At 43.2% G+C, this 72,089-nt stretch overlaps 1 protein-coding gene across 1 annotated transcript; it reads left to right on the forward strand.

Moving 5' to 3' along the window:
* The first annotated feature begins 702 nt into the window (after window positions 1-702).
* Window positions 703-56,416, forward strand: WNT11 (Wnt family member 11). Its single transcript, XM_012545330.3, has 6 exons — window positions 703-1,198; window positions 6,768-6,950; window positions 32,018-32,253; window positions 38,469-38,746; window positions 45,287-45,579; window positions 55,546-56,416. Exons 2-6 carry the CDS (start codon window positions 6,868-6,870, stop codon window positions 55,718-55,720), a joined length of 1,065 nt encoding a protein of 354 aa, XP_012400784.2. The 5' UTR covers window positions 703-1,198; window positions 6,768-6,867; the 3' UTR covers window positions 55,721-56,416.
* The last annotated feature ends 15,673 nt before the right edge of the window (window positions 56,417-72,089 follow it).

Below are 72,089 nucleotides of genomic sequence, written 5' to 3' on the forward strand. Positions count from 1 at the left end.
CTCATTTCCCTAGCTTACTTTAAGGCTCAGTTCCAATCCCGCTTTCTTGGGGGCGGGGTAGGCTTTCCTGGTGTCCTCCCCATCCCTTCTTCCCAAAGCACTATCTATAGACTCTGGAATTTTCTTGTATATACATCATTATTGCACGAAATCTCTCTCCGTTACAATATGAGCTTCTAAGGTCAGGGACCGTTCTTTTTTTTAATTTTGTTTTAAAGTTTAATCTTTCATCGTGTTCTTAGGATTTAGCACAGGGTCTGACACATTAAAAATAACTTAATAAATGTTTATTGACTTAGAAAAAGGAAATTGTAGATTAAGATCCCGATTTTGGCAATCACGAGAAGCATGCTGTAAAATAGGAAGACGATAATAATTCGGCTACCTACCTCGGCATATTGTTGTGGGGGAAACTTTCTGGGTGATCTTGGATAAGTCACTTTCTTTCCCTTGCCCTTCTACCCCCTTTCTCACCCTGCGGGATTTGGGCTGTGTGGTCTAAATGGTCCCTTCCAGCTTTAAAAGTTTCTGATTCCATGAAAATTCAAAGCGACCTCTGAATATTATTGAGATTCTGATCATTATTGCCGCTCCTCTCCCCACTACACACACTCCTCCTTTTCTCCCCCTTCCTCTCCCTGCACACACACACACACACACACACACACACACACACACACACACACACTCACCTATCTCCCCTGAGACTTCCCCTAGGGATGAAACAGGCTGGAGTCCTGTCCCGGCCGGGAAGCCCGGGGCCCGCTTTGTTATGCTAATGCACTCTGACATCACCCGGCCGATCAAAGCTGCCAGGACTTCTTATAAGCAGGTTCCTGGCCGCTGTTAGGAGCCAGAGGCTGCAGGAGCAGGGCCAGGACGAGTGGGCGCGCAGTTCGGGGAGAGCGGCGAGGAGCTCAGGCTGGGAGGAGGCGCAGCTGTGGTGACCCGCACCCCCACTCCCACCCCTCTCCTCCTCCGGCTAGGACAGAGCGGTAATTCCCGCTACCTGAACCAAAGCTTCCTACTGCCCTCTCCCTCCCGCGCCCTGGGAGATGTCTACGCCCTAGGCTGGGAGGCTCGGGCAGCGGTAGAGACTTTTTGCCTCTGCCCTTGGAGGGGCGCTGCGGCAGAGGCGGGGGACAGCAGCCTCACTGTCGCGGGGCAGCGGAGCCGCCGGCTACCCCTGCGGAGAAAGGTAAGCAGGAATACCGAACTGGGGCACTTGGGGGGCTTTGGAGGTTGCGTGAGCTCCGGAGTCTGGGAGCTGCTCCTGAAGTCGGTCTGGCCGGCATTTGAAAGTGCTTCTGTCCTTCACAGTCCTCCTTCACCAACTGTGTCTCTGCAGCCCCTTCTCCCAGCCGCCGGAACAGTAACGGCGCCTCCGGGTCACCTAAAAGGGGGAGACCCGGGCTGTGAAGGGGGCGACTACAGGGAGGAGAACCAGGCGACTGCAACCCACCATACTGCGACTCTGCCCCCTCCCCCCGAGCTCCTCGCAGCCTCCTCGGTCTCCGGATCCGAGGGATGAGCTCACGCCAGAGCGATCCCGGGGGTGGGGGTGCGGTACTAGCCCGAAAAGTGCCAGCGCGCACGGAGAAGTGGGCAGAGCCCTGTCCTGGCATCTCCAAAAAATCTCTTCCTTCTCCCATCCCCTCTGAAAAGCCCCCCCAACGCGAGCTAAGGGGAAAGGGAAGGAGCCCCGTGGGGATGGTACCAATCCTTTGCTAAGACTCTTCATAATACGGGTCTGGAAGAAATATAGCGGGAAGCTAACGGAGGAGAAGGAGTTCGGGGAGCGTTTGTTTACAGACCTCATCTCTTAGCCTGGGGAAAGAACTAGCAGCCCGAAAACGAAAGGAGATCCAGTGAGGTCATAGAATTAGAGAAGTGGAAGCTCTTAGACCATAGATCAGACAGGGAACGAAAGATTCCTTACAATGAAAGCGAGAGCTAGAAGGACCCTTAGAATGTCGAACGTCAAGATCTGGAAAGGACTGAAGAACGCCGAAAGTCAGAGCTGTCAGAGACCTAGAACCAGATATATCAGTCACGTCAGCGCTCTCCGCCAAGGGCCTTAGGACAGAATATTAGAGCTGCTTGGGATTTTAGCTCATAGGATTTAAGGACGCTAGGGCATTTAAGTTCCTCAAATGTCAGTTTGGAGGGGCCTTAGGACTGAGAAAGAATTGGAACGAACCTTAAAATACCGAATGTTAGAGTAGAAAGGAATTGTAGAGATAGATCATCTAGTCCCTCTCGGAGTGATGATGTAGAATTCGGCTCTAGGGTCCCAGAAGCCAGCTTCCAATCCTGACTCTGCTGCTAGCTCTGTGACTTTGGACACGTAACTTTACCTTCCTAAGCCTCAGGTTCCTCATCCTAAAGGGAAGGAGGTTGGACTGGCTGCTCTCGAAGGGCCTTCTAAGCTTAGTCCAAGTCTTTATGTTCCTGATTTTACAAATGAGAAAGCAGATACCTAGAAAGGGAAAGTGAACTGTGCAAGATCGCACGCAGCAAGATCGTTGCCAAACGCGGACTCCAACTTGGGCTCCCTGTAGCCAGGCGCGGGAGGCTTTCAGTCTGTCCTCACGCACTGTCTCCCTCAGGTCTCCCCGTGGGAGGTGGCGCTATATGGGCTGTGTGCACTGGGAGCCACCGAAGGGCGTCGCTGACTTAGTCCTAGCCAGGCTGCGACGCTGGGTCCCTCCTCCCCGAAAGTGTCCCGAAGGAGCGGGTCCGGGAGAGGAGCTGCCCAGGGACCTCCCCTTGCTCCCCACGAGGAACCAGGTCTCTCTTCAGAGTACCGAGATCCTCCTGCCTTTTAATCCTTGGCCCGGAACGATGCTTAATTAAAAAGAGGTGGAAAACTAGAAACTCCAAATCTCGCAGAGGCTTTTCCAGGCGGGCAACAGTTTCGGAGCCGCTGTAGGCGAGGGCAAAAGTTTCCCAAGTTTGCACAGGGTGCCTGGATGTGAGTGAAGGCCGGTCTTTGGCGAGGCTGCTCCCTTGGGAGCCGGACTGTGCGCAAAGCGCCCTGGTGGAAGGTTGGGATAATTAGCGCAAGAGTCTCGAGCCGCCACTGTATGTTGAGGGCAGCGTCGTCTCCAGATTGCTTTAGGAGGGAATAGGGGAAAGGGATCCCAGGTGCTCCAGTCTTCCTGCTTGTTCCTTCTTTGGCCCCGTCTCCCCTTCCCTGTTTTCAAACTGCACCTCTCTCTCGAATCTCCTCCAGTTTCCCCCTTTTCTGCCAAAAACTCAGACACAGAGACCCTCGGAGCGGGGAGGGCCTTTAGAAATATCTCGTTAAAGTCTAGCCTCTTACAGAAGAGGAAATTCAGACGGTATTCGCCCAAGGTCACTCGGCTAGTCAGTGGCAGGTCTGCTAACAGACCTGGGGTCCACGGTCCCGGGGAGTTTCCAGAAAGCCCTGTTGCCTCCCACTACATTACCAGAGTTCACCTATGGCTTGCTCTTTCCTAGTAGCAAAGGCTGGATCTTCTCACCGTGGGAGACGGGGGACAAGATACTGGCAGGCGCCTGGGAGAGAGGGGCGAGAGTGGGCTGCGGAGGAGGAGGGAGGAATGGTGGGATAGGCAAGAGAGTCGGCGCTTTCCTTCTCTCCGGCGCAGAGGCACGGGGTTAAAAGTTGGCAGTTCCCTCCCTCCCATCGAAATCCCAGCAGGGCGAAAGTAAGTGACGGAGTTGGTTGTATGTGTAAAGAGAAAGGCTAATTCGTGGGGAGAAGGCAGATAAGAGAAGCTCGGAAATAGCTTTGCCAGTCCCCCCCCCCCTCCATCTCCCCCGCAGGCAAAAGCCAAACCTTTCAAGTGCAGAGCTAGCTGAAGGGTCTTGGCTGCTGATAAAAGGGACAGAAATAACCAGAGGCCTGGGGGCACAGTCAGAGAGGGCGAGATCCCAGGGAACACCTCCTTCACACTGGGGAGAAAGGGAACTTGCCTGGTCTCTACAAGAACACTGGACATATCCATGAGCTTTGATTCGAATCCTCTAACTGCTAATTATTATCAGTGACCGCAGCGAAACTCCTTCCTTGCCCTCTCTGAGTCAAAATTTCTTTCTTTCTAAAATAAGGGGAATAATCCCTGCCCCGCAGAACAGGGTCTTTGTAAGATCCAGGGAGTCGGAGTGTGTAAAGTGGTTCCAAAAAAAAAAAAAAGAGAGAGAGAGAGAGAGAGAGCGAGCCCTATTTATAAAGGATGCTATTGTGCTGTAATAGGAACCCCTCCCCCTTCCCTAACTTGGACACGGAGGTGAAAGAGGGCACGAGTTAGTCCTACGTCTTGGAAAGAGCGTTGAATTTGGAGTCAGAAACCCTGAGTTCCAATCCTAGCTCGTTCACTGATTTAATGGTGTATCTTGGACACGTTATTTTTCTTCTCTAAACTTCAGTATCCTCAGTTTGTAAAAATAAGGGCTTTTGACCGATTCCTCCAACTCTAAAATTCTGTGGTCTGGATGAAACTAGAATAGAGAGAATTCTAGTGTACACCTCCCAGATAAGACTTGGCTCCTGTGGGTGGATGCTATTTAGTTAGGGGCAGAAATGGGCTCCGAAGTCGGGAGACCTTCATTCTAGGAGTCTACTGTGCCCCTGCCATGCTGGATATCCTAGAGCTGAGACGCTGTTCTTCGTTTTCCTTCTCTTTATAAACAAACAAAACAGAAAACCAAGAAGGCTGGACTAGATTTTGTTTCTGATACTTCTTCCAGATCCAGCATTCTTTGTAGATCCCAGAAATTGGATTTGTCGTCCCTTCCCCAGAATCAAGCCCACCCTGTGTGATATCGTTTTCGATCAAGGACTGAAAGACAGAGAACATCCTTACTAATTCCACTTGGACTGCAGGATTGAGTGTGGAGCGGCGGAGATAACATAAATCTCTAGTCAGAACAGTCAGAACTCCTGTGCTCACATCTTAGCTCTGCTCCATAATTAGCTCTCTGACCTTGGTCACTTCTGGACCTTAGTTTCCAACCCGGTGCAATCAAGGGATTGAGTTATATGTTCTCTAAGCTCCTTTCCAATTCTGATTGTCCATGCTTGATCTCTCATTCTTATAATTTACTATGGAGGAGGTTCAGATGGGGGGGTAGAAGAAATTCGTATTTATGAAGTGTCTGCTGTGGAACAGGCACTGTCCTGGGCGTGGGGGACCAGGAGACACAAACAAAACAGTCCCTGCGCAGATTCTTCCAAACAAAACCCGTAAATGCCCACCCCACCTCGCACTCCCCTCCACACCAGGACACACAAACGCCTTCAAAATCTACGTCCTCCAGATCTGCCACACCCTGACCCCCGGGACAAAAGACTCCTGGGTCTGGATCGACCTCGCGTTGCAGTTTCAGCCCAGGTGTGGGTAAATTTGGAAGAGGCTGCCAGGCAGAGTTAATGAGGTGTGAAGGAAAGCATAGAGGGAGCCTGTATCAGCGGAGCAAGGGCACCGCCATTAGTCCACAGATGGATGCGCGTTTCATTTCTCCTTGAAAATTGGCACGGGGGGAGGAAGAGAAAAGAGGGATTAGCCGAAGATTTAGCTTGAGCTGAGTGAATTCGAGATTTGTTTCTTTGCTCTTTTGTCTAGTTCCCCCTGCAGAGGAGGACATGTGTGAATGTCGGTATACACAGCTTGATCCCTTTCTCCCCCTGACACGTGGACAAATGCCCCTTTAAAGCATCTTCCTCTTCCTTTATCCAGTGGTTCGTAGCAGCAGCCCAGTGGGGATAGGTAGGACTTGGGGGCATCATCTCCATCAGATATTTAGGGAGCCGAGACTCAGAACTAAGTTGTGTGACCTTGAAAAAGTACCTTCCGCTTCCTTAGTCTCACTTTTCTCATTGATACACTGCGAGGATTGGGCTAACTCATCTCTCGGATCCTTTTTAGCTCTAATATCCCATGTTCTATGGTTCCTTTGATTTCTAACATACTGTTCTAAGATCCTTTCCAGCTCCAAATCCTATGATCTCATGTTCATGTCATCGTGTGCATAATAAGCGATGGAATGGAGGTTAGAGTGAGTCAGTAGTCTCCCTCCCTCTCAGTCTTCCATAGGTTCAATCATAGAATTTCAGCATTAAACGGGACTTGAGAGATCAGGTCTAGTCTTCTCATTTTATGGGAGAGAAAACAGAACCCGAAGACAATGTCTTCCTCAAGAACACAGAGCGAGGGCATATTAGAATTAGAATTCGAACCCAGGTCTCTGGATTTCTAAAGCAGTAGTTTTCGCACTATAGCACAGCTTCTCTTACGTTTTATGTCTCTCACCCTTCCCTTCCTTTTCCCCTTTTTCTTCTCCTTTCACTGTTCTTTTCTCTTCTTTCTCCTGTCCCTCTATTTTATTCTCCCCTCTCCCCCTTTCTCTCTCCCTTTCCCCTGCCTCCCTCCCACATCTACACATTTACACACACACACACACACACACACACACACACACACACACTCGTACACATAACGTTGTAAAAAAGTGGATCGGTGAGGAAGGTTCACCATATGGAGAGTTAAATAGAAACACGCAATCAGTCGTATAATGCAAGACATAATTCAACCCATACGTGCACTGTCTTTGTTGGCTATAAAGGTTCTATCAGAAGCGGGGGGCTGCAGGGGGGAGAAGACACACACCCCGCCGAGCCCTCCCCGTTCCCAATTCGCAGGCCCCTCCTTTGCGATTTGAATAACACACCCCCCTAGCCCCAAGCCCCGTTTTTAACCACGGCTCTGATCTCTGCCTGCTAGGTTTCCTCGCGGACCAAAAAAGAGCTGCTTCAGAGCGGAGTATCCGAGCCCGAGGAAGGACCTCTGGGGAAAGCCTCCCTCTCTCCCTCCGGGGAGGAAAATGAAGGCGAAGGTGCAGTTTCTTTGGACCGTTTTCCTGTCTCTGGTTTTGCAGACCGGGCTTGGCTACGCGATTAAATGGCTGTGAGTATTCTTCAGCTTCCAATGGCCTGCCGGGCTTGGACAAACAGCGGTGCTTGGGGGTCGGCTAGGGAGGAAACATCTAATCCGGAGCTAAGGAGGACGTGGTTAACTTAGAGCTGTGACTGGGCGATCTCCATCACGCTTCATTTCGCCCTGCCACAAACTTCAGGCTTTTATTTATCTATTTGATTTTTTAAAACTTGATTAGAAATAAATTTTAAGGAAATAGATATCTATGTGTAGTGGATTGAGAAAGAAGGCAGAATCAGCAAACAGGTCCTAGCTTTTCTGCTAACTTGATGGCGTGATCTTGGACAAATCCTGTCCCATGGGCCTTAGTTTTCTATATCTGTAAAAGGGGGCTAGACTATGTGACGTCTAAAGTCCCTCTGTCTGTGACATTCCGTACTCTATATTCTAAAAGTTTTTCCAGTTCTGACATTCAATTATGCTGTGATTCTGTCATTTGAGTTTGGATCCTGGATCTGCCCCTGACTGGAAAATGTCTTCCCTGCACCGAGCCTTAGTCTTTCCCTGTCTCCCTCTTAAATTTCTTTCTAGGATGAAATGAAATAATAGCCGGTTGAGTGTAAAGCCCAAAATGCTATAAAAATTTAAGTTCTGGTTAACTTTTTGGGGGTCATCTCATCTTGGTTCTTCAGCGGTGAAGGAGATCAGGATTCCAGTCCCAGGTCCACCCGGTGACCTTGGACAGAGGCAGTCATTTGATTGAGTTCATTGGAAATTTCCCAGGATTGCAAATCACAGACCAGATTTGAGTCCAGCCACAGACTGATTTTAGTGACTTCTAGGAAGCCGCTTCACTTCTGAGCCTCAGTTTCCTTCTTTGTGAATTGAAGTTAATAACTTTTTCCTGTCTCTCTCAAGGGAGTATTATGAGAAGGCACTGAATTAGTAGATAGGGAAGTGCTCTGTAATCTGTAAAGCACCTCAGCCCTATGGAGGATTAATATTGTTATTGTCTCAAGTTGGAGCCACTGATCTCTCTTGAAACCCCTGCTGCTTTGGATGCTTCCAAGAATTAAGGAGGTTGGAAGAAAGAGACACTCTCTGGGAGTACTTATAGGTAAACCACTACCTTTGGAGAGGGAAAGGAATGAGCCACAGGTCAGAGATTAAAATCATAAAATGTCAGAACTGGAGGAGCTTCAAGGGACCTTACTTAGAACATAGAGTGTCAGAGCTTCCAGGGGAATTAGGACTTAGAATGTCAGAACTAGAAACAGAGAATGTTAGAAAATGCAGCTTAGAACGTCAGGACTCTCTGGGAGAAACCTTAGAAACTGAGTGCACCCCGCTCATTGTAGAGATAAGGAAACGTGGATTAGTCCCCAGACAGTTGTAATGAGGGCATGCATCTTACTGATTGCATTTTTGGCAAACAAAATGGCAAGTTCATGATCTCCTCCTAACTGGAAGTGAGTTATTGGTTAATTGATGCTTTATTAAAAACCATCCACAACACTATCAGGCTTTTTGTTGCAAAGTGGAAAAATGGTCTTTGTGTTCTGTCTGCCTTGCACGCAGAGGATAATTCTCTTTATCATCTCTTTGTGACTCTAATGCATTCTGGGGGGAAAAAAGTTAAATTATTATAGTTGGCTAAGGGTGTGGCACTTATCTATTGCTGGGATCTAAATCAGAGGATGCTGGCCAGGAAAGGGGCCTTCAGATCATCTTGTCAAGCTTCTTCTCTTTACAGGAGGCTCTGTAAATTGAGGCCCAGAGAGGGAAAGGGGTTTCTGGAAGGTTGCACACACAGAGCCCCTAGCAGAGCTTGGACTAGGGGGATCCTGAGGAATTACTCACTCCTGGAGGATCATGGAGAGAAGGGAGAAAAAGGGGAGGAGAAGAATCTGCTAATGTGGCAAATAACTAGATATGCCTTTTGGAATAGCTACAAAAGCACAATAATAGCACCCCTCACCCATGTCTTGCACCCTCACCCCTTTTCTTCTCTGACAGTCCCCTGTTGATTCAAATGTTGCTATTCAAAAGTTCAAAGCTGGTGTTTTTTTGATGGCTCTGTGATCTCATCCATGTGGGCACTCCCCAACTGGTGAGATTTTCAGCTCTTTCACATCTTAGCTTGTGGAATTCTTCTCCATGTCTTTCCATAAATCCTCCATAGAAAATCATAGAATGCACTGGAGTGCCCCATATGATCACAGGATTTAGAACTGAAAGGGATTTTAGCTATCATATAGATCAAAGTTGCTTTATCAAGGATCCACACACTTTAAAAACAATTTTAAATGTATAAAATACATAAAACACAAAGGAAATATATTGAGATTGGTTATTAAATATACATATATACATTTGAAATCTCAATATAGTTTGTGTTCTATGTATTTTATACATTTAAAATTGTTTTAAAGAAAAATATTCACAAAGGAAATATATGGAGATTGGGTTATTATATATATGTATATATTTTGAAATCTCCAGATAGTTTGTGTTCTATGTATTTTATAAATTTAAAAATTGTTTTTAAATATTTCAAATGATCAAATTATAAAGAAACCTAAATAGAAAATGATTAACATTTACTAAATGAAATTTAAGATGGCTAAATTGAAGTTTAAAATGATTTAAAAATTATTATGAGGATTTATAGTTCACCACACTGCCAAGGTGGTTCATGGCCAACAAAGAGTTAAGAACCTCTACTTTAGCTGAATACCCTCATTTGGTTAAGTAAGAATCTGTGCCCAGAGAGGGATAGTGCCTTGTCTGAGATCACTTGCATACCAAATCTAGTGCCTTCCCCACTGTGCCAGCTTTTTTTCTTCCAAGTTTCTATGGGAGTGCCTGTGAGCTCACGTTCCATGGGTTCCTCTTAGTTTTGTTGGTAAGTTCCTCTTGTTGGACATCATCCTGCCCCATTGTGGGGGTCTTTGTAACCTTTGTCCCCTTCTCTGATGTTCAGACTCCACATGGCAAGTTCCCCACAGAAGTAGTACATGGCTCCACTGAGAAGACATTTTTAATTTTTCTGGCTTATGACCAAAAACCAATTGTTATTGGCCAACCCTCAACAGTCCCCCTTGCCCCTTAGCTTGACTGGTTCTTTGACCAGAAGCACAAAGTCCATCTCCATCCCACTCTGGAAGGCCAGCATGGTGACTGACTTGGCAGGGCTTGTGTTCCCTTGGCAAAGCCCAGCTCACTTTTATGCTGGAGAGGGATAGAGGAAGGAGGACTTCAATGATGGAGTTATTGCTATTATAATTATCTTTATTGAAAGGATTCTAGCATTGTGGTGGTACAATCAGTATTTTCAAGCATCTGGACCCTCCAGGGGTCCATCACATGGAAGAGTGATTAGATTTATTCTACTTGGGCCCATAATGAAGGGAAATGAGAGTGACAAAGTAGAAATAAGGATTAAACTGTGATTTGACTGATATAGGGAAGTCCTTCTGCCAATGAAGGCCAGTGCATTCTCCATACTTTATAGAAAATTGTCAAGTGGACGCCCAGGGTCACACATACACAGTATATGACAAAGGTAGGCCCAGAACCAAGTCTTCCTGATGTCCAATTCTCTGTTAGCTGCAACTTTTTTTTTTAATTCTATTAAGGAAAAATTTCTACCTGGACAGCAGTGAGCTAGACATCACTCAGGGTATGCATCCAGAGGCTCTGTGACCATTTAATGGAGACATTGTAGAGAAGATTCCTCAATAAGCACTGGGGAAAAGCTGCTGTCCAGGTCAGACCATTCCGCTTGGGATTCGATCTCATTGGTAGGAATTTTTTCCCCAGCGCTTTGGGGTTTGCAAAGAACTTCCCCCACAACCACCTTGTTAGCTTCAGGCACTGTATTATTATTATTGCTCATTTGACAGATCAGGAAGACTAAATTATTGTACAACCTGGAAGTGGTAGAGTCAGAAGAGACAAAAATTAAGTTATTATTGAATTCAGATAAATTGTGCTCCGAGGTTCTTTCCTCCTCTGGGATCCTGGGGTTCTCTGGACAATTCTGAAAGGTAGTTAGGCTGTGTCCTTATCTCCGTGTCACGTAAAATTATCCAAGCACAAACACCCTATAAACACCAGAGCTAATGGTGGACTCCTGACTCCAAATCCAGGACACATTCTACTGCACCAGCTGTTCTCAAAGTGAGCTGTGGGCCCCTAGGGATCCCCAGGACTCTTTCAGGGTGGCCCGGAGGCCAAAGTGAACGTTTATTCTAATGTGGTGACTATTTGTACATAACTCATCTAAACAAAAGCTCTTTGGGAGGAGGTCCCTTAATAATTTTTCAAGATTATACAGGGGTCTTGACACCTATGATTCAGAGAACTGCTGAACTTCAGCTGACTGACTCCTGCCTCACTGAGGAGCCTAAGGCTTTGTGTCCTAGAAAGAGAGTTCTTGGTATTAGCCACGGGGGAAAGGGGTTTATTTTGGCTTTTGTTTGTAATTTAGGGCACTGGATGATCTCTTCCTGAAGGAAATTACTGACTCCAGCTGTGATAACCTTGAAGTTAGAAAACATAGATTCAGATCTCATAACCCTGCTACTCGGGCTCTGTTTGAACTAGAATCATTTCACCCACCCACCCCCTCTGTCTGTTTGTCTGTCTCTGTCTGTCCCCATTCCCTCCTCTCTTTATCATCAACTCTCTTTTCCTTTCTTCTCTTTTCTTCCTTCCTTCTCCCTCCCTTTCTCCTTTCATTTCTTTCTTAAGTAAACTTTATTTTTAACATTCATTTTAAAGAAATTTAAGTTATAAATTCTCTCCTTCCTTTTAGCCCTTCCCCCATCCATTGAGAAGTCAAGCAATATGATCATTTCACTTAATCCTCAGTTTCCTTCTCTGAAGAATGAGGAGGTTACACCAAATTGAGAATTCTTAACCCAGGTTCCATGCACCCCCCAGGGGTCCATGAATATATTACAGGTAGAATGTGAATTTGCTGCAGAAGGAAAAAAAATACCTTTATTTTCACTAACCTCTAACTGAAATTTAGCATTTTTTTTAAATTACGAATTTTTAAAATTATAGTATTCCAAAAAAGGAAATCACCAGATGACCAAAGGGGTCCTTGGTCCCAAAAAGGTTAAGAGTTCCTACTCTGAACTATTTATAATGCCTCTGATAGTTCTGGCATTCTATTTTCTAAGGTCCTTTTTAGCTCTGACATTCCATGTTCTAAGTCACTCTCCCCCAGCTCTGATATTCTGTGTTCTTAGGCCTTTCTAGGTCTGATATTCTCCGTTCTAAGGACCCTTCCAGCTCTGATATTGTGTTACAAGCTCCTTCCCAGTTCTGACATTTTAGGGTAAATGATTTAACCATAGTTCACATCTATCTTTCCATGCAAAGTTCTTTCCCAGACATCATTTCAGTTGATTCCACAGCATCTTCTGTGAGGAAGAAGTCAGGAGACTCTCCATCTTATAGATGAGGGGAAGTGATTTATTTAAGATCGCCCACATCTTAGATATCAGAGTAACTGGACTTAGAATGAGCCAAATCAATGCTACTAGCCTTTTCCTGTGCCTGGGGCTAGAGATAAGGCAGTGTGCATAGCCAGTATATAAAAAGCTTTGGACTTGGAATCGGAAGGTCCTGATACTTGCTATAAATTGATGTGCTTTTGGGTGAGTCAAACTCTCAACGGTAAAATTGGGCCAATAATACTTGTTCTATGTCTGGGAAGGGAGCACTAGCAACTCTGGTGAGAGGGCTTGCTGAGAGGGCTGCCCATCTACCTTTGTGTCCACCTGCCGCCCAATACTCACCCGTGGCTCCAAAAAGCTGTAGGCTGGGCAGCAGTTGCCCTGGGGTAACATCATCTCAGTAGATGGGTTAAACCAGGGTGACCAACAGGTCTCAAAACAGATTGGTGAGTTAGGAGTAAGCTCACCCAAGCACAGAAGACTTCCTCCGGTGGAATGGGGAGAGGAGAAGAGTTTGTTCCAACTCTAATGAAGGCAGCTGAAGGAGGAAGGCCCAGGATCATCCGCTGCATCCTAGGCCATCACCTATCACCCTGACTTTTGTCCTTGACTTCTGTGACTCTGGAAGAGAGAGTGAGGCTGATGACTTTGGGCAACTCTATCTCACCTAAATCCAATTCACACACAAATCAAGATGTCATTTATGATGCCTTTTCAAAAAGCAAGGGTGGACATCACAAGGAAAGCATCGAGTCAGAAGTGGCACGAAGGATAGAACATCAGGCCTGCAGTAAGGAAAACTCTGGAGTTCAAATCCAGCTTCAATTAATTACTAGCTGAGGTATGAACCTCACTATATCACTAAACCCTGTTTACCTCAGAAGCAGTTAGCTTCAGGCACTGTATTATTATTATTGCCCATCTGACAGAGCAGGAAGACTGAAGCATTGTACAGCCTGGAAGTGGTAGAGTCAGAAGTGATAAAAATCACGTTATTATTGAATTCTGGATAAATTAATAGAGAAGCTACCAAAGGAACTATGATGCTTGCTTGGGATTTTCCCTTAAGCCACTAGTTTTTGAGGGCAACTGGGTCATTCTGGATATGCTTCCGTTGTCACTGAATTCTGGCTTGGAAGGGGTTTGGGAGCTAACCTGGTTAAGGGGGCAGGACTCCTTTGGGTTTCAGGTGAATGTAAGGAAAACCAGCAGTGTGTACCAGAACAAATCCAGCCCCAATTTTGGCACTGGAAGAATTGGTTTTAAATTCCAGTTTCCTCTTTAATATCTTTGTGACCTTCTTTAGGCTTCAACTTCCCCATCTGTGAAATAGAGTTGTTTGTTACCTAAATAAAGACACCCAAGGAATGAGGGCCGCTCTCCTTCTCTATCCCAACCCTTACTGTACCACAAAGCATCAGTTTTAGGCGATGGCAATGGAAGCATCTCCTTCAATTAGTTCTCCAAGAAACGAGGTGGACTTGGATGTAAGGAAACAGCCTGGCAGGTAAACAAGGTGGCCAAAGGAATGAGGAGGAAAGGGGCACGTGCTGGGCGAACCACAACCAGATGTGGCCATTCACCCTGAGCGCACACCTGCTGGAAACCTGGGAGCAGAGCCCGCGCTTCCTGGCGCTTCCTCCCTCCTGGCTCGTCCTCCTGGGCCTGCTGCCCAACTCGGATCCATCCATCTAACCGAGCCTCCCTGCAGCTTGTGGGGCCGTGGCTCAGACAAAGAGCCAGCGGCAGGCTGGGCTGGGAGGGAGAGGAGCGACCTGGGACAGCAGGAACAGCTGGCATTTAGAGAGACTTCACAGAGGTGGCCAAGGACATGGTCTGTGTTTGCGCCTGTTGTGTCACTGGGTGCGTGCGATCCTGGGGCAGAGATCGCTTTATCCCTGTTTTGAGGAGGAGGAAATTGAGGCACAGAGAGAGTAAATGATGTGCCCAGGGTGTCTCTGAGGCAGGTTCAGTCTGGCACTATCTGAGCCTCCTTTTCTCACCTTTCACAATAATTGTGTACATTAATACAGCACCTGAAAATTTCACAGTCAGAGTTTGATACCTGGAAAGGACCCCCACTAATGTTTTGCTATATTCGCATCTAAAAGGATTCCCTACTCTAACAACAAATGGGTATTAAAAACACCCAAGGAGTGGGTCTCCCTACTCTCCCAAAGCAGCCCATTCCACTTTTGGACAGAAAAGTCTTCCTGACCTCATTTAAATCTGCCTTTCTGTGACTCCCCCTCACTGTTCCTAGCTGTCTGTCCTTGGGGAGGGGAGCAGCAGACAGAAGAAACCAGGTTCGTTTTCCACATGACAGCCCCTTAAAAACCCACAGAACTCTAGGATGTTCCTCCCTTGAGTCTTCTCTCCCCAAGACCGACTATCCTTAGTTATTCCCCATTGCTCTCCATAAAATAGGGGCTTAGGAGCCTTTGCTGTCCTGCCTTCATATGGGGTATTTTCTAAGCCTCTTTTAAAATAGAGTACCAGAAATGAATGGAAAGCTCCAGATATAACCCATGACAAAGTATAGCAGAATTATTTCTTTCCAAATTCCAGAAGCAGCCTTTCAATTCAGGTTAAAATCGCCCCTTTCCTTTTGACTGCTACATAAAACTGCCTCTACATATCAAGTCTCTAATCCATTAGGAATCTCAAATCTTTTCCAAGATAATTGCTATCTAACCCTACCTCTCTTGTTCTCTATTTATGGAGCTAATTTTTTGTACCCAAGGGCAAGACTTTACATTTATCCCTATTAAATTTCATCTGATTAGATTCATCCTGATAGCCTAACATGTCAAGATCTTTTGGGATCTTTACTCTGTCACCCAGAGTGATAGATGTCCCTCCCAAATTCCTGTTATCTGTAAATTCATTGAGTATGCTTCCTATACTGTAAATCCAGCTCTCCAACTTGAGAGTCTCCAACTCTCCAAGGCACCAATTACAATATTAAACAATTAAAAATTAAGCCCAGACCCCTGAGGTACATCCTTGGAGATTTCCTGCCATGCTGACGTCAGACTATAAGCTCACTGAGAGCAGGGATTGTTTTTTGCCTCCTTTTGTATCCCCATAGCTCAGCGTAAAGCTTGGCCCAGAGCAGGTTTATTATAATTTATTTATTATAAATAACAAATGTTTGTTGATTGATTGACATGAAACTATTTACTCTATGGTTTGGAAATGTAACAAATTCCGAGTCTGTATCTAATCCATAGCTCTCCATCTTTCCTGCCAGAATAGTAAGAGACTTAGACAGGATCTGGAAGACTCCCCTTGAATCAAAAATCATCTGTCTTGGTGGAGTCTGAGCCAAAAATAAACAATTGAAGGAATTTGTCTTTTTTGCATTTCCAGTCATCTGATATCAATCATCAATTTGTGAGTGTGGATAAGCTTAAAATCACTGTTACCTCTCCCAGGGGCACTTGCCAACAATTGGTTAACTAACCATGTGTCAAAACCTCTGGCTCTAGTTCTGGCATTGCCATTCATTTGCCTGTGCTTTTATAGAAGGATGAACTTCAGTTTCCTTCTTTGTCAAATGAGAATTGTACTATTGAACATTAAGCTTCTAAAACTCCAAGTCTTTCAGTTGGAAGGAACCTGAGAATTCATGTCCAGGTTAATGCACACCTGTCCAAGAATCCCTGCTAGAAGTTACCAAAGCAGGCAGTCTTCCAGCTGGTACTTGGCTTCCTTCAGTGGGAGGCAGGGGGAAGACATGGGAATTATTGTTTCCCAAGGCAGCCCCTTCCAATTTGCATACCTCTGATGTAAGGAAGTTTTTCTGGACATTAAGGCCAAATTTGTTCTTTTGGAGATTTCCCTAGCTTTGCTTTCTAAGATCAAGATGAATAATGCTAATTCCTCTTCTATATAACAGCAGATTTCAAATACTGGGAGGTAGCCAATATGTTCCTCCCATAGGCTGTCTACAATCCTTCAAGCCTCGTGTGGGATTAACTGAAGGCTCACCACCATCCTAAGTTCTTTCATTAGAGCAGTTTCCAAATTATTAATATTCTTCCATTGTGGTGCCCAAGAAAGAACAACAATAATATATATGTTGTCTGAGCAAGGCAGAGTACAGCTGGACATCCACTACCTAGTGATGGGCATTATACTTTTTAATGCAGTCCAAGATTACATTAACTTTTTTTAGCTACTAAATCATATTATTGACTTGTGGAGCTTGTGGTCCTTTAAAATCTTCTGATCTTTTTTCATTGTTATCTAGCCTGTGCATCTCCCATAGTCTACTTAGAGCATCTTTTTTTTTTTAACCCAAGTATAAGGCTACATTTATCCTAATTAAGTTTCACATCATTAGATTCAGTCTCGTGTTCCAGCCTGCCAAGATATTTTTTGGATGTTGACCCTGCCATCTGGTATTAGGGATAGTTGTGTTAGCTCTCCCTCCCAAGTTTGTGTTATCTGCCTGTGTGATAAGCACATCATCTATATCTTTATCCAAATCATTGACAAAAATGCTTAATAACACATGGCCAAGTCTACACCCCTGGGGCCCTTTGCTAGAGTCCTCCTAGGTTGACTTTGAATTGTTAATGATTATCAAGAGCATTCATTTCCTTTGAAAATTGGAAAACACTATGAACATGTGAGCAGTTAGTATCATCAAGAAGAATAATAACTCCTAATTATTTACCCTAGGCCATCTGTCGCCCAGTGGTGTAATAGGAAAAAAATTGGATTAGACTTTAGGATTCTCATTTCTGTCAGTAATCCTGTAGAGTGTGAAAACCCTGAATTTTAGAATTAAAAGACCTGAATTCAAATCCCAGCTCAGCTAATGAATTATTTTGTGGTCTTATTCCAGTCAATTCTCTTGTCCAGAACTCCTTTTTAAAATGAAGGGGGGTCAGCAGTGAAGATTCCTGTAGTCCTTCCCAGCTCCTAAAAAAGAAGGAAAAGCTTTGCTCCTGTTAATATTCTGTCACACATCAGGAAACAGAGCCGTGTGTTCCAGAGATCACCCTGGTCCCTCTAAGATTTTCCTCCTTCCCTCAGCTCAGATGATGGGTTAGTAAAACCACCTTTTGCCATCCCCCCTCCTAAACAATCAGGGTAAGATTACAATCTGGTGCCCTGATGAACGTGGGGCAAGAATCTGTTATTATCAGTAGGGAAAACCAGGCAGTGGCAAGTATACTCAGCTTAGAGCTGGGAACTGGGTTGAATCCTGCCTTTAATGAGCTGGGTCAAAACCACTTCCTTTTCTGAACCTCACCTTCTTCCCCTGTAAAATGGGGGCAAGGATCCTCATAGTGGAGAAGCAGAATGTTGGCATATTGGGCAGCAGGTTAACTCTGGAGTCAGGCAAATCTGGTTTTAAGTCCTACCTCCAAGGGATCCTGGCTAAGTGATCCTGATAAAATTACTTAATTTCCCAGGATCCCCAAGCAGTGCTAGACTATAATTACAGACACATTTCTGGTCTGCATCTGGGGAAGGATTTCCCACACCTGCCAGTTTCCTAGATCAGTGAAATCATAGATCTGGCATTATATATATATATATATATATATATATATATATATATACATACACACACACACACACACACACACACACATACACACACACACATACACATGCCAGTTACCACAAGGAAAGAACTTTGTAAATCATAAAATGTCATGGAAAGGAAACATGTTATAATTTTTACTTCACAAATATTTATTAGAAACAGCCCGAGAGTTTGGGCTAACTTTAATAATAATATGAGCTAGCATTTATAAAACATTTTAATATTTGCAAAATGCCTTTCCAAGTATCTCATTTAATTCTCACAATAACCCTGGAAGATGGGTGCTATTATTATATCCATTTTATAGATGAAAAAACTAAGACATCAGTCGGGTCACCCAACTAGTAATAGTCTGAGGCTAGATTTGAACTCAAGGCTTCCTACTCTCTACTACTAACCACCGTACCACCTAGTTGCTTTAGCTTAGATGTACTCAAGAGGCATAATTTGGGGGGAACCTGGGAAGACCTAATAGACAAAAAGTTGATCCCTGATTTAGGAAGTCAGGGTTCAAGTCCTGCCTTGGACCTCTACTGGCCATGTAACCTTGGCAAACTCTTTAATCTGTCTACACTCCAGATAATTCTGTAAGATGCAAAGTGGAGGTGGTGATCTGCATTGGTAGAGAGCTTTCCTCCTTGGGAACTCTCTATTTTGATGAAATCATAGTCCTGGTAAAATAACTATATCTTTTACCTACCTACCTATCTATCTGTCTATCCATCTATCTATTTAATCTACCTAGAGACATATAGGCAAATTGATACTTTAGTATTCTGCACAGGTTCCATGCTAGGGCCACTGTGGGAAACTCATTGATGAAGAAGACTGGGGTCAGGGTCCCTACTTCAACGAAGCTCAACAGTTTAGCCTTTAGAATAATTGTCATTATTAGCAGAGCATGGAAAAGCAGGCCTAGAATGGTAGCTAGCATTTAGCATTTATACAGAATTTTAAGATTTACAAAGAACTCTTTCAAGTATGGGGTGGCCCCGTTAGCCTGGAGTCAGGAAAACCTGAGTTCAAATTTGGCCCCAGATAGTTACTAGTTGTATAACACTGGGAAGTTACTTAATCTCTGTTTACCGTAATCCAATAGAAAAGAAAATGGCAAATCCCTCTAGTGTCTTTGCCAGAAAACCCCCAGGGACAGTATGGTGGCCTAATGAGGTCAGGAAAAGTTGTATACAATTGAAGGACAACTTTCTAAATATCGCTTTTATCATCAAAACAACCCTAGGAGGTAGGGAAAGGAATAAGCATTTATTAAGCACATTATTAAACAGTGTGTCAAGTGCTTTAAAAATATTATTTCATTTCATAACAACCCTCGAAGGGAAGTACAATTATGATTTCTACTTTACATTTGAGGAAACTGAGGCAGAGTTTAAGATAAGATCACATAGCTAATAAATGTCTGAGGTTTAATTTGAACTCATCTTCTTGACCCTAGACCTAGCACTATAGCCATTTCATCACCTAGGGAGAAGCTATTATTATCCCCCTTTTACAGATAAGGGAAGTGAGACTGATGGAGCCTCCTCACTGCCTCAGAAGACTTAGATCCCTTTCCTAGCTCTTCCACAAATACTGACAGGGTAAGAGCTTCTCAAGTCCTTTTCCTTTTCCTGAGCTTGAAATTCCTTCTGTATTAAATGGAGGGCTTGAAGCAGAGGGGCTCAGAAGGCCCATCTTGCAGCCCCTCGTGGCTTGGAAAGGTTTGTCCCTGCCTAGAGACAAGACTCAGTACTGGTCAGGACAGGGGAGCCCCCCTGGGGAGGCTGGGAGACAGGGGCCCTGGGGGTTCCAGGCTTCAGGAGTCGGGGGGTGCTCCCACAGGGTACCCATGTCTCCCAGATATGTGAACGACTGTGCCGGTCTCTGGCTGTACTGCATGTCTCTGTCTCTGCGCGTGTCCCTGATGAGATGCCCCATGTCCCGTGTTTATGATGTGGCAAACGTGGTTGAGAAAATGCCAGATTTCTAAAACTATTTTCAGACCGATTGATAACTTCATGCTTTCCTGCCTCTGTTTCCCTTGTGTCTGTGAGTCTGGAGCTCTTAGGGAAGGAGCAGAGATGGTCTATCCCGACGCCATCTTCTCCCCTTCAAACCTAGTTGGGAGCTTGGGAAAAGGTAGAGTTTTTCATAGAGCATCAAAATCCCAGGACAATGGCTGGACTATCTGAAGTATCCTGGAAATGAGGGACATGGGCCTTCCTAGCATCCTCCTCAGAGTCCAAATCCAGCCTCTCCTTAGGGTTCCAGGAATCTGTCCTTAATTGAGTAGGTAACTGCTCACAAACCGCTTCCCCTTCTTCATTTGTAAGGCGGCCTATGTGGGCTCAAAGGTTCCTGCCTAAGCTGGCTCTGCTGGCCAACTTTCCATGTGATCTTGGGGAAGACATTTCTCCTGCCTGGGCCCTAGCTTCCTCCTCTGCAAAATCACTGAACTGGCTAGTTTCTAAGGGCCGCATTATATTGCCGGATCAAAGGATTTGCACAGTTTTCTAGTCCTTTGGGCCCAGTTCCAAATGGCTCTCCAAATTGGTTGGATTAGCTCACAACTCCGGCAACAGCACATTACTGCCCCAATTTTCCCACATTCCTGCCAGCATTCATCCTTTTCTGTCACATCAGCCAGAGGTGTGAGGTGGTACTTCAGAGTTGTTTTCATTTGAATTTCTCTAATCAATAGTAAATTTAGAGCATTTTTTCATATGACTATAAAATAGTTTTGATTTCTTTTTCTGACAAAGGAAATTTTTTAAAAAATTAAAGTAAGATTCTTATTTCTGTAGCACTTTAAGTTTTGCTAAGAGTCCTGTCTCCATTTAGCTCAGTCTTCTTAATAACTCCCTGAGGCAGGGACCACAAATATGTGTTCCCATTTCACTGATAAGAAAACTAACGTAGAGTAAATGAGGTACTGATGATGTCCCACCTGCACCCCTGTCTCTTCCGGGCCGTCCCCCCACTCCAGTCCCCTCACCTACCCGTCATCAGGAGCCGTCAGCAGGCCTTCACAGAGCATGATTTCCAACCTGTCAGGCCCCTGCTGGATTTTCCTTTACCTAACTGCATCCTGTCTCCTCCCCAGCACGTCACCCTGCCTCCGCAGGCAGTGAGGGAGAGCACAGAGAGCTCCAAGCAGGGGAGGCAGATGCCCGGGTCTGAGGCGGAAGCCTACCACTGATGCTCTTTGACCTGGGTCTGCTCACAGTACCTCCTCCTACCTTTGTCTCCTCTTCTGTCAAATGAGGGTTAACCCAGCTGATCTCTGAGGTCTCCCTCGAATCCAACGTTCTACTGCTTTACAGACCAAAGGGAGCTGGTGTTGAGAGCGGGCCTTTTTTCCCCGTTTTTTGGCTGTTCAGACCGAGTCTCTGAATAAACAGATTGCTGGCCAAGTTTGAGTCCCCCTCGTGCTCACTTACCTTCTGCAAAACATTCCCTGGTCTGGGCTCTCTGCTGAAGTTCCCCACACTGACAGCAAGCCCTAAACACCATCGGAGGGAAAGTATGATGCATGGGACCAGGCCTGGGGAAGGGGAGCCTGGGGAAGGGGAGGATTAATTTGCAAGTAGCCCAGAGCTATTTCACTGGAATATCCCACCATGCACCATAAGAAGGGGGAGGTCCGTGCCTGTGGCCTGGGCCGGATCACTCCCGGACAAGGAAGAATGAACATTTGGAAAGGAAACGAACGTGGTGTAATGGATAGTTCCCAGGACTCAGAGCCGAGAGATGCGGGTCTGAATCCTGTCTCTGAGATTTGCTAACCGTGTGAGCACAAGCAGGACACCGGTCCTGTCTGAGCATTAATCCCCTCATCCGTAATGCGGGGATCATGTGCATTCCCTCCCCTACAGGCTTGTGTGTAAAGCTCTTTGTAAAATGGGAAGCGTCATAAAAACATTAGCTCCTCTCACTGCAATGACTAGCGTTCCCAAACAGACCCGTTCTCCTTTGCCTGCATTTCCGGCCTCTGGAGGAGCAGCCCAGAATCCCCAGTCTCCAGAGACTGAGACTTAGGGTTGATAACATGAAGAAGCAACAAGATGCAATGGTTTGAAACCCGGCTCTAATCCTTAAAGCCATCTGACGTTTTCGCTCTTTGGGTCTCAGTTTGGGAATCTGTAAAATGAGGGGTTGAATTAAAAGGTGTCTAAGATCCTGTTCTCTGACATTATCAGGGTCTCCTTGAAAAGTCCTTGAGCTGGTCTTCAATTTTCCTCCTCTATAAAGCAGGGATAACACCTGTAGCATTTATCTCACAGGATTGTTCTGAAAACCAAATGAGAAGGTATATAAAACCTTTTGCAAACCTTATTGTATCCAATAACCATCAGCTGTTATTATTACCATTATTAGAGACATTGGAGATTGTTTAGTAGGAGAGGGGCAATGTCCAGACCTGAGTATTAGCCATATCACAGGCTATGGAGAGAGGATGATGTGGAGAGGAAAGGGTTTGGAGCCAGGGGACCAGTTAGTCCAGGTGAGAATCCAAGATGGGCAGAGCTGGGGAGTGACTGTGAGAAGAAAGAGAAGAAACATGGGGGAGGCAGAAACTACAAAGTTTGGCCCCTGATTCAATATGAAAAGGAAGGAAAGAATCAAGGATGACTTTGAGATGGAAGAACTTGGGTGACTGAAAGGATTCAGCTATTTCAACAGGAATAGGTGTTGTAAGTAACAGTACTGAACTTGGAATAACACAAACCTAAGATTCAAACCTTCCTGAGACACTTAGTAGCTGTGTAGCTCTTGGCAAATAAGCCCTCTCAGCCTCAGTTTCCCTAACTATAAAATGGGAATAATGATAGCAGCCATCCCCCAGAGTTGTTACAAGGTTCAAATGATATATAAAGTGCTTTGTAAAAGTGCTGTAGATAATGTTTATACATATATGTGTGCATAATGTATATGTCTACTATATATATGTATTTATAATGTGTGATATATGGCATATACACATATGTATGTAGATAAATATGTACATATGTGTATACATGTGCTTATTCCTTTTCCTTCAAATCTTTCAAAGTCGTTTGTCTTTTCTGTGTTTTTGACCTTATAAAAAAAGGCTCTCCTGTTGCTGTTCACTTTTTCCTGCTTCATTTCATCTAAGTCTTTGAAGGTTTTTCTGAAACTATTTGGGAATCACTTCCCAAAAGCAAAAAGAGTCCAACAATAACACTATCTGCCCTGAGAAGAAGTGGGTTTCCTCATCACTGATGGGAGTTTAGAGGGGTCAGGGGATGGGGACAGTGTCCAAACCTGCCATTTAACAGGCCAAACAGCCCTGTGTCGGGGGGTGAGAGAGAAGGTCCCTGAACTGAACGGGAGGTTGGACTAAACCCTTTCTAAGATTCTGATTGTCCAGGGACTGAGCCCTCAAATTGGAGGCCAGCCAGAAGGAAAGGCTGAAGACTTCTTTGACCAGGAGAAGTCTTGAGTGACGGGATCCAAGGTTGTGATCTCTCAGACAGCTTCTCACTCCAGCGGGTCAGCAGTTAGACAAGATAAACCCCAAGACTTCCCCTGCCTCTGATGGCTGGGGACACTCACTGCCATCTCCAAGCCTCAACTTTCTTCTTCTCTAAAATGGGAGATTAGAAATTCCTGCCCTCCCTGGGTCATTGAAATGTTGTGAAGCTCAGATGGGATTTTTAAAAAGGAAAGTTCTTTGTTAACTGCTATAATTGTGACAAAATCCTGGGCCATATGGTGACATCTGCTGTTATTATTAAAAGGCCAGGCTATATACTTTGTATTTGTATCTCTGACTCCTAGCATAGTGCCGGGCGCATAGCAGATCCTTACTAAATACTTGTTGACTGGTTAGTTTATGTAGGTGACTATCAGGGCTTCTTAAACTTTTTTTACTTGCTGCCTCTTTGCCTGAGAACAACCCCAGAGACATACAGGTATATGAAACAGGCATTCAGATCAAACATTTACTGATAATAAACCTTAATTTCATGGCACCCACCCACTTAACCTCTGCCTGCCTCAGTTTCCTCATCTGTAAAATGAGAATAACAACAGCACTTATCCCACCTCCAGGGTTTTTGTGAGGATCAAATGAGATAATAATTACAAAGCACTTAGTACAATACCTGGCACTATATAAATTTGTACATACATTGTCTAGAAGCAATGGAGTGAAAGAGAGAGAACCTGGCTTTGGAGCTAGAAGACCTGAGCTGTAGGCAGTCAGTCAGCAAAGATAAATGAGTCCCTACTATGTGCCAAGTGCTAGAAATACAAAGAAAGGGAAAAAATAGTTCCTGCCCTCAGGGAGTTCACAATCTAATGGGGGAGGCTTCTTTGTAAAATGACAGGACTAGACTAGAAAGTGCTTAATTTTCAATCCTCAGACATCCAATCATAGGATGATGGGCCCCAGACCAGAAGCCATGGAATCCAACCCTTCCGTTTTACAGTGACCTGTTTGACGTCACAGAACTAGTAACCATGAGAGGCAGGATTTGAAAGCGAATCCAGAGCTCTTTACCCTGATGTCATCCAATCCTTTTATCCTCCCTACTGGAAGCCAGAGATTCTTTAACCGTCTCCCAGCCTGGGCTTCAGTATCACGAAGAACTTTGTCCATCCTAGAGCCCAGCCCGTTTTATCTTGGGATAGCTCGAATTTTAAGGAAATTCTTCCTAATGTTAATAAAGACAGTTAAGGCTTTTTTGGCTTGCTTTGGTTTCCTCAATAATAAAGGATAACAGCCCTTACTTCTCCGTGTTGCTGAGATAATATTTGTAAAGCACTTATCAGTGTTTGGCACGTAGTAGGTGCTATACAAACTCTTATTCACTTCCCCTTTTCCCTTTTTCTTCATTTACAAAAGCACTTTCCTCACACTAACCTTGTGAGGTGACCAGCACAAATATTAGTGTCTCTGCTGTACAAAGAAGGAACCTGGGGTCACCCAGCAGCAAAGGTTTATAGCCAAACTTGAACCCAAGGCTCTCCTCCAGGACCAGCCCTGTTTGTATTGAGGCTGTTTCTTTCAAACTGAAATGAGGATTGCCTTACCCATGGCCTAACACAGATTCCAGCTTCCTGGGGTATTCCAATCCCCCAAACCCTAAATATGGAATCAGGAGACCTGAATTCAATAGTTATTTCATCACTTAAGAGCTAGAAGTCATCAAGCTTTACCTGTCTCCTTTTCTTGGGTGTTGGTGGATAGAGTGTCAAGCAGAGCTGTGTGAGAATCCTGCCTTAAACACTCACTAGCTGTGTGACTCTGGGCAAGTCACTCACTCTCCAAGCCTCAGTTTCCCCATCTGTAAAACAAGGATGACAATACCACCTATCTCCTGTTGCTTGTGAGGATCCAATGAGATGCTTTGAAAACTTGAAGTCACAAGACAAAGCAAGGCTGTTATTTTTGATAAAGAAACTGAGGCCCCAGGAAGTTCTTTGACAAGGTTACACAAGTAGTAGTAAGTGGCAAAACTGAGATTTGACCCCAAATCCCCAGAATCCAAATCTTTTATTCTTCTCTACTGTTATGAGCTGCCCCTGACCCTGTGCTGCAGCTCCCTGGTTCAATCAGTTAACCTTTCTTGGCCTCAGATTTCCCCATCTGTAAAATCAGGGCTTTGGACTAGATAATCCTTCTGGTCCTTCCAAATCCCATGATTCTTCTGGGCAGCGATTCAGGGAATCCAGCCCTTGGCCCAGAGTGCCTTTCTTACTTCAATCTTTACTAATCTTTCAGCCCTGGCTAAAGATACAAGGCCCCAAACCATACTCTTTCCCCCTAGTCCCTAGTGTGATACCACAATCTCAGGGTGCCCTAAAACCAGCATTCACTTCCTTCTCACTACCATCAGACCTCCCAGAATCTCAAGAGTTGGAGGGGACCTTGAGCGTGAATCTCTTTTACATCATTCCCCGACAGATTGTCAACTAGTTTTAGAGAGTCTGTCTTATTTAATGCTTAACCAAACACTACAAACAACTGTAAGCTATGGACAGGATAAATGGAAAATAATCAACAAATGGGAGGCATTTGAATTAAGAGGGTTTGGGAAAGTCTTCCTAAGGATGGGGGCTTTTAGTTTCCACTTGAAGACCTGAAGCAAAAAGGACTTTACTTGTACACGAGGCAACCCATTTAATTGTTGCATAGCTGATGTTTTTTATACCAGAGCGGATGGGGCAATTGGAAATAGTTTGCGTGTGTATGTTGTGCAAGTCTAGAACTAAATGTCCTCCAAGGTTCCTGTTTCTAACTATGCCTTTATGAAGCTTCCACCTACCTCAGTTTTCTTTTTTGTCAAATGGAGATAATACCCATCCTATTACCTTTCTTAAGGAGATGAGGATAATGCTTTGTAAAACTTGAAAAATGATAGAAATAGAATGGGTGCATGGCAGAGCACTCCAGGCCACAAGCATATGTTTTCCAGGGAGCCTGGGGGTCCTGCTCTATCCAATGAGCCATCTGGTTATTCATTTTAAAGACACAGAAGCTAAGATTCAGAATGGAGAAGTCAAGGACACCAGTCTAACAGGGAATTTCTGTTAGACTGTAGGTCTTCCAGCTCCATGTCTAGGTCCCTTTCAGTTATATCACTGGTTAAGTTAAGGTTAAGGATTAAGAACTAAAGAAACAATATAGCAGAAATAGGACTAAAGTGAACTCTCTTGCTTCCTGGCCATATTTGTAAAGCGCTTATCAGTGTTTGGTACACAGGAGGTGCTACACAAATTCTTATTCCCTTCTCCTTTCCCCCCTTTCTGTGATTTACAAAAGAACTTTCCTCACACTAGCCTTGTGAGGTTCCTTGCCCTGTTTCCCTCTCTGTAAATGAAGGTGCTATCCTAGATGATTTCTAAGAGCCTTTCCAGCTATATCAATCTAAGAATTTAAATTGATTCCTCTCTGTGGACCTCAGTTTCCCCACCTGTAAATAGTGGGATTGGAAGAGAAGATGTCTGAGTTCTTTTTTAATTCATGTATGTTCTGTTCTAATGGCCCTCCCAAGTGGGGCATTGTGTTCTTCCATGGCTCCTCATTCTAACATTCTTTATATTTTGGATACCTTCTAAAGACTCTCACAGCTCTCATACTCCATGTTCTAAGTCGCCTTCTGGCAAACTTTAAGGTCCCATCTAGTTCTGATACTCTATGTTCTAAGGTCTAGTCCACCCCAAGTGAAGGCTGAAGGCAGAAGAGATGATAGCCAAAGGCCTCGGGCAGGGAATCTGGGCTGTCCAAGATGCAGGCTGCCAACAATCAATGTGAGGAAGGATGGGGCAGCTCGATTTCATGGATGAAGCCAGAGCCCTTCAGCATGGGGCAGGGAAATCAATCCTAGACACACATAAATAAATACACCAGGAGGAGGCTAGCTGCATCCAAGGAGAGGGGATGCGGTAATTCAGTAATTAACGGTAATGACCGTTTCTAACTAAGTCCCACTCCAGGGAGTCAATCAGGGATTACAGGCGGGAGGCAGAAATTTACTGGTCTGGACAGCCTTTCTCAGCTTGACTCACTCAGTCAAATCCCTAATTGAAAACATTTTGGTTTATCTCTGGGGGAGGAGAGTCTGAGAACGGAAAAGAAAGCTCAGTGGTGCCCGCAGCTCCACTCCCCAAGTCTAAGGTGGTCTTAAAGGAAAGATGGTCAGGCGGTCAGTTTGCAGGCCCATATCCTTTGCTTATTCTCTCCCTTGCCCTGTTGCTGACCAACATGCTCGCTCCTTTTGTGTTCAGTCTCGCTGTTCAAGAGACACAAACCCCCACTGGTCCCTTCTAGCCCCAAGTCAAGGAGTGCACAATCTTTGTGACCAGAGAACTTCAGGCAGGGAGAGTTCATCCTTCTGCTACCGAGCGCCCCACAAAGCTCTTTCACTTCTGAAAGTCTGATTCTTGGGTTAAACTCAGTGGGAATTTCCAACAGAGAACATTTCCACTGTGGAACATGGGTTTACTTTGTAAGACCATAGTCTCATAAGCTTATTTCTGGAATACAGTCTAAGAATTTAAATTGACTCCTCTCTGTGGACCTTAGTTTCCCCATCTGTAAATGGAGGAGTTGAATGAGATGGTATCTGAGGTTGTTTTTTTTTTTAATGTAGTCATTTAATTCAACTTCCTTGTGTTACAGAGGAAGAAAATGAGACTTGGAGAAGCCACAAAGTTAAATGACCCACTCAATGGCACATGGATAGTAAGTGATAGAACCAGTATTTGAATCTCATTCTTCTGGTTCCAAATCCAAATCTCTTTTCTACTATAACGTGCTGGGGCACACGTGATCTTCTCGGTCAGCCCATTGTGCTTGTGGATAATTGGGGCTTAACAACTATGTTAACCAAAGTCCCAGAAAGGGTATTGTGTTGTTCTAATCTTTGGCTAGACAGAATGAGGAGCTCTAGCCTTAGAGTCGGTGCTCTATTCTGCCTCTTCCACTTGGGGATATGATTTCTGAGGGTCTTAGTTTCCTTATCCATGCATGTAAATTCCCTTGCAAATTTTGTATACATGCAACTTTTCTTGTATCCCTCACATGCATGTAAATTCCCTTGCATCCCTTGCATGCACAAATTAACAAGATATAGACAAGTTAAATTGAGGATAGTCAATTGGGAAAGTCTTCTTGTAGAAGTTGGGACTTGGTCAGAGATTTGAAGAAGTCAGGAAAACTATAAGGCAGACATAAATAGGGGCTCAAGGTATTCCAGGAACAAAGGAGAGCAGGAAAAGCCTGTCCGGAGATTAAAAGTTCCAGGAACAGCAAAGAGATCAATATCACTGGATTGAGGAGTATGTGAGTGAGTGAGGTATAAAAAGATTGGAAAGGTAGAAAGGGCCAGGTTATGAAAGGCTTTGAAAGCCAGAGGATATTTGAGCTTCTGTTTACTTTATCCTAGAGAAAGTAGGAAACCTCTAGAGATGATTGAATACAGGGTGACAAGATCAGTTTGACAACTCTGCCCCATCAACAGCTTTAAATATTTGAAAGCAGTGACCATGACCATCTTCTCCCCTAAATCTGGTCCTCTTCAGGCCAGAATGACGTAGCTCTGTTTGTCCTGGTCAGGTCCCATCTGGCATATTGTGGTTAGTTCTGGACGCCACTTAGAAAGACATTAACAGTGTATCCATTAGGAAGGACTCCAGAGTGATGAGGGACCCATAAATCAGAACATATGGGGATCTATTGAAGAACTTGGAAAGGTTTAACTTGGACGAGAGAACCAGGAATGACATGAATATTGTCTCTAGGAAATTGAAGGGACATCCTGTAGGGGAGGGTTGACATTCTTCTTGGCTCCAGACAGCAGAACTAGGTGCAATGAGCAGAAGACAGATTTTAAATATATTCTAAGTACAATTATAACTCTGAAAGTGGAATGAGTTGCTTTAGTGAGTTCTCCCTCATTGGAGGTCTTCAAGGAAGCTGTTGAAGGAATTCTGGATCAAGGTCTGAAAAAGTTACCTCTGAGCTCCTTGCCAACTCTGAGATTCCTTGCTTTTAAGATTCCCAGGTTCTTTTATCTGATCCTGTTTATGGCAGAGGTTCTACTCCTTTCCCTTTTCTTGACCCACCCCTCCTTCTCTGTCCCTCCTTTCCAGGATGCTTCTTGATTTGCCAATGTTCTTCCAAAAAGATAGCCTTTAGATCACCTGGGTAGATAGACAAGACTGTCTTCCCAGCCACCAGATAATTCAAGCTCTCCTGGGGCTGGATTCAAGGGGGAAGAGTTGGGGAGAGGGGAAGGGGCACTTTAAAATATTCACCCTAACCATTAACTTTTCCCTTCAATCTTGAAGTTGAGTTTTTCCCCCTTTTTACTAGACTTTTTAAAAAATGCAAATATACCTGCCAGTTAGCACCAAATAGAAGAGCTGGAAAGGCCTTGAGCATGTAGAATGCTAGAATAGAGAGCATAGAATGGCAGGGCTTGAAGGGTCTTTGGAATATATGTCAGAGCTGGAAGGAACCTAAAAACACAAAATGTCAGAGCTGGGAGGAGTCTTAGAACATGTAATGTCAGAACTGGAAGGGATCTTAGAATATGAAATTTAAGAGCTGGAAGGGGCCTTAAAACATGGAATGTCAGAACTGGAAGAAGCCTTAGAACAATGGAAAGTCAGAGCTGGAAGGGACTCTGAAACACAGAATGTTAGAACTGCAAGAAGCCATAGAACATAGAATATCAAAACTGTAAAGCACTTTAGAACATGGAATGTCAGAGCTAAGAAGAACTTAGAACAAACAATGTGGAGATCATTCAATTCACTCTCCAGTTTGGCAGAACATTAGGAGCAAGTGTGGATTTGCTCCGCATTATAGAATGCACCAGAGAGATTGAGTGGAAATCAAACTCAGGTTCTCAAAGGCTAAGTTTTCTCCCCTACATCAAACTTCAACAATTGCCTTAGGAATAACAAAAAGAGTGACAAGAATTATAATGACAATAGCTAAATTTGATGTTGTACTTTACAATTTACAAAGTTCTTTACAAATACTTCATTTGATCCTCACAACAACCCTGGAAGTTTTCTTATCATCCCCATTTTGCAGATGAGGAAATGAAGGTTTAGAATATAGACTGATTTATCTAGGAGCTAGTATCTAAAGAAGAATCTGAACCCAACCCCGGACCTTCCTGATTCCAGACCTAACTTATTTCTAGGGGGCTCTAAAGATTATAAAGTGCTTTCCTTCCCGCCCTGAGGGGTACATAAAACAAATTTTCAGATGAAGAAACTTAGGTGGATCCTCTGTCTGTGTCTGAGCTCCAGGTTTCAGACACTTCTATTGCCCACTTTGGGTCATGAACCATTTTACTGCCACTATTTAACTAGAGCTTCAAAATAGTCTTTGGCTGTAGATCACCATCATAAGAGAGTGTAGCGGAAAGAGCGTGAAATTGGGGTTAGACTTTGACCCCAATTTCCCTTTTCTCTTCTACAAGATGAAGGGTTTAGAGAAGAGGATGATCAGGTTCTAGATTCTACAGTCTATTAGATTTTAGAATCTATTCTTGAGAATCTGCTGTTTTTTACTCATACCAAGTCACATTTTCCAAATGTATCCTTTAAATCTTAGCAGTTCAGCCCTAGAACTGGAAGCAATCTTAGAGACCAACTGTACAGATTTCAACCCTCAGGGGAACTTCTTATGAGCCAGGGGGCATCCTCTTTCAGCCCCAGTATTCCTATGGTAGCCCCTAAATTGGTGATGAAGTTTCTCTCTATTTGACTGAGCTAGTTCTTGGGAGACCAATGTGCCCTCCATTCCCGCGTCCATGCTGCATCTTCCCTGGCTTGGTGAGAATGGTCAGAACTTGAATTCTCCTGCCACTGCCTTCCAGGGCATGCATTGTTTCCATGCTGCCCTGAGATTCCAAAGGAGGACTTTGATGGAGAATAAGAGCATCATTGTACATCCCCAATCGAATGTAAGCCCCCTGGGGGCAGGAGTCATTTCACTTTTGTTCAACAGCTAACAGTGTCTGATGCACACCAGGGGCTTGATAAAGATCTCTAATAGCTTATTATCCCCATTGGAACACAGAGCACAGTGTCAGAGCTGGAAGGGACTTTCAGCACAGGACTCAGACAAAGAGCTAGAAGGGAGTGTAGAACACAGAATTCCAGAACAGGAAGAATCTTCAGACCATAGAACATCAGAGATCTAAGAGGAGCTTAGAAGGTAGAATGTCTGGCTGGAGGGACCTTTCAGGATCACTCAATCTGGCATTCTTCGCTTTGTGGAAACTGAGGCCCAGAGAGATAGGCCACATGATGAAGTATTTAGTAAGGACACTTCCAGACCCTAACAGTCTGTGATTTAGAAGTAGAGGCTTAGCCAAGACCAGAACCAGAACTCCCACATGAGAACTCCCTCTTTTCAGGCAGATGACTTCATTTGTCTCTCCTGCAGAGACTTGGAGTCTGGGTCTAGGTGGAGAGAAGCCCCTGGGGGAGGACTTTCCGACTCTCATTGGCTTTATTCCTCTTTGTTCTTTGTCTTGTTTCTCTTTTAACTTTCCTTCTGGGGCGCCTAGTGCCCTGTCCAAGACACCCTCGGTACTGGCCCTGAACCAGACTCAGCACTGCAAACAGCTGGAGGGACTGGTGTCCTCCCAGGTCCAGCTCTGCCGGAGCAATCTGGAGCTGATGCAAACCATCGTGCAGGCAGCCAGAGAGGCTATGAAGACCTGCCGGAAGGCCTTCTCCGACATGCGGTGGAACTGCTCCTCCATCGAGCGCGCCCCCAACTACCTGCTGGACTTGGAAAGAGGTAGGGAGGAGTCAGAGAGCCTGGGGGAAGGAAGGAGGAGGGTGACTCTGACAGAGAAATTGGGCTCAGGAGCCTCCGTTGGAGGTGAGGGGGAGAGGGGAGCACTCCTTAGGGAGCTAAGGACCGAGAATCAATACAGTCTGGTCTAGGTTCTAGTGTGTCCTAGTGGCAAGGTCCAGTGTGTCAGAACTGAGGGGGTCCTCTTAGCCTTGGAGCCACAGACACCCCTGGGTCCCCCCCCAAAAGGTGCATGGATGGATTTCAAGGGGCCCAAGAACTTAGATGGGGAATAAAAATAGGTCTTTATTTTTGCTTCTGTTGTCGTGCTTTGCATTTTGCTTTATACATTTAAAACATGATTCTGAGGAGGGGTCTTGTAGGCTTCACTAAGCTGCCAAAGGGGTCTGGACACAAACATGAATAAGAACTCCAGCTCTAAGTGAGCCCTCCTATTTTACAGATGATGAAACTGAGATCTGGAGAATGTAAGTGATTTGCCCAAGGGGAATAACGGGGGAACAAAACATAGGTCCATGAAAAAGGACAAATTGTAAAAAAAAAAAAAAAAAAAAAAAAGAATATGAATGGCTTTGGATTTCAGTGGAATATCCAAGGTCATGACGATAGTAAATAGAACAACCGGGCTATTTAAATCCAGCTTCTCCAACTCCAAATTCACTGCTCTTTCCAGGGTTTAATTTAGTAAAGGCTCAAAGAGTTCAAGATGTAGCCAGAACCATGAAAGGTCAATCTGGGAGACTACATATAGGAGGTATCATTAACAATGGCTCATCAGCTGGTGGAGTGGGAGGAGCATTTGGTTTTGGAATCGGAAGACCTAGACCTGCCACCGACTACTTCTTGAATACTTGAATATTTATATTCAACTCATAAAATTAAATTCATGTCTGACAGATTTTCTCACTTTCTCACTCCCCACTCCCTACCCCCAAACCTCCATCCCTTCCAATCTAGCTTCACTCCTTGCTGTTCCACTGAAACTGCTCCCTGCAAAGTCACAAATCACCTTTTTTCAGTTCTCTTTGTCCTTGATCCCACTTCAGCTTTGATACCATTAGTGCCTTCCTCCTTCTTCAGAGACACCAGACTTACTATTTCTACTTCTACCCTTCTGATCTTTTCTTCTTTCTCTTTCACTGGCTCCTCTTCTTCTTCCCATTCCCTTAATTCCCTTAATTCCCCAATGATTTATTATTAAACATCTCCTTTTTTCTCTATTCCTTTGGATCTCCCATGGCTTCGGCTTCCATCTATATGCAGGTGACTCCCAAACTTAAATCTCTATTCCTAACCGCTCCCCTGAACTACAGATAAAATAAGATTTTATATATATATATATATATATATATATGTATATACACACACACACACATTCATATATGCAATTCTTTGGAAATTATAAAATGCTATTTAAATAGTAATAAAAACTATTATCATTTTTGCAATTATTATACTTACATTAGATATGCAATATGTTTATGTATTTGATTATGTAGTAATCATAAACCATAAATTTATATTAAATATACAAATATATTTATTTGATTATGTCAATAAATTATATTTATATTAAATATACAAATATATTTATTTGATATATAGTAATCACAAATCACAAAAATACTGATATAAAGTGATTATTTCTTATAATAATTATATTTACATTAAATACATACATATATTTACTTTATTTTATTTATAATAAATATATACATTATAAATGTATATTAAGACAAAGCTATTATGATTCTTCATAATATATTTATGTTAAATATGCAAATAACTTTGGTTATTCACTTTAAATATATATATTATGTTCATTAAAATATAAAGCTATTATTATTCTTATTATTAGTTCCCCTTCTCCAACTACCTATAGAATATCTTCATTTATAGGGATCCTACAGGTATCTCAAACCTATTATGAAAAGGCAGAGTTGGGCAGTTAGGGAATGCAATGGGTATAGTGCCAGGCCTGGAGTCAAATAGACTTAACTTCCTGAATTCAAATCTGGCCTCAGACACTCATTAGCTGTGTGACCTTGAGCAAGTCACTTAACCCTGTCTGCCTCAGTTTCCTCATCTGTAAAATGAGCCATAGAAGGAAATGGCAAATAACTCCAGCATCTTTGCCAAGTCGGGTCTCAAAGAGTTGGACATTACTGAAAAATGATACAAGAAGTATGGAACGGTGGAAAAAATCCTGACTGGGATCAAATCCTACGTCTGTTACTTAATGGCCCCTTTGACTTAGGGCCCTCTGGCTTTCAGTTTCTTCTTGTCTCTTCCACCTCCAAATCTATGACTCTGTGCTCCAAAGTGAGCTTGTTAACTTTCTCCCCAGTGTGTACTTTCTGCCAGCACCACCATGCCCACTGGCTGGATGGGAAGTTTCCTGAAGGCAGAGAATGTTATTTTGTGTCATCTTTGTATCCCTAGAACCTAGAACTTTGTATCCCCTTTGTATCCCATAGAGCCTAGAGCTCAGGGAGTGCTTAACAAATGCTCATCAAGTGGCTGACTCCTGCCTTCTCTTATAAATCACCTTCCCCCTTCATACCTCTGAGCTCTTTCTCCATTACTCCTAAATGTGTTTAAGTTTCTACCATCCTTAAAAAAGCCTTTACTTGGCTGTCTGGTGCCATCCCTCCAGCTATCGTCCCCTGTCTCTCTTGCCTTACACTAAGAAAACATCTAGAACGAACCAGCTACACTCCACACAGTTCCTCACTCGGTCCTTTGCATTTCCACTTCTGCCCTTTCTGCTTGACTGAAACTTCTTTCTCCCAGGTGGCCAGTGAACTCTCCCCTGCTAACTCCAAGATCAGTCACACTTCTTTGATCTTTAAGCAGCTTTTGTGACTACCCCTCCCTGGCTGGAGTGGAGACTTAATTGGGAAGGGGGAATAAAATGAGATAAAGCAGGAGCGCTGTGGAAGGCTTTAAAAGGAAGAGAGAAAAAAAGAGTTTCAACATTATGGGGTAGGCAAGATGGAGCCGCTGCAAATTTTTGAGCAGAGAGTGTGACATGACAGGCTCTGTGCATAAGAAAACCTGGCCGGGGCAGCTAGATGGGTGCAGTGTGTAGAGAACACCAGCCCTGACATCAGGAGGACCTGAGTTCAAATCTGGCCTTGGACACTTACCTTCCTGACTGGGGTAAATCACAACCTCAATTGCCTCAGCAAAAAAAAAAAAAAAAAAAAAAAAAAAAAAAAAAAATTAAAAAAAAGAAAACCTGGCTATTTTAATATCCTAACATTCCAGGTAGAGGTGATGAAGAGTATCTATGAGACTAGAAAAGATGGGATCGATTCTAGAGATGTTTTACAGGAAGGACCAATAAGGAACTAGAAAATCTTTCTGCCTTTGCCTTCCATGATACTGACTCTTTTCCTATTGGTCTGACTGTTCTGTGTTCCTCTCCTTTGCTGGATCATCTTTCCTTCCCACTACACATGAGTTTCAATTGTCTGTTGGGTATCCTCTTCTCACTCTCTCCTTTGGTGATCTCATCAGCTTTCATGGCTTCCATTATCATCTCTATGCAGATGACTACCAGATCAGGCTGCCCAGTTCTAACTTCTCCCTTAAACTCCCCTTCTGCATCTCTGGTTGTCTGCTCAATAGCTCTACTTGGATGTCCCACGGACACCTGAAATTCAACATGTCCAGAGCAAAAATCTCATACTTCCCCTCGAAATCCTCAATTCTTGAAAACTTCCCAATCTTCCTAAAAAGCATTAAAGGATCCCTAGACCATAGACATAACCAAAAGAGATCTTAGAGGACATTTGAACCAATCCTCCATTTTACAGCTAGGGAAACTGAGGTCCAGGTATCCTCCTGTCACTTAGTTTGGATTAGACTCTTCCCTTCTAATCTCTAGATGAAGGAGGATCCCTCATTTCCATCTCCAATCAAGTTTTAAATCCTGGTGATTATACCTCCAAAAAAATTTTTTTTTTATTTTAAAAGGCTATTTATTTGCCAAAAAGAAGTGAGGGGTACATTCAAAAATATTGAGCTAGTATACACCATAAATGACCTCTTTGATTATATCACAAAAGTAGTCCCAAACATTTCTTGATGTTATCCCCATCACTGGCTAGACTATTATAATAATCTGTGTGTACGTGTGTGTGTGTGTGTTTGTGTATGTGTGTGTGTGTTTGTGTAATATATGTAATTTATTTATTTTTATTTTTAACATTCTTTTAAAGACATTTTTGAGTTCCATATTCTCTTCCTCCTTCCCATCCCCTCCTACATCTATTGAGAAAGCAAGCAATATGATATCAATTATACATGTGAAATCATGTGAAACATATTTCCATATTAGCTATGCTGCAAAAAGCAAGAAAAATAAAGTGGAAAAATTACACGTCATGTAATAGCCTTTTACTAGGCATCTCTGCAATGCACCCCCAGTGTCTCCCCTTCCAATCCAGCATCATACTTAGGAAGATAATCTTTCCAAGACATAAGTTTGGTCATATCACTTTTCTATTCAAACTGGGGCAACTAGATGGGACAGTGAATAGAGCACCCTATCTGGAGTCAGGAAGACCTGAATTGAAATCTGGTCTCAGAAACTTACTAGTTGTGTGATCCTAGACAAGTCACTTGATCCCGTTTGCCTCAGTTTCCTTATTTGTAAAATGAACCGGAGAAGGGAATAGCAAACCATTCCAGTATATTTGCCAAGAAAATCCCAAATGGAGCCGATGAAGGCATGACTGAAGTGACTGAACAACAGCAACAATATTCAAACTATTTCAGCGGTTCCCTTTTGCCTTTGGACAAAATACAAACTTTGTAGCTTGGCACTCTTAAGCCCTTCACAGTCTGACTTCAATCTACTTTTCCAACCTCATTTTGCGTTATTCCTGTCCATATTCCAGCCAAATTGGGTTACTACTGACTGTTCTTGGAACTCAGCATACCGTCTCCCAAGTATTTACATAAGCTATTCCCCTCCTTCCTAGAATATACTCCCTCATCTCTGCCTTTAAAGAGTCTTTACTTTCTATCAAGGCTCGTCTTGGGTGGTACTTCCTCCATGAAGATTTCCCCTATTCTCCCCCTTCCCCTATCTAGCAGTTCTCCCTCCACATCCTCTCCTCCCTTCCAGAGTTAGAGCTCTTTGTCTCTTCACACATTTCTAGGTGACTTTATCTGTTCTCTCTTTTACCTTATCCCACCCCTGCCCTGTTTTATGCTTTCCTCTTTCTGTTGGGTCTCTTCAGTAGATTGTAAGCTTTTGGAGGGCAAAGACTAAAGCCTTACACATTTTATAGGGGTGCTGATGTCCAGGCCTGTGATCCTTGTTGTAAGAACTACCTGTTTCCGCTAATGCTGATCAATAACTTAGTCAGCCCCCTAGGTTAACTGACTTACCCAAGATCATCCAGTCAAGTCAAGTCAAGCAGAATTTAATGGACCAGGCACTTGCTAAGACTTAAGGACACAAATATAAGCAAAAAGAAAAATATATGAAAGGAATTGGAAAAAGTTAAATTGGGCAGCAACTTGTTGGGGGGATGGTAGAAAAAGTCTAGAAGAGTGGAGGCTGGAGAGATAGGAAAACATAGATGGAGGGGGGATTTTCCTTAAAATGGAGAGTTTGGGAGGAACCAGCCAATCAGAGGAAGGGCTTCCAGGCTGAGTGTACTTGTACGGTGGAGTGAACTTCCAAGGTGAGGAGGCTTCTGGGGCATGGTAGAGAAGTGCAGATCAGCCATGAATGGATCCTTAGAGAAGTGAAGCACAAGCAGTATTTGTGAGAGGCAGGACTGGAAGCCAGGGTCTCCTGACCCAAGCTAGCCTTGCTGCCTGGCCCCCTTCCCCATCAGAATCTCTCAATCAGAGACAGAGTGAGCCCTCCCTGAGCAAGCCCCCGTATCCCCTAGTCTGCTCTTCTCCAGGCTGGCCACCCCAGTTCTTTCAGCCCGGCCCAGTCCTGCACGGTGTGAGCCATAAGAGTCAGAAAAAGGTTTTCTTTGGTCAGCCCAACGCCCGTGCTGTCTCAGCTTTGCTGACCCCGTCACTGCCAAAGTTCTCGAGGCTCTCCCTCCCTCGGTACTATGCCAGAGTCAGGCTCCGGGTGGGTGGGAGAAGGTGCAAAGCCCATGATCTGGCCCATCCCATTCTCCCCAGCATTGGCCCTCACCCGTCCCCCTTCTGTCTTACAGGGACGCGGGAATCCGCCTTCGTGTACGCCCTCTCTGCCGCTGCCATCAGCCACACCATCGCCAGGGCCTGCACCACTGGGGACCTTCCTGGCTGCTCCTGTGGCCCCGTCCCAGGTGAGACACCTGGGCCCGGGTACCGATGGGGAGGATGTGCTGACAACCTCAACTACGGTCTCCTCATGGGGGCCAAATTTTCAGACGCTCCCATGAAGGTGAAAAAAACAGGATCCCAGGCCAATAAGCTGATGCACCTTCACAACAGCGAAGTAGGGAGACAGGTAACCAGCCCCTCCCCCCTCCCTCCGTCTCCCCTCCCCAGGGCGGGTGTTGTGCTTGGGTACTGCTGCTGCTCATCTGCTGCTAGGGACTGGTTCCAGACAATGGGCCAGCAGTCAGCCTCTGGGGCAGGGACAGGGTGAGGGAGGCCCAGGGAGGGAGGAGGAGGCAGCCAGGGCCCACAGGAGAGAGCCAGGGGCTGGTCGGGGGTCCCAGTTTCCTCCCTTGGAACCTGGGGGAGTTGGGATTAGATTGCTCTCCTATTCTCGCTTGTAGGTTAGAGCTTCTCCACCTTTTTGGATGTGAGGGGTCCTTCTTAGTGTGAAGAAGCTTCACAGACCTCCCTGCACATTCCAATGGCACTGTCAGTAGCAGCTGAGAATAGAGCTGGCGCTCTTGCAGTAACTCAGGGGTCCACAACATGGGGACCCCTGCTCCGTGAGCTGTGATACCTTCCGCTTCTTCTACTCTGTATTCTGAATTTGAGTTTAGGAAAGGTGGTTTCAGATCTGCCACTTAGCACCCGTTTGACCTCTGGTAAAATACTTAAACTGTCGGTCTCAGTTTTTTCACCTGTTAAATACGAGGGCCCAGGGGCTAACTATTTGACCTCGGAGGTCCCTTCCAGCTTGGTTTTAAGACCTTCCAATCCTAAATTGTAAAAGCTCTTCAAGGGTTGATATGCTGCATTCTTTGTGTGGCCAGCAAAGTGATCCAATGGATAGAGACATGGAGTCAGGAAGAGCTGAGTTTTAATGTGGCCTCAGCCACTTGCTAGCTGTATGATCCTGGGAAGGTCACTGAACCAGGATTGCCTCAGTTTCCTCAATTGTAAAATGAGTTGGATCGACTCCAGTAGCTTTGCCAAGAAAGCCCCAAATGGGATCATGAAAAAGTAGACATGACTGAACAACAAAAAATGTTCTTTGTTCTAAGGCTCCTTCCACATTAACATTATATGTCCTAAGGCCCCTTCCACATTAACATTATATGTCCTAAGGCCCCTCCCAGCTCTGATGGTCCATGTTCTAAGGTCCCTCCCAGCTCTGACAACCTGTGTTCTAAGGGCCCTCCCAGCTTTTACATTCTGTTTCCTAAGGTCCCTCCCAGACATAACATTCTGTGTTCTGGGGCCCGTTCTAGATCTGACACTCTCTGTTCTAAGGTCCTTCTCAATTCTGACATCTTGTGTTCTAAGGTCTCTTCAGTTTTTAACATTCTATCTTCCAAGACTCCTCTCAGTTCTAAAATTCTGTGTTCTAAAGCAATTTCCAGCTGATGTTCTCTGTTCTAATGTTCCTTTCATCTCTGATATTCTATGTTCTAAACTTTCTATCTCTGATGTTCTGGGTTCTGTTCTAAGCTCCCTTCCACCTTTAACATTTTGTGATTTATGAGGCTGGGTTTCACTCAAGTCCAGAAGAGCATGGGTTCAATCCGTTTACCTTATCAGAATTGAAAACAGAATCTAGGTATCTGAGAGCTGACCTTTTTGTCTGTCACTCTGGGGAGTTCCTAAGCTGAGGAGATGGTCTAAGAGTGGAGGTGGGAGAACACTGACCAGGATCTTGGGAAACCTGTTTCTAGGCTATTGATTTGGGTGACTTCAGAGAAGTCACTCCATTTTTCTGGCTTCTTTCTCTGTAAAATGAAGAGGATGGACCAGACCAAGGGTCTTACCCTTTTTTGTTCACGGACCCCTTTGGTAGTTGGGTCACATCTATGGACTCCTTCTCAGAATCATGTTCTTGAATTTTAAAATGCTAAAATTCTATTGGTGGAGAAAAATAAAGAGAACTTTTTTTCCCATCTAAGTTCATGGAACCTCTGAAATCTAACTACAGGATCTTGAGGGTCCATGGATCTCAGGTTAAGAATCCTGGGACAAGATGGTCTTTAATAAACCTTCCATAAATCTTGTAACTGAGAAATCTGCTAGTCTTTTTCTACAATGTGAAGTTTTTTTTTTCAGCTTCTCACATTTACATCATGATTCTATTTTCCAGAGTAATCTTGTATCATTATCCCAACCTCGAAATGCTAGTTTTTGATGCCTCAGTTTTAAAGTTGGGATGTCTACCTATGAGGATGATGAACATCCTGCTCCTGTTTTAGAGGAAGTGAGATTAAGAACTAGAAAGATGAACTTCTTGTTCAAGGCCATCTAAGAGAGCATCAGAGCCAAGACCATTTGGCTCAAAGCTACCTCTGAAGCAAACTAGAATCATGATTCTGATGAAGACATTTAGGGAGGGGGTTCTCTTACCTGAATCAACATGTTTGGATGGAAGGAAAACTGGATTTGCAGCCCAAGAACCAGAATTGAAGCCCAGCTTTGGCCTTTTTACATGTGGTATTTCATATTTCAGGCTCTCAGTTTCCTCAACTATAAAACAAGAGGATTAATTAGACAGCATTTCAAATCCTTTCTATTCTCAAATCTATGATTCTATAACCTCTTCAAAAGTTTTAGACAGCTTTAAGTCCCAGCAAGTTCTTTCTTATACCAAATCTAATTTCTCCTCTTTATTACATCATCATCATCATCATCATCATAACTAGTATTTGTTTAGTACTTACTGTTTTAGGCATTTTATGAATGTCACATTTGTTCCTCATAACAACTATGAGAGGTATCCCCATTTCACAGAGACCCCTCTCAAATTCTAAGCCCAGGACTCTACCCAATTGCATTGGGCTCATCCTTGGGCTAATTCTGCCTTCTAGGATAGAGCAAAGCAATTTAATCACTCTCATTGTGAAAAAGAGGAAGCTGAGACACAATGACTTAGTGAGTCTGTGACAGAGGCAGGACTCAGATTTATTGCCTGGTGATGCATCCCAGGAATCAATGAGAATGTCCCAGAAATGGAAGATCAGCGAGAGACCCTCTCACATCAGCCCCTACAACTACCCAGGGCTGAATCATTTCCTCTGACCCCTTTTCCTCAAGCTTCATTGAGCCCCAGATGCTGCTGGCCCTCCATGTCCAGTCTCATTATCCATCAATGAGAGTGGTAATTAGTCAGTCAACAAGCTTATCATAAGCATATCATGTTTCTGGCACAATGGTAAACCCTGGGTTTATACCGAGTTTATTCTGAGAATATAAAGGAAGGTAAAGCATGGGTGCTCCCCTTGAGGAGTTCATGGACAACACAAACATAGCTAGGTGCATACAGGCAATATACAGAATAGAAAGGAATAAGCTGAAGGGAAATGGATTAGTCATTATAGCAGACCCACCATATAGAAGGAGGGATATAAGCTGCATCTCGAAGGGTTCTCAGGAAGCCAGAAGTCAGAGGGGAGGACTCACCTGTACGAACTCACCAAATCAGGATTGTCTGGGAGAGGAAAATCAAAACGTCCCAATGTAGCTTAATCAGAGAATTCTATTCTGTTCTAAAGGGGTAAAGAGTAAGACTGGAAAAGTGGGAAGGGGTTAGGTTATGAGGGCAGAACAGACCCAGCTCAGACTCCTAAGTCCAAACCCAGTGTAGCCACTGGGGCATAATATAGTGCATTATGCTTTAGAAATAGCTGAAAATGTAGGAGGCCTGGAATTGGCGTCAGAATACTTGGACTGAATGAAACCTCAGGTCTTGACATCTGGATCATCCAGGATAAATCACCTTGACCAAGTGTGATCTTGATGATCTCACTTGTAAAATGGGCTCAATAAGATGGAATGAGAGAGCCTTGGGATCCTTGAAGCTTGAGTGAAATGTCATTAGTTTTTTATTCTCCCAGAGGCCAAAGAAGTATGGGTCTTCTTGGCCAGAAACCTGGTTCCTTTAGCCCAAGGAGATTGAAGAGAGACAAAGCAACTAAAGCCCGAGCCCAGTCCCTCTGCTTCCCCTCAGAGTCCCTGACTACTTGTGACTTGTCTGCTACAGACAAGCTCAGCCAGATAAAGGAAGGGTACTTGGACCTTCCAGATATTCTGGTTTGGGCTCTGGGAAATTTCCCCACTCTGTAGATGTAGGGTAACTACTATGATTGCCATTGATGGACAATCTGAGTGGCTTCAACTGAATGTAAGTTGCTTGAGGGCAGAGAAGGATTCATTATTATTTTTGTGCACACACACATACCCTCCCTTACCTCTAACCCCACCCCCAGTGCTTTTTTTTAAAAACACTTAATAAATGCTTGTGGAATGAGAGTAAGCTTAATTCCTCTAGTAAATAACCTCACCTGTAAAATTGGATTAATCATACTCTGCCTTTTTGATAAGGCTACTCAAGGGAAAAATGCTCTAAAGGCCTTAAAGGGATATAAAAGTGAGACAATTAATAGGAACCTCATTGCATTTGAAATCAGAAGACCAAGCTTTAATCCTAGTTTTACTGTGTGGCTCTATGTGAAGTACTCCACTGCCCTGGGCTCAGCTTCTTTACCATGATTGTGGTTTTCTAAGTCAGTAGGAGGTTCTCAGGGATCCTTAGTGTACATGTTCATGTCCCCCACCTCCCAATTTCTATTTGAGTTTGACAGTACTGGGCTAGAACATCATCCTAGGTTTGTTTCATCATATCATCACATGTCATGTGTCAGAGTAGAGAGTCCCTTCCCACTCACCCCTCTAAGGTTGGTAGCTATGCTTTATGAAGGTGGGGGAATCATGCTGACTTCAGAAGAACTTTCCTTTTGTTTTAATTGTAAAATCCATAGAATGTGACTAAGCAAGAATGCATAAAACCTCATCAGAGCTGAATGAAGCCTTAGAATATAAAATATGAAAGCTAGGATAGACCTGAGAACCTTTCAGAGTTGAAAGAGTGCTTAGAACAGAGAATGTTAGAGCTTTGAAGAATATCATAACATAGAATGTTAGAACTGGAAGAGACTTTAGGGCAGAGAATATTAGAACTAGGAGAGACTTTCAACAGAGAATGTCAGAGCTGAGAAGGACCTTAGAACATAAAATGCCAGCTAGAGGGGCTTTAGAACACAGAATGTCAGAGTTGAGAAGGACCTTAAAACAAAGAACGTCAGAGCTGAGAGGGAATTTAGAACATGGAATGTCAGAATTGGGAGGGACCTCGAGACTCATTCAAGACATTCAAGTTATTGTCTGAAACCAGATGAAACTCCAAATCTAATATTCTAACCTAGATCCTATAAACTAAAAAGGTTAAGCTGAAGATCTCTGAAATGGTATAATGATGTCACCTATCTTCCCAGGTTGTCAAAAGAGTCAAATAAAATAATATGTGCAAAAATCTCCACAAATCTTAAAGCTTTATTGAAATGCTAACCTTTATTATTAATACAGAAGAAGAAACTGAGGCTCAGGGAGTAGAAGTGAGTAAACAGTAAATAGTATTTACTAGTAGTACTAGCAAATAGTTAAGTTGGATTAGACTCAGAATTGGTAGTGGAGCTGGTGTAGGTCTCTAGGACTCTAATCTAATGCTTTTCCCAACACCTCACTATTACAGTTCTTTAAACTGATAATAAAAATTTATACTATTTAATAAAATTTATAATTTACATTTACAATTTTTGTAAAATGTCAAAATTTATAATTTTTTGAAGAAAACCTTGTTCCAAATGCTTTCACATACATGATCATCATGTCAAAAAGAGCACCAGAAATCAGAAAACTCTATTTTTAAACTTAGTTCTTCCACTAATAAATTCTGTGACCTGGGAAAAAAGCATTTCCCTTCTCCCGGCCTCAATTTCCTCAGTAATTTGAGGGCGTTGGACTAGACAGTCCCTTTGGGCCTGTGAGTCTATGATTCATTCTCCCTTCTCTCCTGTAGCCGCTCTGCAAGGCTGGAAGAGGCTGAGACAAGTTCACCTTTATGGGCTGAGATTTGGAGGTTAGCTAGTGGAGTTGGGCTGTTTTCCTAGCAGGAAGACTCAGGGTGATGTAAAGCAAAAAGATCTCTGCTGCCCACTGGGTAGCTTTGGACAGATCGCTCCCTTTTCCATGCCTCAGTTTCCCCATCCACTAAAATGGACATGATAATCCTTTCCTCAGCCCCATGACAAATTTGCTGTGAAGAACGAGATTATAAAAATTAAGGAGATAGAGATGGACTTGAGATTTTCACTAACAGAGGAAACTCCTAGGTGAGGTAATCTCTATCGTCATGCAGTTTGGCACCTGTTCCACTACTAATAATCTCAGAGAGTTAAACAGATGGTCTAAATGATTTGCCCAGTTTAAATGATTCAGCCAGTGTCAGGGACAGGACTCGAATCCAAGCCTTCCTATAAAAGTTAGGAACTGTAAAAATGGAAGCTGCTGATATTATTGAGGTAGTGGAGGAGGAGAAAAAGAGACACAAGCTAGGAGTGAAAATACACACAATGACCACAATAATGCTCTTTAATCAATATGGGAGAGGAAGGGGGAGAGAGGAAACAAGCATTTACTAAACACCTACTATGAGCCAGGCACTGTGCCAAGTGCGTTATCAACAGGGTCTCATTTGATTGAGGAGAGGCAGACTGGCCCTATAAGGGGATACTCCTCTGCCATCTCTGTATCTAAAACATGGTCTCTTCCTCCCTACCTCCCACAGGCCCTGAGAGCATCCCTAGAGATGAAGTGTAAATGTCACGGGGTCTCTGGCTCTTGTTCCATCAAGACTTGCTGGAAGGGTCTGCAGGAGCTCCGAGATGTGGCCCAGGACCTCAAGACCAAATACTTGTCAGCTACCAAGGTGGTGCATCGACCCATGGGCAACCGGAAACACCTGGTGCCCAAGGACCTGGACATTCGGCCTGTGCAGGACACAGAGCTTATCTACCTGCAGAGCTCCCCTGACTTCTGCATGAAGAACGAGAAAGTGGGATCCCACGGGACACAGGACAGGTAAGTCAGAGGCCGGGGACTGGCATTATTGGAGAGTGCAATTATGTGTTTGGGAGGTCTTGACCCACTCCCATCCTGGGAGCTCTTGGAAGGCAAGGGACCTGTCTTATCTAAAATGGATTTCCCCTCAGTACCATGTCTCTGATTGCACGGGATTAGAAAGGAGCCAGAGGTTGAAGGCTGGAAGATCTGAAGGCACTTTGGAGGTGTATTGGGGACTACTCTGGAGAAGACAGCAGAGATACACAGAATACTCTGAGAGATAGAGCAGCTCCAGTTGTACTTAGGAGGTAAACCGTGAGCAGTTCTGGCTGTGGAGGGGATGATACTGGCTACCCATCCACCTGTAACAGTGTTGTTCAGTGTCATACCAGAACGTTAGTGCCACAAGGACCTTTAAACTCACTTTCAAATTGTTGTCAAATCATAGAGCCTTACAGGTGGAAAGAGATCTCAGAAGAAGGGAAACATAGTAAAAAACAGAGTGGAGAAAGGATGATATTAGAGAGACCCAAGTTCAAATTCTTTTCAGAAACCTACTAGTTATGGAACTACAGGCAGATATTTTAATCTATCTGACACCCATTTTTCTCTTTTATAAAATAGGGATGGTATCAATATTTGAAATAAATTTAATCTCAGAAAGTTACTGTGAGGATCAAAAAAAATACATTTAAGAAATAATACATATTAAGCCTTTGCAAACCTTAAGATGTTATATAAATATTAGCTATTTTTATTATGTACAGTTAGCAAATTTGCTAGAATTTCGGATCTTCCCACACCAAACAGCACTCTACCCACTGTGATACAACTTCCAGTCATAAAAGGTGGTACAGATAAAAATTTCCTAAAGGTTTCCCAAATCAAAATAATTTGATGTTTCTATTATATTTGGATTATCCTTACTACCTCTAGAAGTACTAGAAATCAGTACAGATGTTAAATGCAAAGAATATGTCATTAAATAAATGGATGCTCTAGATCAAGAATGCTCAAACTTTTTAAATAGGGGCCAGTTCACTGTCCCTCAGACTGTTGGAGGGCCGGCCTATAGTAAAAACAAAAGAGGCAGAATTGTAAGACAGCTCTTCCTGGCCCCAAAGTCAGCTTTCTGTCCATTATACCCCACTGGCTCTTGTTAGAGAGAAACAATTAAACGATGTTAGAGCTGGGAAGATCATTAGAAATCATGTAGTTCAACCTCTTCATTTTACAGAGAAGGAAACTGAGGCCCCACGAGGCAAAGAGGCTTGAAAGATGAATCAAGGCTGCCATTTGTCAAACGACTGCGCCCCCAACCTTACCCCAATCCACTCAATCCTCCTGATTAGTTCCCTGTATTGTTTAATATTGGGAGAGTGGCTGTGCATGAGAAAGGGCAATAGACATGTTGAGAATTTAATAACAGAATTATCCAGTGGTAGAATTCAATGACTTGGCAAATACTAAGTCCTCATTGCTAGTGGTCTTCTAGTGGGATCCTTTCAGAGGTTTTGTCAAGAAAAGCTTGAGAGAAAAGCTTACATTTGTGAAACTCCAACTGTGGTTGTTTTGTGGGCCTTTAAATAAAGAAACTTCATAGCCCTGGGTGAGGGGGATAAATGTCCTCAGCTGCCACATATGGCGGGCACGGGCTGTAGTTTGAGAACCCCTGCTCTAGATAAATCTGATTTTTATGGATCACCAGAAGCCAAAAGGACCTTGGAATACAGTAGATATGTCATACCCAAAGAGACCTCATAACAGAACAGAAAATCAGAGAACCAGATAGGACTTTATGATATAGAAAATCAGAACTGAAAGAGATTGTAAGAAATAGAACAAAGAATATTAGAACTGAAAGGAACCCTAGAACTTGAGTTCTTAGAGCTAATGAGGTCTTGAGAGCATTAATTATTATAGCTAGAACACAAAATAGCAAAATTTGAAAAGATTTCAATACACAAAATATTAGAGCTAGAAGGGGTCTTTAATTATCACTCATTCTAACCATTTTTTAATGGAGAAGGATATTGGAACCCAGAAATGAATTTAGATCACATCTCCTAACTCCAGATTCTGTGTTCCTTCCTCTATCATATGCACAGAATGGGGACACCATTTAGTCCAATGCACCTTCATTTATAAGGAAACTGAGACTTAGAAGAGAAGCTACTATTCTAGGATCATCCATCAGTGGCAGAGCCCATGCCAGGACCCTCATGCCCTGACTAGCTAGTCCAGGGATTGTTCAGGTACTTCCAATTACTTCTTATACCTTGCAATTTCTCCAAACATCAGGTTCAAGATCCTCCAGAATCTGAGTGTATATAATGGTAGGGACAGTGAAGGGGTCAGCCTCTTTCCATCTTTAGGCCAGGACTTGAAGGACCCATCCATCATTTCCATTTGATGGCTTCTTGAAAGTCTGCCTTGGATGTTCAAGATAATCTGATCTCACTTAGGTGTGGGGGCCGAGGATGTGGAAGGAGCAGGTGATGACAAGTGATTTTTAAAACACATATTAAGTCAGAGTTTCAGGAGACTTTAAGCAATACAGTAGCCAAACTAGAGACCATCTAGTCTAATTGTCCCCATTTTATAGATGGAAAACTTAAGGCACAGGTTACCCAGTAGGAAAAAGGCAGCAGACCTTCACTTCTTATTACTGATATCTTGAATGAGTCTACATTTCTTTGAACTTTAGTTTTCTTAGTCTGTCAAGTAAATATTGAGAGATCAGAGATTTAGACCCAAATGGGATCTTATGGATCATGGGGTCCATTTTATTTTCCAGAAGGGGAAACTGTGTCCCAAAGAGGTTAAGTGACTTATCCAAGCTCATCCAGGGAATAAGCCCCAAAAGTCCTCTGAAAATGAGTACAGTAATCTTTCATTTATATACTATTTGCTTTCCTATTGCCCTTCCAGCTCCGACATTCTGGAATTCTGCTGTTAACTCCACTGGGCAGGCTGAGGCAAATCTTTTTCCCTTTGTGGAGGGTGGGGTGTCTCATTTTTCCTGCTTTCAAAATAAAGAGACTACAGTTAGTGGTTTCTAAAGCTACTTTTCACTTGTGTCATATAATTCGATATGCCTGGAAGAATCGAATTATCTTATTTCACTATTTCAAAAATCCATAATTTGATCCACTGGGGACTTCTCTACTTACAGAGATTTCAATAATAATCACTAGCATTTATATATCACTTTAGGGTTTGCAAAGCACTTTATAAATATCATCTCTCTTTATCTTCACAACAATAACACTGGGATCTAGCACTGTTATTATCCTCCTTTTAAGATCAAGAAACTAAGGCAAGCAGCTGAAGTAACTTTTCCAGGATCATACAGCTAGAAGCATAATTTGAACTCTGGTCTCCCTGTCTCCCTGGAGTCAGTGCTCTATGCACTGAACCATCCAGCTGCTTATGTTTAGTATGGCCTTAGTAGACAATCTTCCTGAGTTTCTGTGGCTGAAAAAAAAAAATCATTCCCTTGTGGCCAACTTCTAATGGTTAGCTTCCCCACATTTAATTGGACAATTCCAAAATCTATCACCAGACTTATCTTGCCTAGCTCTTTTTCACAGGAATTTCTCTCTAACCCCTCCCCATCCTGTAATTTAGCCAATTGATTTTTTGAACCTAAGTGATGAACTTTTACATTTTGTACTAAGGATGTGAAATCTAAGAATGACCAAGAAACAACCTTTGAATTTTAAAGTTTCCCATTTCTTTCCCTTGTTCCCAAACCACCAGCTCCCCAGCATGATCCCCATCAGCAGGGTCAAGATTCAGGTACGCTCCAACCCCTGGCTCTGCCAAGAAGTAGGTAGGGGGAAGCCTGCGTAGTCCTCCCAGACTCCAAACATTCCTCGCTTCCCTTAATGAGCTGTCAGAGATCTGTCATCCATTAATTTATCTAAACTTTTCTTGAACCTGTAACATATTTGAAGCCTGTACCAACATCCAGGGACTGAATCCATACATTTACTCCCCACAGTCTAAAGAATGATTGGTAACTTTTAGTTAAGACCCAAAATGTGACTTCCTCCACGCTCGCCGAACACAGGTTTTGATTGCTGCTGGAGACCCTGGAGAACATCTGCTGCAACCCCTTCATTTGAGAGATGAGGAAACTGAGGCTATATGAAGGGAAGGAACTTAATTAACCAAGATTTCAGAACCAGTCAGGTGCAGGTTCAAGGCAAGAACCCAGCTGTTCTGACTCCCAAACCAAGATGCTTTAAAAAAAAAACTACATAAACTTTTTTCTCTTAAAGTTGGGTCCTGTGGGAGAAACTGAGTGCAATTATCAGTGGTACCTATTCAAAGTCCTGACTTCCAGTTTTGAAACATTCTCCTCTGTTTTTATCTGAAGAAGCCTCAGTTTATAGAATCCCAGAATTTGAGAAAAATGTTAGGGAAGGGGCAGAGCCTGTAATTTCATTAGTTGTTATAGTTCAGTCATGTCCATCTCTCCATGACCCCATTTGGGGTTTCTTGGCAAAGATACTGAAGTGGTTTGTCCTTTCTTTCTCCAGCTTGTTTTACAGATGGGGAAACTGAGGCAAATAGGGTTAAGTGACTTGCCCAGGATCACACAGCCAGGTCTGTGATTTGAATCTCCCTGACTCCAGGCCTGGCACTCTATCTATGGTACCAAAAACCTGGGCTACCAATGCAGATCAGTGCCTTATCTTCAAATCATATCTGAAGAAGTTGCTTGGAGCGCTGGAAAGTGAGTGATATGGGCTTTTTGGAGTCACCTAATCAGTATGTCAGAGGCAGAATTCTAAGGCAGTTCTTCATGGCCTCAAAGCCAGCTTTCTGTCCACTATACCCCACTGGCTCTTGTTAGAGAGAAACAATTAAACGATGTTAGAGCTGGGAAGATCATTAGAAATCATGTAGTTCAACCTCTTCATTTTACAGAGAAGGAAACTGAGGCCCCAGGAGGCAAAGAGGCTTGAAAGATGTCTCAAGGCTGCCATTTGTCAAACGACTGTCAAATAACAGAATTATCCAATGGTAGAATTCAATGACTTGGCAAATACTAAGTCCTCGTTGCTAGTGGTCTTCCAGTGGGATCCGTTCAGAGGTTTTGTCAAGAAAAGCTTGAGAGAAAAGCTTCCGTTTGTGAAACTCCAACTGTGGTATGAGATTCAGTGAAGGTGCCTTATAGCTGGATGCCTTAATCCCAGTTCTTCCATGATGTGACTTCGAATAATTCACTTATCTCACTCTGGGCCTTAGTTTCCTTGTTGTAAAACAAAGATCAGACTGGATTATTTTGGGTCCCTTCCAGCTTTAATATTTTGTTTCTTAAGGCTCCATCCAGCTCTGACAATATATGTTCTGAGGTCTCTATAAGTACTGACATTCTGTGTTCTAAGATCCTTTCCAGATTTATATTCCATGTTCTAAGAGCCCTCCCGACTCTGCCGTTCTGTGTTGTAGGGTCTTTTCCAAGTCAGACATTCTCAGTTCTAAGGTCTCTCTCCCAGCTCTGCTGTTGTGTGTTCCAAGTACTCTCCCAACTCCATCATTCTGTGTTCTAGGTCCTTTCTAACTCGGACATTCTCAGTCTAAAGTCCCTCCCAGCTCTGACATGTTATAATCTAGTCTAAGGTCCCTCCTAGCGCCAACATTCTGTACAGGTCTGAGGTCCTTCCCAGATCTGTCCCTCTGTGTTCTAAGGGTCCCCTTAGCTCTGATAATTTGTGTTCTGAGGTCCTTCTCAGCTCTGACATTCTGGGTTCTGAGGCCCCTCTGATGTTCTATGACTGTAGCCTCTGCAGCCTTCCCAAAGGGTGGCAGGTCTCTGGGAGGGCCAGTATTCCCATATGGACACCAGATTGCAAAGATTGGACAGGGGAGAGGGACGAGCCGCCAGGAGACTAAAAAGAATGTCAGTCCAGGAAATGCTGGCTTCAGGCAACCCCTGGTGCTGCACAGGCAGAGAGGGAAATGAGAAGAGAAGGAGGAGTGTGTCTGGATCGAGAAGAAGCCAGAAGGGAAATGGGTTAGGGTCCCCTGGGGAAATAAAGGCGCTCCTGGATCCCATTACCAGACTGGAGGTGGGGGGACCATGAAGGAGAGAGATCAGATTTCTCCCCTGCTCTCAGCTTCCTTTCCCCTTCCCCCTCAATCAGGTGCTGGGAATATGGACAAAATCAGACACTATAAGGGCGGGAAGTGACTTAAAAGACCTTTTGGTCCAAATTCCTCCAATTACAAGTGGAGAAACTGAGATATTGAAAGGAAAAAGGGACTTGGGCAGTGATTTGATGTCAGATTGCTGAGGCAATAGGAAAGGTTGTTGGACTTGAAGTGTCAGGAGGCACACATCCAAATCCCATGTCTGACATCTTTTTATTCCCTATGTGAACTTGGAGAAAATCCCTTCCTCCTTCTGGATCATGCTGTGGTGTCCTCCCCTGCTACATGAGGGGCAGGACTACGTAACCCTCAAGGGATTCTAGCCCTAAACCCAAGGGTCTTTCCAGAGCAGGACTGCCTCAGCTATAGAATTGCCCTCAGTCAACCCTGACAAACAACAAATGTGTGCTTGTCCAATTCTAAGCCCTGTCTGACGGTGGATTCCCCTCTCTCCCTGGCTTTGTGTAATGGGTGCGGCAGAACTGTTCTTGGCCACGTAGACCAGGTGTCAGGATTTATGTGATCATTCATGGGGAATCACTGCGGAAACTATAAAACACCCTGCACAGGTGAGGGATGCTGGATGGCTGATTTGAAAAACAATCGTGGAAATCTTAGTGTCAGATCTGCATGAGACCTTAGAACATGGGACAGAGAAGGTGTCTCTTTTCTCCAAGCTCCCAACCCAAACTCTCCAGTTCCATCATAAATTGGGCTTCTGGGCGTCAGCTCAGCTGCCCACTCTGGACCCGGCTGTTTTCCATCTCTCTTCGTTGAGGCTCTCCTGCCTATCAGCGGGGTGTTATGCTTGGCCGGAGACGTGAGAGCACAGGACGGGCAGGATTTGAAGGATGAGAGGGGAGGAACGGCTGATAGGCGATGTGAATTGTGAAGGCTGAACCAAGTCATTTCTTTCTTTCTTTTTTATTAAAAAGCTTTTTATTTTTCGAAACATGCATGGACAATTCTTCTACATTAGCTCTTGCGAAACCTTGTGTTTCAATTTCCCCCCTTCTCCCACCCTCCTCCCCTAGATGGCAAGTAATTCAATATATGTTAAACCTAGTAGAAATATGTTAAATCCAATATATGCATACATATTTATACAATTATTGTGCTACACAAGAAAAATCAAATCAAAAAGAAAAAAAAAGAAAAAGTGAAGCAAAATAAAATGCAAGCAAACAACAACAAAAAAAGTGAAAATGCCATGTTGTGGTCTATACTCTGTTCCCATAGTCCTCTCCCAGGGTGTATATGTCTCTCTTCATCACTAAACAAATGGAACTGGACTGAATCGTCTCATTGTTGAAGAGAGCCACGTCCATCAGAACTGATCATCGTATAATCTTGTTGCTGCTGTGTGTAATGATCTCCTATGAAACTAAGACATTTCTCAGATGCCTTCTATCTCTGATGATTTTGTATCTTGAGATCCTGTCCAATCAAACTTTCCATGTCCTAATTGAGGAGCCTCTCCATTTCTGGATTGGAGAGTTCTATTGGATGTTCTATGTTCTAAGGTTCCTTCTGTTCCCAACATCCTAGAAGCTTAAGGTTCTTTCTTGAACAAACATAATTCTTGCTACCTCTTAACATTCTATGTTCTAATGTCACATGTTCTAGAATCCTTTCTAACGCTGACATTCTAAGGCACAATTCAACACTAAAAATTTAGGGTCTGAAGCTCTCTTCCAGCTCAGACATAATTTTTCCTAAGTTCCTTCCAGCTCAAACATTCTATATTCCAGTGTTATATGCTCTAGAATCCTTTCCAGCTCTGATGCTCTTTGTTCCAAAGTTCCTTCTAGATCCGACATTACTTGATACTTTCAACAAATTGGGAAGGGCAGCCAGGACAGGAATTTCCCTTCCCTTGTCATGGAATGAAGCCCAGTGAGGTACCATGACTTACATACACTGACACGTGAGTTAATGGCAGAATCCAGACCGACACTTGGATCCCTGTATTCTGTCCTATTAATTTCCCAGTGCACTATGACAAGCGCTTGTAGCATTCACTCCTATTTCTGCCATTTCTGTCCTTGGGAGCATGGATGTTGGGGAATGTGGGAAGAATTGTGGCCAAATGCCAAAACCTGCTCTCCCTCCTCGACCCTTCTGCTGCCCAATGTTTAGTCTACTAAGTGAGGGGGAAAGTGTCATCCCTTCTTTCTCCCAGCCCCCCTTTCTCTTGGTCTTGCTGCTCCAAGATCAGTATTTGCAAGATGTCCAAGATCAAATGCCAGCCTCTCAGGGCCTCCTGGGAAAGCGGGGCTGAGGATCCAGCACCGTTTTGCCTTTCTCCCTCAGTTCCCTGTCCATCCCCTCCAAGCCCAGGAAGAATTCCAGAGCAGAAATGCTGTTATCCCTGCAATGAGAGACAATGAGCTAGGCTGCCTTCTTTCAGAATAAGAACAGGTCAAGCTCCCACATTGCCACAGACTCAGGGACTCCTCAGTCAGACTTTTCTAAGCATTTGTCACCAAGTTGGTGCAGGTAAAAGGCCAAGGGCTCTGACAACCAATGAGCAAGACAAGTCCTCTCTGGTTCACCTTTTCCTTATCTGGAAAGTGGGATGAGTGGAGGGGGATTTATGGATCACCAGAGCTCTTCTCTTCAGTCTCCAGCATGGCTCCTCCCTTTCTTATTTCCAACTCTGACGGACTTTCAGGCTTGATTTTATCCTTTCCCAACGTCAGTCTTACAGCAGTTTGGCTGGCCCATGGTGTGTAGAAAAGAATAAGGCTGGAAAGGTACCTTAGAGCCAGATTGTGAAGGACTTTCTATACTGAACAGAGAAGTTTATATTATATCCTAGAATGGGGGGCAACTGAGGTTTATTGCATAGGGGAGTGACATGATCAGACTCACACTTTTGCCGTGGCGTCCGGCCTCTGGTGTCATACCCTGAAGTAGAAATAGAACGGCATGAGTGAGTGAGACCTTAGGATACAGAACTTCAGAGCTGAAAGAAACAGAGGTGCGCTAATCCAAAAATCTATGTCTTTCATCTGATAGATGGAAAAACGGCTTTGTGAAAGATCCTAGACACTAAATAATAGAAATTTCCTGGGCAATCCTGGACAACTCCTTGTCTACCCTTAACCTAGAGGATCCCCGCAATCCTTGTCCCTAATCAGGGACCATTTCTCTTAAATCAATTCATTAACAAGCAAGCATTTATTAAGTGCCTATTATGTACTGAGGACCTAAAGGTAAAATGGAAAGTCTTTGATCTTAAAGAGTTTCCATTCTCCTGGTAGAGACAATATGTATACATATAAGTAGATACAATGTATAGACTAATAGCAAATATTACTATAAATAAGTAAATTTGTTTATAATTTGTATTATAACTTGGGTTCCTCAGGTTCAGTTATCATCTCCATGCCGATGATTCCCAAATCTGGGATTTTTACACTTAATAACTGCATCTCCTGCATCAATAAATACCAGGCAATTTTAGGGAGTCCATCAATAAGCATTAATTAAGTGCCTACTATGTGCCAGGCACTGTGCTACGTGCTGGGGATAAAAAGAAAGGCGAAAGACAGTCCCTGTCCTTAAGGAGCTCCCAATCTAGTGGGGGTCATACAATGTAAGCAAGGAGGGTTGTGGGTGTTCTGCACAAAGTTGTAGGCATAGGAAGGCCTGGGAGTGGGAGGGATGGGGAGGTGTTCTGGAGCAGGTGGGACTTCAGCCGGAGGCCATGGGGAGAGGGCCTCTGTTTGGGAGGGCGTCCTGAGGCCGGCTCTGTGCCTCCTTCTCAGACAGCTTGGGAGCCACTCACAGCCCCTCTGCTTTTCTCCCCCCCAGACAATGCAACAAGACGTCCAACGGCAGCGACAGCTGTGACCTCATGTGCTGCGGCCGAGGCTACAACCCTTACATGGACAAGGTGGTGGAAAGGTGTCACTGTAAATACCACTGGTGCTGCTATGTCACCTGCAAGAAGTGTGAGAGGATCGTGGAGCGCTACGTCTGCAAATGAAGCTGGCGGCTGCCCGCCTGCCCGCCCAGGCCCCGGCCCTGGCGCGGCTTTGGCCCCTGCGGCTCAGGGCAGGAGAGGGGCCGGGGGCCAAGCCCTGGCCCCCCTCGGTCCTCGCCCCTCCCCCCAGGTATCCTGCCAGATTCCAGACTTCCAGGCTGACAGGTGGGGTGAGGGAGGGAGAATTCACCAAGAAGGACGGGGACCTCGTGGGAAGGAAAACCAAACAGACTGTTTCTTAAAAATTGCCATCAAGGGTCCCTCCCTTCTTTTATTTTTCCTTTCCTACATTGAGGAAGATACCTGCCTAGAAGGGCCCTCAAAACCTTCTAAGTAGCCTTTGCCTACATGGTAGGAAACTGGGGTGGGGAGAAAATAGAGACTCTTAATACCCTGGGGTCAGGGGTCCACTCTGGCCATCCAGTTGTCTCCTAAGGGTGAGGGGTTGGGTGGAATGTCAATGTCATTGGCCGCAAAGAGTACTAAGAGGGGCCACAAGGAGAAGGAGGAGGAAGAGGAAAAGAAAGAAAAGGAGGAGGAGGAGGAGAAGGTGGAGGAGGAGAAGGAGAGAAAACTGACTCCAAATAATCCTGGAAGTGGACTGTCATCTCTTCCATCCTTGGGAGGGGGAGGAGAAGGGGGAGGCAAGGACATTCAGGGTCTGGCTGTGGAGGAAACTAAGGACATAGCAACATGGGGTCACTCGGAGCTCCAGCTTTCTGGAGGGAAGCCCATTCTTTCCTTTCATGGGTGTGTTTGCCGAAGATGAAGCCTGAAGTTATCCAAACAAGAACCCGACTGCCTCTCCGTTGCTGCTGTTAAGAACAACAGAGGCTGAAGGACTCAGCTGTGTGCATGCAAAGGGTGGGGGAAGGCAGGACCCAGGGGAATGCGCCCCGATTCCAGAATCCCTCTCCTGCGCAAAAGGGAGACTCTGTTCGGAACCAAGAAATCCTATTTTGTCCAGGCCATTGAGCAAATGGACCCTCTCATGGGAGAGACACGTTTTCCCCTCCTTTGGAATGCAGAATATACAGAAATATTTATAAAAGTATAGCTCATGTCATGGATTGCTTTCCCTCTATTCCTCCTTACATATAAATATATAAATATATGAATATATGATCTATATATTTTAAACAACGGTATGAAATAAATGCTGTGGTGGTATTGTAAAGCCTTCCAGACCCCATCATGCTCCTGTCTCTTGCTTCTTTCTAGGGTTTTTGGTCCTCAGAAATATATATAGAACCTCTAAGAGGCTGCTGGAGGGACAGGGAGGGCTCTCTGGAAGCCTCAAAGGTTGACATTCTGACACTGGATTACATTGTTGGGCAAAAAATCTGGATTTGAGTCTTGGTCCTGCTGCTGCTACTTTATTACCATGTCTCTTTGGGCAAGACCCCTAGTCTTTCTGAGCCTCAGGCTTCCTGAGACAGTTGGTTAAACTAGATGCCCCCAGATATCTGCCAACTTTAAATCCTATGATCTTTCCTAATTCATGTTTAATAAAAACATGTATTTTGCAATCAGGGTATAGGCTTGGCATTTCATTGATATACTGAAACTCAATGAGAGAACTCTATCACGATGAAGGATCTTGGAGTCTTAAGAGAGGTTCTGGGGGTCCTTTAAGGTTAACTGGCTTTCCCAAGTTCTCACATTTACTATGATCAAAAGCAGACCTTGAACCCAACTCTTAACCAGCTTTCCACCCACTAAACCAAGCTGCTTTGTTAGATTTTGTTCATTTTAAAGTCATAACTGGGAAGATCATTGATTTAAAAGTCTCAAGTGAGAACAGATACAGAAAATGTCAAGAAGGTAAAATCAACAAAATATAAATGGGTAATGAAAAGGAAAAGTCAAGAGGTCTCTAAAATTATAAACCTAGTGTAGTATGAAGCTGGGAGGTGATACCTCCCCAGAAACAGGGAGGTTTGAAGAAGGTACACATCTAAGAGGAGATAAATTCCTATTTTGAAATGTGGATGGCACAACTGCAGGGGATACAGTTAGTAAGTGTAAGAATTCTAGAGCCAGATTGTAGATTTGGGAATCATTAGCATGAAGATGATAACTGAACTTGAAGAATAGAAAATAAAGAGGAAAAAAAGAATAGGTAGATTGTTGGGAAATGAACACATACACACTGAATAGGAGAGTGAGGCTGATTGAGCAGAGAAGACTGGGAAGGAGTGCTTAGATAAGTAGGAAAAAGTATTTAATTAATGCTTATTATGTGGTAGGTGCTTTACAAATATCTCATTTGATTTTCATAATAGTCCAATAATATTATTCCTATATTACAAATGAGGAAACTGAACAGTCAGAGGTTAAGTTCCTTGCCCAGGATCACACAGCTAGGAAGTTTATGAAGCCCAATTTAAATTCAGGTTTCCCTTCATTCAGACCCAGTCCTCTATATGCTGTACAATTAGGAGGCAGAACTAGGAGAGGAAACTGAGGCAGAAGAAGAGTCAGGGCAAGCAATGTGAGTTAAGGCAAGAGAGAAAGTCCCTGAGGAAGAGATGGTCATCCATATCAACCTGAGGGGAAATTAAGGAAGATGAAGGCTGAAAAAAGGATGCAATAAGGGCAGAGAATAGACTTAGGAGGAAAGAGGTTTAAAGAACAGCTAACAATGAGAGCCATCCCAAAGTGGAATGGTACAGTGCTTGGAACTTAGAGTTGTCATTCAGTAACTTCTCAGTTGGCATCTCATTTAGTTTTCTTGGAGGAGACTCTGGAGTGGTTTGCTATATTCTTCTATATCCTTCTCTAGTGCAACAGGGAAAAAAGTTACTTAACCAGGGTCATACAGCTAGTAAGGCTTTGAAGTCAGATTTGAACTCAGGAAGAGGAATCCTCCTGATTCCAGGCCTGCTACTCTATCCACCTAGGGCACCTCAATGCCCTAAACTCAAATTCTGCCCCAGATACTTGACCAGCTGTGTGTCTATGGGCAAATCTCCAGGTTGAAAGGCACCTCTAAGGCCATCACTTCCAACACTTCCCTGAGCAAGAATTTGCCCTATAATCTGCTTCTCCAAGAGATCTTTAACTTAAAATTTCAGAGCCTTGGTTTCCACATCTGTAAAATATAGATAATAATATAATATTTATACTACTTGAATCACATGGAGAGAGAACAAATATGGGTTATTATTATCCTTTCCAGTCTTGGAATTCTGGGACTTGCCCTAAACACACAGATGGGAAGTTCTAGAGCTGAGACTCAGATCCAGGTCCAGATCTCCTCTGCTTTTCTGAGCTAATGTTGGAGAGCTAGATTAAGCTGATCCAGAACTTGTTTCACAAAGGCATGAATTCATCTTTCTTCCCACAGAGTGCTGGGGTAGCTCATGGAACCCTGGGAGGCTGGGAGGTCAGCACTTGCCACTGACTCCTTGGGTGTTGTTATACAAGTCACTGTCTTCTGAACTTCGGCTTCCCCCTTTGTTAAAAAAAAAAAAGTGTTAAATCTGTCTGTGTCTATAATTCCTTCTGTAACTAGAAGGGACACTTCTTCCCCTAATCCATGGATAGCATAAGGTTCAAATGAGATAAGAAAAATAAAGAAAGCACTTGGCAAACCTTAAAGTGCTATATAAATGCCAGTTATCATCATCATTATCATTATTATTGTTAATTAGTGTCTAGTGATGAATTCCTTCCCCAAGGCTTTTACTGCAGTCTCAAACAAAGTATAGACAAGATATAGGTATGCTAGTAAATGTTTAACAAGCTGATTGGGGTGGGGAAAGGGGGAAACAGATGAATGCACATATATTTTTAAATGGAATATTCATTATTAACATTTTCTCCATCACTTTCTTTTGTCCAAATGGTCAGCAAAACAATAAACCAACGCTTTATTTGTAGTTATTTATTGATTTCTGGATCTTACAAGCTGGTAAGAGCTGGCTCCAGCATGTTCCTGAGCCAAATTTCTTTTTGTACAGAAGAGAAAACTTTGACCAAGATCACATCACTAATAAGCTGAGATTTAAACACTGACCAAAAATCTGATATTTTTCGTATGGAATTCTGAAAGCATTTTCCTCTCCATAACTTTCAGGAATTAAATGTTAATCCTAGGCTTTCAGACTCCTGGGCTGGCTCTCTATAACTCCATGTAACCCACTCTAAGGAGTTTAAAGTTTTCAAAATAGTTTCTTCATAATCCTGAGCAGTGAGGAGCACAAGCACTTCCCCCTATTTATCCCCAGTTCACAGAAGAGGAAATTGAGGCTCAGAGAGGCTAGGACAAGTCACAGCTAACTAGCACAAATTATTTTCCCCATTCCTTATAGATTTTCAGAATTGGATCTTGAACCAAGTTCTTACTCCAAATTCCAGGCTCTTTTTATGACTTTATGGCTACTTTATGAAAATGAAGATGATAACTGACATAAAACTTAAATTTCACCAAGTTCTTCATAATATTATTTCATGTAAGCTCCACCACCACTCTCAGAGGTAAGTACCATAGTTAATATGCCCCTTTTACAAATGAAGAAATTGAAATTGAAAGAATTTGACTTGTCCAAGATCACATAGCTAGAAAGTATCAAAGATGGAATATGAACCCAGGTCTTCCTGGTTGCAAATCCAAGTGACCATCAAGATTGTCAACTAAACATTTCCCTCATGAGGAAGTTATGGGGGCAATAATAGTATTTTCCCTAACCCCACAACCTCACCATTCATGTCAGTTCAATTTAAGCAACATCCATCTATCTACCTGTCTGTTTATCTATCTATCTATCTACCTACCTATCCATTAATCCACTTATCTATCCATCAATCCATTCATCTGTCTATCTATCCATCTATGTATCATCTCTATATCCATTCGTTTATCTATCTATCCATCTAATGATCCATCTATCCTTCAATCCATTCATCTATCTTTATCCATCTCTCTATCTATCTCTCCATTCATCCATTCATCTATCTAATTATCTATCTATCAATCTATATCCATCCACCTAGTCATCCCTCTATCTATTAATTAGGTGTTTATTATATGCAGAGTATTATACGTCACACCAGAGGAGATAGAATTCCTCTTTTCTTTTCAATTTCAGAAGAAGAGATGGCCTTCTTCCTTTACAGCATTAACCCATTGCCTACATCATCATGCTCATTCCTTCTTGTTTCTTCCATGACTCTATTCTACTTAGGCTATAATAATGATGATAATGGTTGATATTTATAAAGAGCTCTTTCCCCACCTTTCACTTTGGTCTATACTTGTGATTTCATTAGTGTAGAAAAACTCTCACAAATCGTCTTTGCCACTACTAATCTTACATGCCTTCCATGTTACACAGAAATGTAATATGTATCAGAAATGATGCTCAAATCCAACTCTTTCTGACTCTCTTCTCTATCCTTTACCTCTTTCTGCATCTTCTCATAGAGGTTTAGAATTTATAAAATATTTTCTTTAACTCTGGGAGGTAAGTAGCAAAAGAAATTTTTATTCCCATTTTATCGCTGAGAAAACTGAAATTCATAAAAGTCAAGAAACTTGTTTAGACTCTCAAAGCTAGTAAGTATGGCAGCTGAAGACTCTTTTCTTCTTTGTGGAAATAAATTGGCTATCTCTAAATCTTCAATCTCATATTTTCTATTCCTTCATCTTAGACTTACAAATATGCTTAGATCTCCGTTTATTCTGAAAAACAAACAATCTCTTAACCTTAGATATTGCCCTGTACCTTTCCTTAAAAGCTGAATTCCTAAAAAGATAAATACTCATCTCACCACTATCTCTTCGCTCATTCATTCCTCTTTCTGAGCAATTTAAGCAATCCCATTCTTAGGGGCCAAGAGGCAGATGATAAACCACAGAGAAGACAGAAAAGAAGCATCAGGTAGAAGAAAAACTGGGAGAGAAAAAAATGTCAAAGAAACTAAGGCATAACAGAGTACCTAGGCACAGGGAATGGTCAGCAGTATTTAAGGGACTTGAGGAGAGACTTGAAAGAACTAGCTATTCAAAGAAATGTGATAGAGTCAGTTAAGGAAATAAGGAAAATTGTTGTGAATCCAGAAAATCCTCATTGAGATTGGATTGTGTGAATTTGTAATGCATCCAGATGGCCCATTTGTGGAACATTTTCCCAACATTTCCCTCATAGTAAGCCTTTGATAAATGCTTACTGACTGACCACAGTAGTGTCCAACAGTTGGGAAGTAGAAGGAGATATCTCAGATCTCCATTTCAACAAGGATTTATCATCTGTTATATGCAAGGCACTGTAATTAGTCCTGGAGACACTAAAACAAAATGAAAGCCAATCTCTGTCATCAAAAAGCTTACAACAAAATGTACCTTGTTTACATGATTATTTGAGGAGGGAACTAGGAGGGATTTATTATAGGCAATGGCACTGGAGCTGAGCCACAATGCAAGATAAGATTAAAAAAGGCAGAGATGAGGAAAAGGTACCTTTCAGGTACAGAGGCTAGATTTAGGAAGGCAGAATATAGGATATGAAGTTTAAAGAACAAAAACCAGAACATTTTGGGTGAAATATAAAATCTGTAAAGGGTGTAAAAATGCCCTTGGAAAAATAGGCTGGAGTTGTACTGCAGAGAACATCAAATGTCAAGCAAAGCAGTTTTTATTTTATCCTTAAGGCAATAGGGAGCCATTGAGGTTGCTTGAGTGATGACTTAGACCTATGCTTTAGAAATATGAATTTGGAGGCAGCTAAACGGCACTGTGGATAGAGCACCGACCCTGGAGTCAGGAGGACCTGAAATTAAATTTGACCTCAGACTTAACACTTCCTAGCCGTGTGACCCTGGGCAAGTCACTAATATGAATTTGGCAACTGTATAAATGGTTTGGAGAGGGAGAAACTAGAAGTTGCAATTATCTAAGACATTGTTATAAAAGTCCAGGTAAGATGTGATGAGAGCCCAAGCTAGGATAGTGACTGTATGAGTGAAGGCAAGGGCTGAAGCTTGGCAAAGTATAAATGGAGGCCAGGTAAAGGTAAAATAAGAGGGAGAGGGATCAAGGATGAAAGATAATGCATAGTTTTTCAATCACAGTCAAAATTGACCATGAAATTGAATGTGAAATTGAAACCTGAATGAAGTTAGTGAATTGGGGGAAGAAGAAGGATAGAGATTGGAATTATTGTTCAATTATTTAGTCATGTCTGACTCTTTGTGACCCTTTTAGGTGGTTTTTTTGTTTCTTTGTTTGCTTGTTTTTTGGCAGAAATACTGAAGTGCTTTGTCATTTCCTTCTCTAGTTCATTTTACAGATGAGGAAACTGAGGTAAACAGGGTGAAGTGACTAGTTTGAGGTAAGGTTAAAAAAATAGGTTTAGGAGAGAGGAAAAGAAAGAAATGCAAGAAGAGAACATTTTGATCAGAAGGAAATTCCAGTCTTGGATTTTGCTCAGTTTTGGACAGTTTTATGTGACAGTGAGGTCTGTGGTGTCTAAACACATTGTGGGTGGCTCAGGTAGAGTGGAGACAGGATTTGGGATCTGAGGAGGTCAATGAACTAGGAGGCCAGGGTGATCAAGGGAACAGTCATCAATCAAAAGCCAGGGGGTAGGATGCAGAGGGAGAACGATTCAGGTACTGAACCCCGGGAGAAAGGAGGGAGGATTTTCCAGGAGACTGCCAAAGACAGCAGTTAGGATCTGGCTAGTGGTAGAGATAGATGGAATGAAACTCAGAAGAGGAGAGGCTGGTGGGGATGGCCCATGGAGGGTTTGGAAAAGCCAGTGACTGAGTGTGGTAACTACTCCATATCACCTGCTGTGTCAGCTGGACAGGGGAACAATAGCCAGCCCTGAAAAGCGTGACAAGGGGGAAGGTGGCTTTCGGATAAGATGGCTTGTGTGTGTGTGTGTGTGCGTGTATGAGATGGACAGAATTCTGAAGCTAGAATTATAGCATCATCAATCTAGAGAGAAAGGGATCCAGTGATCATTAGTCCAGCCCCCTTATTTCACAGGGAAATCAGTGATTTGTCCAAGCACACACAGCCAGTAAGAGTATCCAAGGCAGGATTTTAACTCAGCTCCCCTGGCTGTGGTACTCACCCTGCCTCCGGTGGGAGGTGAGGGCTGAGCTGGGTAGGGTTGGGAGAAGTGGGTGAGCAGTAGCAGATTGAATCACAGGAATCAGGGGAGCAGGAGGTGGGATGACCACGATGCTGGAGAATGAAGGGTAGATAGTAGCGAGATCAGCAAGACTATGCTGAAGGAGACCTCTAGTCCCAAGCATCAGTTGGGCATTCCCTTCCATATCTCCCATTATCCCAATCTCAGGGAGAGGTCAGAACTATGACCCAGACTGGGTCAGTAGAGTTGGTGACCATTGTAAGGGTGCCCCCTTTCTCTTCAGTAGCCATGACCCTAATCATCCTTAGCAATGGTGGGCATTGTGAAGGATCTTGCAAGGTATGTGTATGAATGAATGAAATGAGGGGAAGCATTTCTTAAGTGCAAATTATAGGTAAAACATTGGGTTAAGCCCCAGGGATACAAATAGAAAAACAAGGGGGCTCCTGCCCTCGGGGAGCTCACATTCTGATTTCAAACAGAAGTTTCTGCTGCAAATCAGATGGAAAGCTCCATCTGAGCACCTCAGAGTGCTATGGCAAAGTAGATGATAGTGGATCTTTCTTAATATCTTTTCCACCAATAAAATTATGTCTATTTCTGATGTCAAAAGACTTGACCATTCCAAGGACTTTGGTCTTAAAGACTTTTCCATCAGGTTTTCAGCAGCCATGGTTGTCAGGGTCAGAACGACCTGGATTCAAATCTCACCTCCAGCACTACATCTATGGAGTGACCCTTTCAGGGCTTTGGGGAGCTTCCTGAGGCTATAAACTGCAAACTGATGCTCTCCTTCACTGGCAAAGAGTTTTTCTTCCCTGGGAGTTGTCTAGACAGGAACAGAAATTACCTAGTCAGTCAATAAGCATTTAACTGTGCTAAGAATTGAGGTTACAAAGGAAAGTTTTTTTTAAAAAACACAGTCCCTGCTCACAAGTATCTCACATAAATCACAGGTCCAGGCTCCTCAAAAAAAAAAAAGGTGGTTGGTGTGTAGTGATACAGGGTAGAGAAGGTGCTCCCTCCTCCAATGGCAAATGGGGAGGATAAGGAGCCTCCAGTCTCAGTTCCAGAGAAGCCAGGGGTGAGCTTGGGTCTCCCCTCCTCCAGATGGAGGGTTGACAGTAGGACAGAGGAAGTGTAGCGGGGAAGGGGCATCCCTGTGAAAAACCCCTCCACTCCCCTCAAGAAGCCTTGGTAGTTCACTGTCTGGCTCCAACCTTCCTGTCCTTATCTCTCACTACTCCCTTCCACATACCCTGCATTCCAGCTAAACTAGCTACTGGAGCTCAGCCTTGAAAGATGGGTGAGATTTTAATAAGTTGCTTGGACGCAGTCCTATTCTAACCAGGCTTGGGATAATGGAAGAGCATTAAATTAGCCTTCTCAGGACCTGGCCTCTGCTACTTCCTACCTCTGTTACCTCAGGCAAATCATTTTCCACTTATGGACTTCAATTTTCCCATCTGTAAAATGGGGAAGGGTGGGGCCAGAAGGAGTTCAAGATCCCTTTTCAGTCCTAATTCAATTCTAATTTCTCAGATCCACGTCTGGAATGAGCCTAGGATGGGCAGATAGCATGTAGTTTATATAGCAAAGGACATAGTGCTGGATGGGAAGTCAGGAAAACCTGTATTTAAATCCTGTCTTTGACATTCTGGGTGACTACAGGAGTACTGGTCACTTCTCTGTACCTCCTTAATAAAATGGAGACAAAAATATGAGTGGTAGCTACCTCATGGGGCTGTTGTGAGATTCAAATGAGATAATGCAGACAGAGTTTGCAAATTTTAAAATCTTTATAAATTTAATTTTTATTATTATGTGCATCTTAATACTGAACCCTTTTGGTCTTGCTAAAGGCTTATACATAATGGATAAAATACCTCTATTATTATTGTCATTCCTGAACTAGACCCAACAAAGAAGGCGACATGGGGGTAGGAATTGTGAAATGCATCCCCAGTTCTTCTTCTCTGACTGCTTCTCCTTTCTCTCCTTTGTGGGCCCCCCCTCTTCTCCTCTCTGTAGTAGACATTTACTGTTCTGTCCTTAGCCCTCTTTTTCCACTTCCTCTATCCTTTTCTTTCTCAACTCATTTATCCCCACATCTTCCTCTATCCCTTTCATTATCTTTCCAGAACTCTACTATTGATCTCTGTCCACTTATCCCTTCCTACCTGTCCTTCCTGCCACATGCCCCAGCTCTCTTTCCCAAACTAACTCAGTTGTGAGCTGGGAAGGATGAGTGGAGGCTGGTAATGACCTTGACAATAATATGGCCATCTACCCTTCCATCCTCACCAGTCTCCTGACATGGCTTCTTCCCACTGTCAGGGAATCAGGGAAATGCCATTTCATTGGGTCCTATTTACAGGGAGCCTTTCCTTCCTGCTTGGTCAGCCAGGGATAAGATAAAATGTCCTGTGGGGATAGGACTGAAATGCTTTCCCATTAGTTTCCTCAATTAGCTCTCTCCCCTAACATGCCTAACATAGAGGTCACCACTTGAAGACCAAATACCTAGTGATACTAAGAACCCCCCCAACTCATTCTTCAATGATTAACAAACTCCCACCTGCTCATTCGCTCTCCATCCTACTGATCCTGAAACCTTGCAATCATTAAACAAACCCCATTCTTCATCCCCCACTTATTTAGATGCTTCCATTTTCCTTTGCTCTAACTCTGAATCTACCCACCCCATTCCACTGTGGTTTTTGGGATACATGTTCTCATCCTAAATCTTGTACTTTCTTGTTCTTGTCATTTGAGACCCGGCTCCATCCTAATGCCATCTTGACATCCCTTTCTATACACTATCATTCACTCCCCCGCCCCAACTCATCAGCTGAGAAGGGGGAATTGGAATATTACTTACTCCCCACATCCATTTTCAGACTCTCTCTACCTCCTTCACTCGGTCACCTTTCCTCCTCTGAAGTTCATTCAATCCATATCTACCATCCAATCAAAATCCTGGTAGCCATTGTCTACTGACCTTCCTTCCTCAGTTTTTAACGCTTGTCTCTCAGTCTTTCTCTTCTTCTCAATTTCTGCCCCCATACTAAGAGACTTCAACAAACCCACCCTCAAATACTCTCCCAGTTCTGCACACAGCTGTACACTGAGAGTTCTTTCCATCACCCACTTTTATATTTGTGAATTCTGAAATTCTCTTATGTGGTCACAATCTGTTCTCCTTTCACTTTTCCCTCTATCTTTCAATGCCAGACCCTATTTTTCCATCTTTACTGAGACTTCCAGTCCCTAATATTCAATCACTTTATGTCTTCTGGCTGCTTTCCTACTGCCTACTAATATGACCTTTTCTCCCCCATCTTCAAAAAACCTTCACTTGATCCATGTAAATTCTCTCCCTTTTGTGGCTAAACTTGTTCCTTCAATTCAAAGGGTTTCTGGTCCTCCCTAGGGCCTTTTTGACAGGGCCCTGAAGATCAGCCAAAACAAATGTAGCCTCCACAGCCAAAAGGCCACCTCCTCCTCTTTCCATTCAGCTTTTCAGTGGGGATTCACTGAGTCAATTCAATTTAATTCAATTAGCATGTATTACGCCAGGCCCTGGAGATAAAGGCTCCTGCCCTCAAGGGATTTACCTTCTGAGAACACACAGTAAAATAAACTCCAAGGGCTTAGAACAGGGAACAACTGGCTGGAGTCTGAGATGACTCCAAACGTGCTAGGGTCTAGGAGTTAGAAGGGAGAAAATGGGCTATTGTGAGAAGACATAATCATTCATTCATCTAAGTATGCATTGTTGGGAGGAAAGTGTATTGCAAATTTTAAAGCATCTTATATAAATAGGAAAGGTTTCTGTTATCATCTTGCTTTTCATACTAGACCTAGCGGAACAGTCAACGAGCACGTTGCTTACTGTGTTATTATTCCCATTTTAGGAAGGGGGTCCTTGGAGCCCAAGAAGTAAATTATTTAACCCATGATCCCACACCTAATCTAGATACAATTACAGAAGTAGGGTTTGAACCTGGACTTTCCTAATGCCAAACAGAGCTCTTTATTTGCTCCTGACTTTTTGGAATCAGGGGGTGGGAATAGAGATGAGCTCTAAAGGTCACTGAATAGAATAATCATTAGGTAGGATGGAATGGAACGAACCCAAGGTCTAGAGTTAAGAGCCCCAGGTTCGAATTCTACTGACGCTTTGGGAAACATGAAACCTCAGAGATGGAAATATTTTCAGAGGTGACAATCTAGTCCAACTCAGTCTTGAATAAGACTGCTCCAGTAAGAGTAAGTAAGTAAGTAAGCTTTTACTTTAGGGAAATAGAACCCTTAATTCTCTAAGGCAGTCCCTTCTACTTTTCAATGACTAATTCTGAGGAAGCTCTTCCTAAAACTAACCTTAAATCTGCCTTTCTACCTTCCACTCAATGCTAGTAGTTCTAACTTTAGAGATGGGAGTGGGGAAAACAGAACCAGATTGCTTTTTTTTACAATACAACCCTTCAAATAGCTGAGAACTATCTTGCCCTTGCCCCCCATCCAAAGTCTTCACCAGATTAAACATTCTCCATTTCTAGCTGTATAACTATGGGTCATACATCTCCAAACCTCAGCTTTCTTATCTTAAAATGAAGAATATTAATATTCACATTCCCGACTTCCCAGGATTGTTTTGAAGAAGCATTTTGTAAACCTTAAAAAAGTAATAGAAATGGGTGCTAGTATAAAGGTGGTGTTGGAGCAGTCTGGGAAAGTTTCCTGGAAGAGGTATTATTTGTAACTGGGTGTTGAAGGATGGGGACAATTTGGAGAAGAAATGATTAGATTTGATGATTGATGAACTATGAGAGAAAGATAGAGAAGAGGCAAAAATGTCTTCAAGGTATTGGAGAAAAAGAAAAAGGAGGCAAGGGGAGGGGGAGAGGAAGAGGGACGGGGGAGAAGAGAAGGAGAAAGGAGGGAGGAGAAAGAGAAGGTGAAGGGAAAATGAGAGAGAAGGAGAAAGAACAAATGGAGGAAATTTTTAATAGATTTTACAGGATTTAGAACTAAGAAGGTCCTTAAAACTGAAGTGCAGCTTGTTAGAAAAGAACATTACAAATCAATTACCCCACCCCCTCTTGTGAAAATCCTAAGCATTTGCTCTATTCAGTCAAGGGAGAGCTTAATATGGGAATGGTCTATGAGCTAGCCCTGGTAAAGCTGAAATTAGAATCCCAGAGTCTTAAAATGATAGATATTGAGAGTCATAATATCCGATATAGTTACAGAATTTTAAAACAATACTTTCTCTTTAAAATAAGTTTTTCTTGATGTCTTTTCTTTTTTACATCACAATAATTTCCCCAGAATACTTCCCATTCCTCCGTCCAGAAAGCCATCTCATATAACAAATCATATTTTGTTAAGACAAAATAAAGAGGGGGTAAATTCAGTAAAACTGATCAAATCATTGAGAAGGTTTGGCAACATATGCAATGTGCAACACTTGTGGACTTCCCATTTCTGCAAAGCTGGGGGTGGGGGAAAAATAGTCTCATATTTCTTCTTTCATGCCATGCTTTCAAAAAGATTGACTTTCCCAGAATTACAGAATGCTAGAATCTGGATTTCAGAGCTGGAAGGAAGCTTCCAACATGGACTGTGATTGCTGGGGAAAACCGAGCCATCCAGAACAGTTAATAAGAACTAGATCTGAAATATAAACACAAATCTTCTCCAGGGGAATGTTGGCAAATGTTTTACAACCAGCTTTCTGGAGGTACGTGAAAGTGAGAATATACACACAATATATTTTTAAGTTAAAGTTATTTTGTCCACCATCTTCTTAAATCTAAATCGATGATCAATAAGTATGATAAACGAAAATCTGATTTGTAGCATATATTATTTTCCAAGGAGTAAATACTCCCATTGAACATTTAACAATCAGCTCTCATGTACCTGGAAGAGCTGTTTCTGACCCCAAATCATGTGTTCTTTTCACTGTACTAAACTACTCATCTCTGCCAGGTTCCCCCATATGGATCTGAATAAGCAGTGTATCCCTTGTCTACATGTCCATATATGTAAATATTTATAGAAACTTAAATATACACATATAAACATACATATACCAACACACATATATATGAATATGAAGGGAATTTCAAAAAGTCTTAGAGACTTCTAAGTTTTAATAGCTTGGTCATTAAACTAATTTTAAACCTTAATAGATTAAAACTAGGCTAAAACTTTTGGACTAACACTGCATATGGATGATTTCTAGGTAAAACACAGTACTGTTACAAAGCATATTTGTGTTTGTTTTTATAAATTATCTCACTGGGTACCAATAACAACTCTGTCAGGGAGTCAGTGAAAGTGTAATCTTCATGGTCTAGATGAGGAAGCTTCAACTTTAAAAAGTTAAGAAAGAAACCTGTTTGAGGGTCCATAGCTAAGTATCAGGTAGAGTTCAAATGTGAATTTCTGTTCCCAAATCCAAATCATTCTTGGCTAAAACTCTTCCCACCGCACTTTGATGTACCGATGGATGCATTTAAATATTTTGATCTTGAAAATAATAAGTATACATATACATATATATGTGTGTGTGTGTATGTGTACAAGGAATGAATGTAATAATTTAAATTTCTGAAAAAGTTAAATGCATGTGTATAGACATATAAATTTGGGTGTGGCCATTTTTCTCTTGCAGAAGCTACAAATATGGCCCATTCAGACATAGTCACAAGCGTCTGCAGTCAGAGAGAAAAGAATGAGGCAAGAAACTGGAACCCAGAGATTAGTTTGGTGGGAAAGGCTGGGATCGGACAGATAAGACCCGAGGGAAAAACTGAGCAATACCCGGAAGAATAAAAGAGGGGGTGGAAGAGGAAGGAGAATCAGACCTAAGTTTGTTATTCCCCAATTCTCCCAGGGACAAGCTGTCATGTTACAAAGCCCAGGCCTGCTATGACCCAGACATCGCAGCCGAGCGCACGATCTCCCCGACAGCTGAGAGGACACTGACAGGGAGGAGAGGTCCTGTGGCTCTGCAGCGAGAGCCTTAGAAGAGGAGTGAGCAGGAGATCACATTTCTGCAGCTTTGAGGTCTAAAGCACTTTCCTGGAGACCTGCAGTTCTGCCACTAACTCACTGTGTGACCCTTCTCCTCTCTTGCCTTTTCTTCATCTGTCAATTAAGTGGAGCTAGGTTAATAATCTCTAAGGACTTCTGGTGTTCTGTGATGGCTGCTGGGTAAAGCAGGTAGAGGGCTGGACCTGCAGTGCCCTGAGCAAATCTAGCTTCTGACACTAGCTGTGCAACTTCAGTGCCAGTCATTGAACCACCTCTGGCTGCTTCAGTTTCCTCATCTGTAAAATGGGGATCATAACAGCACCCACCTCCCAAGATTGTTGTGAGGATAGTTAATAATTGTAAAGTGCTTAGCACAGCAACTGGCATGCAGTAAGTGCTTAATAAATGTCTCCTTCCTATGTTTTAAGGACTTTTCCAGCTCTGATGTATTATGTTCTTTGGTCCCTCTCATTCCTATTATATGCTCTAAGATCCTTTCCAGCTCAGACTTTCTATTTTGTAACATCCCTATCAACTCTAACATTTTGTGTTCCATGACATTCCATATTCTAACACTACACATTCTTTTTTAAAAAATCAATAGCATTTTCTTTTTCTAAATATATGCAAAGGTAGTGTTCAACATTCATCTTCCCAAAAACCTTGTGTTCCAAATTTTTTTCTCTCTCCCTTTTTCCCCCTCCCCAAGACAGCAAGCAATCCAATATAGGTTAAACATGTGCAGTTCTGAACATACTTCCATATTTGTCATGTTATGTAAGAAAATTCAAGTCAAAGGGGAAAAATCAAGAGAAAGAACAAACAAGCAAACAACAACAACAAAAGGTGAAAATACTACGCTTTGATTCACATTCAAAATTTATAGTTCTCTCTCTGGGTGTGGATGGCACTTCCATCCCAAGTCTATTGGAATTGCCTTGAGAAGTCAAGTCCATCACAATTGATCATTACATTATCATGTTGCTGTGTACAGTGTATTCTTGGCTCTACTCACTTCACTCAGCATCAATTATGTAAGTCTTTTCAGTCTTTTCTGAAATATCCTGCTGGTCATTTCTTAAAGAACAATAATATTCCATAACATTCATATACCATAATTTATTCAGCCATTCTCCAACTGATGGGCATCCACTCAGTGTCCTGTTTCTTGCCACTACAAAAAGAGCTGCTACAAATATTTTTGCACATGTGGGTCCCTT

This window comes from Sarcophilus harrisii, chromosome 3, assembly GCF_902635505.1.
Source record: "Sarcophilus harrisii chromosome 3, mSarHar1.11, whole genome shotgun sequence".
Classification (NCBI taxonomy): domain Eukaryota; kingdom Metazoa; phylum Chordata; class Mammalia; order Dasyuromorphia; family Dasyuridae; genus Sarcophilus; species Sarcophilus harrisii.

What these genes read in the sequence shown, in the direction of transcription:
- WNT11 (XM_012545330.3), top strand. Translation starts at nt 6,868, where the DNA reads ATGAAGGCGAAGGTGCAGTTTCTTTGGACCGTTTTCCTGTCTCTGGTT. An exon ending in ACAGCGAAGTAGGGAGACAG is followed by an intron (nt 38,747 to 45,286) that starts GTAACCAGCCCC and finishes TACCTCCCACAG; the next exon opens with GCCCTGAGAGCATCCCTAGA. An exon ending in TCCCACGGGACACAGGACAG is followed by an intron (nt 45,580 to 55,545) that starts GTAAGTCAGAGG and finishes TCTCCCCCCCAG; the next exon opens with ACAATGCAACAAGACGTCCA.